The sequence below is a fragment of the Phaseolus vulgaris genome, chromosome 8 (assembly GCF_051622355.1).
Source record: "Phaseolus vulgaris cultivar YP4 chromosome 8, ASM5162235v1, whole genome shotgun sequence".
Classification (NCBI taxonomy): domain Eukaryota; kingdom Viridiplantae; phylum Streptophyta; class Magnoliopsida; order Fabales; family Fabaceae; genus Phaseolus; species Phaseolus vulgaris.
In genome coordinates, this window is record NC_143505.1 from 20,302,151 (window position 1) to 20,374,239 (window position 72,089).

General features: G+C 34.5%; 2 protein-coding genes across 4 annotated transcripts in view; one reads left to right on the forward strand and one right to left on the reverse strand.

Moving 5' to 3' along the window:
• Positions 1–12,723: 12,723 nt before the first annotated feature.
• On the forward strand, positions 12,724–15,582 carry LOC137826965 (xyloglucan endotransglucosylase/hydrolase protein 2). 2 transcript variants are annotated; one of them, XM_068633130.2, is made up of 4 exons: positions 12,724–12,914; positions 13,544–13,644; positions 14,747–14,940; positions 15,112–15,582. In XM_068633130.2, the coding sequence occupies exons 1-4, from the start codon at positions 12,740–12,742 to the stop codon at positions 15,491–15,493; spliced, it is 852 nt and encodes a 283-aa protein (XP_068489231.2). In that variant the 5' UTR covers positions 12,724–12,739; the 3' UTR covers positions 15,494–15,582. The 2 variants fall into 2 exon arrangements, with proteins under 2 accessions (XP_068489231.2, XP_068489232.2); XM_068633131.2 differs by having other exon boundaries at positions 12,727–12,914; positions 15,139–15,582.
• Positions 15,583–70,030: 54,448 nt separating this feature from the next.
• LOC137825487 (Sterile alpha motif (SAM) domain-containing protein) overlaps positions 70,031–72,089 on the reverse strand; it is a 4,156-nt gene continuing 2,097 nt past the window's right edge. For both annotated transcript variants that reach the window (XM_068631155.2, XM_090293956.1), the window contains exons 4-6: positions 70,676–70,750; positions 70,384–70,446; positions 70,031–70,232 (exon numbers count right to left, since the gene is read on the reverse strand). In XM_068631155.2, coding sequence (XP_068487256.1) covers positions 70,188–70,232; positions 70,384–70,446; positions 70,676–70,750 — 183 coding nt within the window. In that variant the 3' untranslated portion in view covers positions 70,031–70,187. The remainder of the gene's footprint in view (positions 70,233–70,383; positions 70,447–70,675; positions 70,751–72,089) is intronic.

Sequence of the window (72,089 nt, forward strand, 5' to 3'; positions counted from 1 at the left end):
CAAACCCATAAAATACCTTTAAAAATCTATAATTCATAATACAATTTTGTATTTCAAATTTTAGAGTTTGGAAGGTCTACGAATTATACAATTAAAAAAAAAATCATGCATCTCTTACTCAAGGGTAATTTTGGAATTGAAAGATTTATGGTGGTGCAAGAAAAAAATTTGGAGGTGAAGAAAGAAATTGCCATTACTTATTGCAACTTTTGTTCCAAATCTTGCGCTTTTATTTTAGGTATTTTTTATTTGTTGTTATTCCCATCATCAACTTTTGGAGGGTTATATCTCTCTTCAATAGGTTTTTAACTTTGTATTCCAAATTTTATAGTTTAGAATGTAGTTTTTAGGTTCCAAAATACCTTTTGGAAAACATAATTGTATTCCAAAGTTTAGAGTTCATAATGTATTTTTAAATCCATAAAATACCTTTCAAATTCTAGAATTCATAATACAATTTTGTAATCCAAATTTTAGACTTTGGAAGGTCTACAAATTATACAATTCAAAAGAAAAAACAAATCTTGCATCTTTTACTCAAGGATAATTTTGGAATTGAAAGATTTACGGAGGTGCAAGAAAATTTTTTTGAGGTGGAGAAAGATATTGTTATTACTTATTGCATCTTTTGTTCGAAATCTTGGGCTTTTATTTTAGGCCTTTTTTATTTGTTGTTATTCCCGTCACAACTTTTGGAGTGTTATATCTCTCTTAAATAGGTTTTTAGCTTTGTATTCCAAAATTTAAAGTTTGAAATGTATTTTCTGAGTTCCAAAATACCTTTTGGAAAACGAAATTGTATTTCAAAGTAGAGTTTATAATGTATTTCAAACCCATAAAATACATTTCAAAATCTAGAATTCATAATACAATTTTGTATTCCAAATTTTAGAGTTTGGAAGGACTACGAATTATACAATTTAAAAGAAAAAAAGAAATCTGGCATCTTTTACTATTGAAGTAATTTTGGAATTGAGAGATTTATGGAGGTTAAAAAAAAATGGAAGTGGAGAAAGAAATTGCTATTACTTATGGCATATTTTGTGATAAATCTTACGATTTTATTTTAGGTCTTTTTTATTTGTATGTTATTCTCATCATCAACTTTTGGAGGGTTATATCTCTCTTCAATAGGTTTTTAACTTTGTATTCCAAATTTTATAGCTTGGAATGTATTTTCTAGGTTCCAAAAATACCTTTTGGAAAACATAATTTTATTCTAAAGTTTAGAGCTCATAATGTATTTTTAAGCCCATAAAATACCTTTCAAATTTTAGAATTCATAATAGAATTTTATAATCCAAATTTTAGAGTTTAGAATGTCTACGAACTATACAATTCAAAAGAAAAAACAAATCTTGCATCTTTTACTCAAGGGTAATTTTGGAATTGAAAGATTTACATAGGTGCAAGAAAAAAAATTGGAGGTGGAGAAAGAAATTGCTATTACTTATTGCATATTTTGTTCCAAATCTTGGGCTTTTATTTTAGGCCTTTTTTATTTGTTGTTATTCCCGTCACAACTTTTGGAGTGCTCTCTTAAATAGGTTTTTCGCTTTGTATTTATACAAAATTTAAAGTTTGAAATGTATTTTCTGAGTTCCAAAATACCTTTTGGAAAACAAAATTGTATTTCAAAGTATAGAGTTTGGAATGTATTTTCAAACCCATAAAATACCTTTCAAAATGTAGAATTTACAATAAATTTTGTACTCCAAAATTTTAGAGTTTGGAAGGACTACGAATTATACAATTCAAAAGAAAAAACAAATTTGGTATCTTTTACTTTTTGGGTAATTTTGGAATTGAGAGATTTACGGAGGTGCAAGAAAAAATTTGGAGGTGGAGAAAGAAATTGCTATTACTTATGACATATTTTATTCCAAATCTTGGGATTTTATTTTAGGCATTTTTTATTTGTTGTTATTCCCATCATCAACTTTTGGAGTGCTATATCTCTCTTAAATAAGTTTTTAGCTTTGTATTCCAAAATTTAAAGTTTGAAATGTATTTTATGAGTTCCAAAATAGCTTTTGGAAAATGAAATTGTATTTCAAAGTTTAGAGTTTGGAATGTATTTTCAAAACCATAAAATAGCTTTCAAATTCTAGAGTTCATAATACAATTTTTTATTCCAAATTTTAGAGTTTGGAAGGTCTATGAATTATACAATTTAAAAGAAAAACAAATTTGACATCATTTACTTTTTGGGTAATTTTGGAATTGAGAGATTTACAAAGGTGCAAGAAAAAAATTTGGAGGTGGAGAAAGAAATTGCCATTACTTATGGCATATTTTGTTTCAAATCTGGGCTTTTATTTTAGTCATTTTTTATCATCAACTTTTGGAGTGTTATATCTCTCTTAAATAGGTTTTTAACATTGTATTCCGAAGTTTAAAGTTTGGATTGTATTTTCTAGGTTCCAAAATACCTTTTGGAAAACATAATTGTATTTCCAAGTTTAGAGTTCAGAATGTATTTTCAAACCCATAAAATACTTTTCAAATTTTAGAATTCATAATAAAAATTTGTATTCTAAATTTTTGAGTTTGGAAGGTCTACAAATTATTCAATTCAAAAGAAATAACAAATCTTGCATCCTTTACTCAAGGGTAATTTTTGAAATTGAACGATTTATGGATGTGCAAGTAAAAAATTTGGAGGTGCAGAAAGAAATTGCTATTACTTATTTAATATTTTGTTCGAAATCTTGGGCTTTTATTATAGGCTTTTTTATTTGTTGTAATTCCATCATTAACTTTTGGAGTGTTATATCTCTCTTAAATAGGTTTTTAGCTTTGTATTCCAAAATTTAAAGTTTGAAATGTATTTTCTGAGTTCCAAAATACCTTTTGGAAAACGAAATTATATTTCAAAGTTTAGAATTTGGAATGTATTTTCAAACCCATAAATACTTTTCAAATTCTAGAATTCATAATACAATTTTTTACTCTAAATTTTAGAGTTTAGAAGGTCTACGAATTATACAATTAGAAAAAAAAAAAAATCTGGCATATTTTACTTTTTGCGTAATTTTGGAATTGAGAGATTTACGGAGGTGCAAGAAAAAATTTTTGAGGTGGAGAAAGAAATTGCTATTACTTATGGCATATTTTGTTGCAAATCTTGGGCTTTTATTTTAGGTCTTTTTATTTGTTTTTATTCCCATCATCAACATTTAGAGTGTTATATCTCTCTTAAATAGGTTTTTAATTTTGTATTCCAAATTTTAAAGTTTGGAATGTATTTTCTAGATTTCAAAATACCTTTTGGAAAACATAATTGTATTACAAACTTTAGAGTTCAGAATGTATTTTCAAACCCATAAAATACCTTTCAAATTCTAAAATTCATAATACAATTTTTTATTCCAAATTTTAGAGTTTGGAAGGTCTACCAATTATTCAATTCAAAAGAAAAACAAATCTTGTATCTTTTACTAAAGGGTAATTTTGGAATTGAAAAATTTATGGAGGTGTAAGAAAAATATTTGGAGGTGCAGAACTAAATTGCTATTACTTTTTTAATCTTTTGTTCCAAATCTTGGACATTTATTTTATGTCTTTTTTATTTGTTGTTATTCCCATCATCAACTTTTGGAGTGTTATATCTCTCTTAAATAGGTTTTTAGCTTTGTATTACAAAATTTAAAGTTTGAAATGTATTTTCTGAGTTCCAAAATAGTTTTTGGGGAATGAAACTGTATTTCAAAGTTTAGAGTTTGGAATGTATTTTCAAACCCATAAAATACCTTTCAAATTCTAGAATTCATAATACAATTTTGTATTCCAAATTTTAGAGTTTGGAAGGTCTACAAATTATACAATTCAAAAGAAAAAACAAATATGACATCTTTTACTTAAGGGTAATTTTGAAATTTAAAGATTTATGGACGTGCAAGATAAAAAGTTGGAGGTGGAGAAAGAAATTTCTATTACGTATTGAATCTTTTGTTCCAGGGCTTTTATTTTAGGCCTTTTGTATTTGTTGTTATTCCCATCATCAACTTTTATAGTGTTATATCTCTCACTTGAATAGATTTTTAGTTTTTTATTCAGAATTTTAAAGTTTGGAATGTATTTTCTAGGTTCCAAAATACCTTTTGGAAAACATAATTGTATTCCAAAGTTTAGAGTTCAGAATGTATTTTCAAACCCATAAATACCTTTCAAACTCTAGAATTTATAATACAATTTTGTATTCCAAATTTTAGAGTTTGGAAAGGTATGAATTATACAATTAAAAAAAAAAACAAATTTTGCACCTTGTACCCAAGAGTTATTTTAGAATTGAAAGATTTATGGAGGTGCTTCAAAAAAATTTGAAGGTGGAGAAAGAAATTGCCATTACTTATTGCACCTTTTGTTCCAAATCTTAGACTTTTATTTTAGGCCTTTTTTATTTGTTGTTATTCCCATCATCAACTTTTGGGGTGTTATATCTCTCTCTTAAATAAATTTTTAGTTATTTGTATACTGCACAAATTATACGATATTTAATAAAAATAATTTATATGGATATTTATATGATGGTACATATATTTTTTTTTCTCAATACCTTTTTTAATAAAAATTAAAAAATATTAAATATGAGAAACATAAAAATAAAAAAATATCAACACATAAAAATTTACTCTCAAAGTTACGTGATCCCTGATTTTTCATTATAAACAGAAATATGTAGGAAGGTTAGTCCTTGTCAAGTTCATTTTTTAAAAAAAATTCTAGCTCACATTGGTCCAATCTTTTTCAAAAACATCATTAACTTATAAAACTACGAGAACCCCGAGTTTTCATTTTGAACATAAATACGTAGGAGGAATGCCAATTCTTATCGGGTTCACTCTTTTAAAACATCCAACTCACACTAACCCAATCAATTTTAAAAACATCACTAGGTTCCAAAACTATGTGATATCTGATTTTATCATTATGAATTAAAATAGGTAGGAGCAAGATTTGTCCTTGTTGGGTTAACTTTCAAAATTTCGGTCTTGTTTTTTGAAAAGCCAGGCTTGCATTTGCACAACCCTTTTCAAATAGTTTAACACTCAGAACAACGTGATCTCTAATTTTCGTTATGAACAAAAATATGTAGGAGCAAAAAATTGATTTCACATTTTTCAAAAGCATTGTTTCAACTGGAAAAGTCTAACTCACACTAGCATAAGGTAAAAATACATTTTGACTTCCAGAACTACGTGATCCCTTATTTTTTTGTAATGAACATAAATTTGAGTAAGGTTTGTTGGGTTCACTTTTTTCAAAAATTTGGTTACATTTTTTCAAGTTTTTTCACTTTTTAAAAAGCATAGCTCACACTAGCACACACCTTTTCAAATAGTTTAACTTTAGAACTATGTAAAGTCTGATTCCCGTTATGAACGAAAATACGGAGCATCAAGGTTTATCCTTGTTGAGCCTTAAATAAAAATTTCAATTTTTTTCTTTATATTCAAACATATTTTTTTGTTTTTATTTTTGGGAAAAAATAAACATTTTGAAAAAAACACACTCATTTCACATATTTAATTAAAGGTATCGTATTCAAACAGACATTGTAAGGGTACTAATACTTTCCCTGTACGTAACCGACTTTCGGATCCTAAATCTAGTTTGTAGACCATCTTTTCAGTTTTTCTGTAGTTTTTCGCAATCTTCTTTATCTATTTTTACATATCAATTTTTTTTGGCCTGTCGTCTGTTGCATTGACCCTGGTTGTGACAGTCGATTTTCTGTTACTTTGTTCAAATGTACGTGGACTAATATAATTACTTATAGAGGAATTTTGATAGATAATCTGGATTTACATTAGTAAACTTTACACGTTTGATATACAGTGGTGATAATGATGATCACGAATCATACATCAGGCTATACAAGCTCAAATATTTTATTATATAGTGGATGAATTTGTTAAATACTGAGTCATTCATGTGCATCTAAAGCCATGAGTCTGATATGACATGATCATGACTGAAGATAATGATGCCATTTTTCATGAATGTGAACTATTTGTGTAGAAAAATTTAGAAACTTTATTTGTAAATGGAAAAATGAATATATCATTAACAAGGTCCTATTTTTAATTGAGAATTTATATATTATTTTTGTTTAAAAATTATCATCCTTATTACTTATATATGCATTATATTAGGTAGTTATGATTAATTGAATTTTTTATTTGACTTATATTAATGTTATTGTTTCAAAAATACACAAAGATAAAGAAAATATCAATTAGGAAGATTAAATTAGAAAAACACGAGATTCTCGATAACACTTTTGACCATGTTTCACCCCCTTCCAAAAATAGAAGTATCCAACCTTCATGTACAATGTCTCCATATGTCCTTCATCCATCTGATCCAAGTAAGTTGAATTAAAAATGTTTAGTTGCTAATTTTGAAAATGATAGTTTAAGATAAAACCTAACTAATGTTTATTATATGTTTATTATTAAGAGTACCTCAAGTACACACTCACCCTTTTGGGCTTAATAATACATCTCAAGTGCATACTCATCTTCCTTTGTTCATTAACCCACCTCATGTGCACACTCATACTTCTGGGAATAGTAATCCACCTCCACTCCACTTGCATCTCAATTTAATTCAATACTTTCAATATCTCAATCTAGTAAGATGTCTTACTTACATATCATTTTGGCACTTATATATAAAACGCATAAACAATATATTTATTTTGGTGACTTGTATTAATTTCCAGGATGTTTTAAGAAAAAAATTATTTTCTACTAGTAAGTCAAATTCTGCACTTGAATTTCAATTTCAAATTGATAATCAACCTAAAAATAAATATATCCATGAATTTACATATGAACCTACACCAAGGTTACAATTTGATGGTGAAGGGGAAGAAAATGTGGATATTGAGATGCAAACTAAACAATCAAAGTATGATGGCTTATTGATATCATTGGTAAGCTTGAATCAATAACATTGCAAGCTCACATAGTATTATTTTTTTATGTTTGTCTTAAATTAACAATAAATTTCACATTTATTTTGCCAAATAATGAAGACACAAAAGTTAGAAAACAATTAACAGTGAATGATATTTAATTTTTATCTACTTATGAGAGAATTCTTGTGAGCTGGAATAGCGAGAATCAAACAATTGATGATAGTATAACATTGTTGAATAAGTTTTTAAATCGTGTTGAAAGAAATGTTAAGGAATTTCCTATCTGCTATCAAAGTTGGAGGAAGATTCCCAAAGATTACAAAGAAAAAATATTTAAGAAAACTATTAAAATAATTGATTTATGGATTTTTTCCTACATTTTAGTTCATATTATATTTCAATTTTCATTTACTTGTTTAATAATTTTGAAGGCTAAGTTTGAAGTTGAATATGATATGCATGAAACATATATCTTCAAATCACTTAACACAAAATGGAGTTGAGTATAGACAACAACTATGACAACAAAAAGAGGATGGAACATGTCATAGAGATGAAATTATTGCAATATGTCAAAAAAGGAATGAATAGAGTCCATTGGACTTCTTTTGTTGACTATCACATTTTTATCCTTTTAAGTGTTATTTTACTTATATTTAGTAATTTTACTATATTTATGTTTAGGAAATTGCCAAAAAATACAAGGATAATAGAAAGAGGCAAATAGTTCCTCACACTAGTGGATCTAAGAGCACTACATGGAAGAAAGATGAGGTGATGACTTGATTCTTCAATTATTTTAGTTATATCATATATCATAATTTGTATATACTTTTGTTACATTTTATAGGAGCAAGAACTTGGTCGCAAAGTTAAAAGGGGAGAAGTATGGGTAACAACACATAAACATGTTAATAGAAAATTTGTGAATGATGGGGCAAGAGAGATTGAAGTAAGCATAATTTTTGTAAAGACGAAAACTCAACCAAATTGGATGAGAGCTTCATTCATAACATTTTTATTATTTGTAGGAAAAAAAATTGAAGCATATTAAATCAAATACATATTCCCTTTCACAAGATATATCAATTGAAGATTCACTAGCTAATCATTAGAAAGTCAAGAACATTGTGATCGTGTCCGGGGATGGAATTGGGACTTTTCCCTTCTTATGTGTTTGGATATACTAGGAATTCTCGCACTAATATATCTCCATCTTCTCCTTCTTATATTGAATTGGTGAATCAGGTTATTGAACATACATTTTATTATGTAGCAATTTGGTGTTATTTACTTTGAATTGTTATGCCAAGATTGGAACTGTTGTTGCATTGAATATTATTGGACAATATTAACAATTATAGTAAATGTAGTGTGACTTTTGTTGATAAATTGGTTATTTTTTAATGTGTATGAGTTTTTTTCACTCTTTTTCATGATAAATTATGTTCTAATATAGCTCATTGCATGAAAGTTATAATTGGATGAACAAAATAGAACAATGATTAAAAAAAACAAACGATTTGAAGAACGTGACAAAAGATTTGAGGCAATGATAAACTTTTTTGTTCAAAATTATCAAGATCAATTGCCTCCCGAGTTGACTATGTTCAATCCTTCATCGATAATATTTAAAAATTTAAATAACTTGTTTTATTTTTCACCATATTTATATTGTAGGTTTCCGATCAAGGAAGTGTGTTAACTAATAGAACTAATTCTGGACATCAAGAGAAATATATGTGGTAGTTGAAGAATTAGTATAATATGGAAGTGGCTTTGTGAACGATATAGTAGTATTCTTCTTTTACTGTTTCCTTCTAGTTTTTTTAACTCATATTTTGTTCTTGAGTTTGAATATCAATGTGTATACTTGATAAATTTTTTATATAAATTTAAATTTAGTTATATATGCATAACTTGTCAATTTATAAGTGTTATATCCATTTATTTATTTTATTTATTTAAAAAGAACTTTATCAAATATAGATAAATGAATACTATATATGTAAATAATTGTGGTTGAAAAAACACATAAATGTTCATATTTATGAAACCTATAGTATTTTATGGAGGCTTTGAAACACATGTTATTGTTCTTTTCCGAAGGTTCTAAAATCTATGGTATATGATATTTTGTGAAGACTCTGAAACTTAGTATTTTATGGAGGCTTTGAAATACATGTTATTGTTCTTTAATGGAGGTTCTAAAATCTATTGTATTTTACAAAAGTTTTGAAACCCATGATATTTTACGAAGGCTCTGAAACTTATGCTATTTTACGGAGACTTTGAAACTCATGTTATCTTACAGATACTCTAAAACCCATGATAATTAACGAGTTATGAAACATTTGTTAAATAATGATAAATAATTTAATGGAGATTTTAATCCTTGACAAGATAAAAATAAATTTCATTAAAACATTTTTTCTTATAGTTCCCAACGATTAATATATCGTCTCATAATTTTATGGAAAAATAAGATTTTTTGTGCCAGAATTCAGAATCAGATTTTATGTACCAGAATTCAGTATGCCTTGTACTAATTTGCAACTTAAAGTTAAAGTTGAAGACTTAGAACATTCAAACTCAGGTTTTCTTAAAACATATGATGATTTTTCTAGTCAATATGTTAATAACTCTAAAAAAGTAGTTTTTTCACCATGGATAATTCTGCAAGATTTGTCACAAAAAATCAACGTATTCTTTCTTGTAGTCATGGTTGTTTGTCTTGCAATTATTTAGGTATGTCAATCTTTGTTGGTGCTCCAAAGTGTCAATTTCTTCAACCTTTGGCTGATAAAGTCAAATTGAAGCTAACATCTTGGAAAGGAAAATCTCTTAGCATGATGAGTTGGATTCAGTTGGTCAATACGATGATTATTGGATTTTTAGCTTATAGTTTTAATATGTATAAATAGCCTATTTCACTTCTTGATCAAGTTGAGCAGTGGTGTCAAAATTTTATCTGGATTGGTGATAGTCTGAAAAAAGGCATAGTCACCGTGAATTGGGATACACTTTGTTCTCCTCTTGAGAATGTAGGTTTGAAGATTATTAATCTTCGTCATGAAAATAACGCATATATTCTTAAACTTGCTTGGAACTTTCTTATAGTAACAGGCCTTGGTGTTTTCTCCTGAAAGTCAGGGTTCTTAAATCAAAATACGAGTTTAGAATGGTTTGTAGATCCTCATCTCTTTGGCCTGAAATTAAACAGTTTTATTCTACTATACTTGATAATACTTCTTGGATTTCTGGTATAAGCACTTTTATTAATTTCTGGAATGATAAATGGTGTTATACTACTTCTTTAGCAAATATTGCAGGATTATCTGATGGTGTTAGCCTTTCGGATACAGTCTCTCAATTTTGGATAGGTTGTGATTGGAATATTCCCTTGTCTTTACAGCAGATGCCTCATTTTTTTAATCATATCGTAGTTAGTGAGAAGCATGATATTCCTAATTGGATTCTAGATGAGTCTGGTCGTTTTACTCTTAAATTGTCTAGGATTTTTTTTTTCTCGAAAGCAGGAGTTTCATGTGGTTGGGGTAAATTCATTTGGTCTTCATCTATTTCGCCTTCCAAAACTCTAGTACTTTGGAAAGTTTTTCATGGGCGACTTCCTACAAATCAACATATTCAAAATAAAGGTTTGCATATATGTACTATGTGTACGCTTTGTGAAAAACAAGACGAATCTATTCAACATTTATTTTTTTGAATGTTCTAATGCTTTGCATATTTGGGGTTGAGTTCGACATATTTTTATTACTTCTCATTTCTCTAATAAGGATGATCATCTTTCTTTTATTAAGAGTGATGATAATTCTTTGGTTAAATTGATTAAGCTTGTTGTGGTAACTTTCTCTATTTGGATGACATGGCATATGAGGAATTATGCTAGATTTCAGGATAAGATTGAGGTTTCTAGGGCTATTTCGATAATTAAGGACTTAACTTGTCTAGTGGAAAATTCGTCTAAAGCTTCAATGAAGAATGATATGTTGGATTTCAACGTGATTAAGTTTTTGGGTATTACTATTTGTAGTGGTAAAGTTCTTCGTCCTCTTCCTGTTAAATGAGAGTTTTCTTCACCAGGATGGGTTAAAATTAACACTGATGAGGCTGTTAGGGGGTATGCTGGTCTTGCTACTTGTGGAGGTATTTTCTGTGGGAGAGTATGGGGGAGTTTATTCTCTACGTTTCTTGAAGTTTAGACTGCTATGGTTGCTGAGTTTTATGGAATTATACATGTTATGGAGGAAGCTCAAAAGAATGAGGCTTACTAATGTCTGACTTGAATGTGATTCTGCCTTGGCTGTGTCGCGTTTACTTCTAGGACTAACGTTCCGTGTATGCTTTGCAATAGATGAAATACTTGTCTTAATTACTTTGGAAAAATCAGGTTTAGGGTTTCTCATATTTTTCGTGAAGGCACTGCATGTGCTGATACGTTGGCTAATTAGGATCTATTCATAGATAATCATTTCATTGGTATAATAGGTTTCCAACTAGTCTTTTCTTAGAATTCTTTATGAATAATAGGTAAAGTCTACCTATGTATCGTTTTTGTTAACATGAGTTTTTGTCTAGTTCCCCCATATTTTTGTATTTTTTTAATAATACTTTTTTCATGTGTTGACAGATGATTGTTGTTACTTAAGGTGTCCGGCTAACTGAGATGTCAAGTTGGATAATGATGCCTTACATGAAAACTTTTATAAAAAAAAAACTCAAACAATATGTGAATTTGCAACATTGGAGTCAAATTAAACTAATATCAACTTTCTAATTAAATCAAAACAAATTTTACGTTTCTTATTTTCCTTAATTAATGCATAAAATTACTCAATTAACATTAAAAATAATTATATATTGCTAAATTATGAAGACTTTCAAACTCAAACAATATTTGCAACATTGGAGTCAATTTAAACTAATATCAACTTTCTAATTATTAAATCAAAACAAAATTTTACGTTTCTTATTTTCCTTAATTAATGCATAAATTTGACTCATTTAACATTAAAAATAATTATATATTGCTAAATTATTTTATATTATTTGGTTCAATTTTTATTATTATAAAAAATAAATTAAATTTTTACTAAATAAATTCTCCCAATTGAGATTAATATTTTTAAAATACTATTTTAATTGGTTACTTTTTATAAAAAATACTAATCGTATAATGCCCGAAATACAAAATAGAAGTTGTAATGTTACATGCTTCATTGATAAAACATCATATTCTAATAATTACATGTTTTATATTCAAATAATTGATAATTTAAAATAATACTCCAACTCAAAGCAAATATTCGTGGTGCAATCGTAAGAAATGTTTTGCAAACAATTGAAGCTTTATGAAACATATCACTACATTTTCTCAAAAGAAAATATTTATAATTGATTGCACAGCAAATGGAAGAGCTGGAATGTTGTGGATTTTGGTGTGGCATGATATTTACGTAAGTCTAGAACAACCCAATTACATCTAAAAGAGGGAAAAGACAATATTTCTGATTGAAGCTTTTGTTATAGTGTTAACAATATTCTCATGAAAGTTAATTTATTAATGAATATGAAGGTACAAAAAGTCTCCATTTACATTGCTTCTGAAGAAAGCCCTAATGATGTGGTTTGATATGGACGATAATATTGAGAAGTCAATGGCGTATTGGCCATGCAATTATGGGTCATTGCATGCATGTTTCCAATTATAAACAAAGCTTACATCATCACATGTGTATATATATGGATGCATAACTTTTGCAAACAACATTGCATAGCTTGGGTTTTATGGGTTCTCAATCTTTCATTTTCCTTCTCCTTCTTGTTGTCCATGTTCTTGTCCAAGGAAGCATGGACACAGAAACAAGTTTCGATCAAAACTATGAGGTTATTTGGGGTGATGACCATGTTGTGTCCTTAAACCAAGGGAAAGAAGTTCAGCTCACAATGGATAACTGTTCAGGTTAATTACTTATCATTTTCCTTTATGTGGCTTGCAATATTTTTCAATTATCTTTTACTTTATAGTTTAGTATTTTTCCTCTAATAACAAATTTTTTCCAGCAATACAATACCCTTCTCTTTCAAAGTGGTTTTATGTTTTTCACAGATATGTGACTTAACAACATAAAAGTAAAAAACAAAGACTAAAAATGATGGATTAAATGAGAACATAAAGTTAGTTAAATTTTTGGAGATAAAAATGTGTTTAACTATGTTGTATGTGGATTTAAAATCTGTTAGCAAAATGTGGTAAGAAGTGAACGGGTCCATGATGCTTTTCTGGTCTAAGAAACTGAAAGTGCCTATGACTTTCGGTGGGAGACTTGCATCCAACTCTGAAGCAATTATGCAGTGGTCATTTTCTTAGTTTTTCCAAGTGGATCACGCCTGAGGTGGGGCAGGGGTTTTTCTTATAGCTAAGTTGTGTACTCACTTCTGTAGTATATTCTGTCATATATAGTTGTATGCTTAAGCTTTGAACACTTTTTCTATACGGGTTGGAACACCCCTGAAGTGTCCCGTTCTATTTCATTAATTCATTGCTGATAAAAAAAAAAATGTTGTATGTGGATTTATTACTATATAAAGGATCTGGATTTGGATCAAAGATGGCATATGGGTCTGGACTGTTCCAGATGAGGATCAAAGTACCAAATAGGAATTCTGCTGGAATTGTCACAGCATTCTATGTGAGTTCTTTCAACTTTCATCCTACTTAATGGATAATCTCATACATACACATGGTTGATTCCATTACAAGAAAGTTTGATATTAGTGTGTCAAAGGTCAAAGTCATTGAAGTAGGAATCTTTAGAAGAGTTTCTTTATAAACTCTTTTCTACAAAGTGTGACAAAAAAATAAAATTATTTTTTTATAAATTAAAATTAATTTATGCATAAATTAATTTATAGAAAATTACTTATATTACCTTTTAAAAGTTTCATTTTTAAATTGTACATAATTAATCTTAAGTTATGGAGAAGTTAATTTTTATTTTTATTTTTTTATAAAGAATTTATGTAGAAACTCACATTTCAACTTGTAAAAAACATATATTATATTTTTTTCTCTTATAATTTGGGAAAATATTGTCCATACAAGTCCTGTGAAGATACTTGGACATAGTCGAAAGAATTTAAAAAAAAAATGAAATAAATTTTTGAAGTTAATAAATGGTTGATGTTCTATCTAAATTATAATTTTTTAAAATTCTTGTTTTTTTTTTAATTTCTGTATAATTTAATTTTAGTTTACAGGAAAACCTCTTTCTGCTGAAAGAGCTCTTCAGAGGAAACTTAGCTAGACAAGCCATATAGTATCAACATTCAAGTAGTCGGTTATACGCTTAATCATCCCACAAGAATGTCTTTATACAAAATTACTAATTGGTAAAAACATAAAAAAAAAAAAAAATACTAAATTCCTGGTGATTACTGCTTCTCGTAAAATAGCAAAAGATTGAATTATATTTGTATAAGAAACTAGCTGAATTTAATCAATATGACTTATTTTTTTCACTCTAATAAATAGGATTTTTTTTTATTAATAAGTTGTTTAAATATTTCTAATAAAGAATTAACTTTTGATAAACAATGTTACCGTTAACAAATGAAAAGTTGTTATTTTTTTTCATCTACTTATTCATTATAAAATATTTTTAGTTCTGATTATGAGACACAAACACTACATTTAACCTTTTTCTCTAACTATTGCACATATACGATGTAACTAAAATGTTTTATTATATGGAATTAAGTTGGAAAGTTTGTAATGTATTTGATGCATCGCAGTTAAGTTCCAAAGGAGGTAGGCATGATGAGTTGGATTTTGAATTCTTGGGCAATAGAAAAGGGAAGCCATATAGATTACAAACCAATGTATTTGTAGATGGCCAAGGGAATAGAGAGCAAAGAATCCGTCTTTGGTTTGACCCTACTGCACATTTCCACACTTACAGAATTCTTTGGAATCAACACCAAATTGTGTAAGATGCACTACACTCTTATAAAAAACCAGCAAAAAATACCCTTCCAACGTAAAACTTGAGCATTTTCACGATAAAAATAGGACTAATTTTTCAGAAAATTAAAGTTGATGAATTTGATAGTTTTTTTATAAGCCTTTTTTTATACATGTATCTGAAAGAAATTAGCAGATTTTTCGTGGATAACGTGCCCATTAGGGTATACAAGAACAAGACGAACATTGGAGTGGGATACCCATCAAAGGCAATGCAAATAGAAGCAACTTTGTGGGATGCAGAAAGCTGGGCAACAAATGGAGGAAAAACAAAAACTGATTGGAGTTATGCACCATTCAGAGCAAGTTTCCAAGGTTTTGATGTTAGTGGGTGTCAAGTTTTAACCTCAAATGCCAAAAACTGTTCTTCTGATAAGTACTGGTGGAATAGGCAGAAGTTTTGGCAGTTGGATCCTGTAAGACAAAGTGAATATGAACGTATCAAACACAAGTATATGACCTATGATTATTGTACTGATAGGAAACGATACCCTGAGATTCCCTTGGAGTGCCTTTAGTTAACTCATGTATATGCTTCAAAAATATGAATCATTTACAGCTACTGTTATTGGAATTCAAATGGTATATATTATATCTTTTCAGTGAATTTGGGTAGAAATTGTTTTTCTTGTCTAAAATTGGTATAGTTAAATGTTGTGAAATAGTTCAAACAAATTCATCATAGAAGTTTCTACACACAAACATGATATAATAATAGAGAATTCGCAAATATAATTACACACACACACACACATATATATATATATATATATATATATATATATATATATATATACCCGTGATTTAATTAAAGTTATTAAAAAATTTATTAAAAATAAATTAATTTTAAAAACAAAAATAATTAATTACGATTAATTTAAATATTATTTAAAAAATTAAAAATTATTAGTATTTAAAGTAATTTTTATTATTAATAAAAAAATTAAATTAATTTTTAAATTAACATCTAATATTAGTTATTATGTTTTAACTACTAACTACTTTAAATTTTAAAATAGTTTCTATCGTCACTAAAATTTATAACATAAAATAGTTAGTAGTTAAAATTATGATAGTTAATGTTAGATACTAATTTACAAATTTTATTAATACTAGAAATTATTTTAGATACTTATATAATAATATCTAATTTATTTACTATAATAATTAATTATTTTTTATTTCTAAAATTAGTTTATATTTAATAATTTTTTTTAGTGAATATTCACAAATTTTAATCAATATGAAAAAAATCACCAAGAAATTGCAACTTCAAGTTTATCTTATTGAACTCCTATCCAACTCATAATTTCTTTTTTCAATTAAGCACACAAGTCTCATCTTAACTATTGTTACATGCTCCTATTTATACAACATATTATAATTAACTTTTGTGAAATACACTTAAACATAAGAAGAAGATACGTGAATCATGTTTTTCAATTTTGAGTTAAATGGTAACATCTCCGGACAACACTAGTTTCAATAGAGAAGAGACAAGACATTCTACTACTGCCGACGACAAATATAGAATATCTTGTATTGGATAGTCTTGTGAAAAATTAGCTACCATATATTTGTGTCGACTTAGTGTGATATCATTTTCTTCGACCAAAACTCACGTAAAATTAACGTAAAATTGATTTTTTTTTGGATATTCTGACGTACGTGGGATACACGAAGAGAATAAGAAAAAAAATTAAAATTAATTTTACGTCAGTTTGGATTGACGTATTAGTATATTTAAATATTTTATTTTTTATAAATTATTTATTTTAAATTTATTTAATTTCTAATATTTTAATAAATATTTTAATTTTGAATTGTTTATTGTATGCTTAATTTTATTACATGCATAGATTGATTTATATTAAATTTCTTTTTTTAATATTGTAATAAATATTTTAATTTTGAATATTTTGATATAAGATAGTTAAATTAAATTTATTTAATTGATTAAGTGTTTGATTTTAAAATTATTTAAAGAAATTATCATAAAAAGTTTAGAAAGAATTGAAAAATGTAGAAAAATAATAATTGAGTAAAAAAAATACGTATTTAAATTTTGTAAATGTTATATAAAATATACATAAATTTAGGAATATAAATTTAACATGAAGTAATTAATTAATGTAAAATTTAATGGATGTATTTCAAAATAGAGAGTCAATTTTATCGTAAAATTTGAAAGTAAACTTAAGAAAAGAAAAATTGATATGGTTGTTTGTCTTTCACTTATTTAGGAGTGCATATCTTTGTTGGTATTCCAAAGTGTCAATTTCTTCAACCTTTGACTGATAAAGTCAAATTGAAGCTAGCATCTTGAAAAGGTAAATCTCTTAGCATGATGGGTCAGATTCAATTGGTCAATACGGTGATTACTGAATTTTTAGCTTATAGTTTTAATATGTATAAATGACTTGTTTCACTTCTTAAGCAAGTTGAGTAGTGGTGTCGAAATTTTACTTGAACTAGTGATGATGGAAGAGGCCCCAACACCAACCCTTTGAGAGGCCACCAAAATGCTACATTAAGGCAATCACTGGAGTCATAGTCAAAGAGGGGTCAATAGGACACATTTTACATGTCAGAGACTCTAGTGTGTCATAGTTTTTCTTACTTTTCTAGTCAAAGTAGCATTGTTAAATCTTTTGTAAATATGATGAAACATGCAAAGTGGTACTTAAAAGGCTAAACCTAAGTTTAATTAGAAATATCCATTTCTAAGTAAACTTAGGACCAACCCAATTAGCTAGACTTAATGGGCGTAAATTCTAGACCAACCACACAAGGAAGGATTCTAGAACCTTCCTCCATTTAGGTGCCACATTTCCCATGTGCTCACATTTCCCATGTGCTCCCATGTGCTCCCATGTGCACACATTTGCATGTAATTTGGCTAGCATTTCCTCTTCATTTACATTTGCATTTCAGGTCCTCTAAGGCTATTTAAGGAGGAGCCTACCTCATGTTTTAATAAGATTAATTTGAGTATTGTTATGCTGCCAAACTTGAGCCATACATACTCCTTTTGCCTACAATCTCTCTAGATTTAGGTTATTGATCTTCAACCCATTCACCCACCAAAGAGGACTGGCTGAACCTCCCTCACATCCCTACTATTCCTGCACCTACAAGGCCACCACACCTCCTAGGAGGGCCTTGATCCATCAACAAACCACTAAGCTTCCACAAACCACCCAAAAACCACAAAAGAGAAGAGCTCAATGCCATCAAGTGATATCCTGAATAAAGGCATAACTATTGTTAATTGGGCTTTGATTTGTTCTCCTCTTGAGAATGGAGGTTTGAAAATGATTAAACTTCATCATGAAAATAATGTGTATCTTCTTAAGCTTGTTTGGAACTTTGCTTATCCTGAAAGTCAGGGTTCTTAAATTAAAATACGAGTTTAGAAAGGTTTATAGATCCTCATATCTTTGACCTGGAATTAAGTAGTTTTATGTTACGATACTTATACTTCTTGGATTGTTAATACATGTACTTTTATTAATTTATGGAATGACAAATGGTATTCTTCTAATTCTTTAGCAAATATTGCAGGGGGTTTTGGACTGGTTGTGATTGGAATATTTCCTTGTCTTTACAACAAATGCCTCATTTTTTTAATCATGTCATGGTTAGGGAGGAACAAGATATTCCTAATTGGATTCTAGATGAGTCTAGTCGTTTCACTCTTAAATCGGCTGACTTTTTTCTTGGAACTAGTTGTTCCTTATGGTTGGGGTAAATTCATTTAGTCTTCATATATTTTGCCTTCCAAAACTCTAGTACTCTGGAAAGTTTTTCATGAGCGACTTCCTACAGATCAACATATTCAGAATAAAGGTTTGCATATATGTTCTATGTGTATGCTTTGTGAAAAGCATGAGGAATCTACTCAACATTTATTTTTTGAATGTTCTAATGCTTTGCATATTTGGAGTTGGGTTCAACAAAATTTTCTTACTTCTCATTTCTCTAATAAGGATGATCTTCTTTCTTTTATTAAGAGTGATGATAGCCTTTGGTTAAATTGAATAAGCTTGTTGTGATAACTTTTTCTATTTGGATGATATGGCGTATGAGGAATTATGTTAGATTTCAGGATAAGATTGATGTTTCTAGGGCTATTTCGACAATTAAAGATTTAACTTGTTTAGTGGGAAATTCGTCTAAAGCTTCAATGAAGAATGATATGTTGAATTTTAACGTGATTAAGTTTTTTGGTGTTAATACTCGTATTGGTAAAGTTATTCGTCCTCTTCCTGTTAGGTGGGAGTTTTCTTCTCTAGGTTGGGTTAAAATTAACACTAATGGGTTGCTAGGGGATATCTTGGTCTTGCTATTTGTAGAGGTATTTTTCGTGGGAGTATGAGAGAGTTTATTGGTGTTTTCTCTGCGTTTCTTGAAGTTCAAACAATTATGATTGCTGAGTTTTATGGAGTTATACATGCTTTGGAGAAAACTCAAAAGATGGGGCTTATTAATGTATGGCTTGAATGTTATTCTGCCTTGATTTGTGCTGCGTTTACTGCTAGGACTAATGTTCCTTGAAGAAATATTTATCTCAATTACTGCGGGAAAATTAGGTTTAGGGTTACTCATATTTTATGTGAAGAAAATGTGTGCCGATAAGTTGGCTAATTTAGGATTTATTCATAAAGAATAATTGCATTGGTACAATAGGTCATCTAGTTTGTTCGTAAAATTCTTTATGAATAAGTATAGTTTACCTATGTATCGTTTTTGTTAACATTTGAGTTTTGGTCTAGCGCCCCTATAATTTTGTGTATTTTTTTTTAAAAATACTTTTTTCATGTGATGACAAATGATTTTTGTTACTTGAAGTGTCAGCCTAATTGAGATGTCAAGTTGCTTAGTGATGCATAACATGAAAGTTTTTATAAAAAAAGTGAGATAAAACTTTTGATTGGTAATTTAAATAAATTTGAATCTCATATCTCTGTAATGGATGAAGGAATTGATGATTTCCCTTTGATATTCATTGTGATCTAAAAGATTTTACTTCTCATAAATGAAATATAAGATCATCTTAAATATTTATCAACAATGTATATAATACAAACATTAAGACTAAGTGTGAGTGAGTAACTTATTCTTAATTGTTATATTACTACAATACCCGAAGTGTCCCAAACTTGACCACATGTTGCATAAATGCAATTTGAAATCATTGGACCTCTTTTCCATTTTCTTATGGAGGAAGGTGTGACTAATCCAGAATATGAGTGTGTTTTTACAATCAACCATTTAGGACATACCATGCAATATTGGAAATTTTTAATTTAAATATAGTAATAGTAATAAAAGAAATAAATAAAAAGAATGCATGAATTTTTATACTTACTGACTATGATCTCCAAAAGAAACTTATGTTTTCCAACTAAAGCACATAATAATATAGTAAGTTTTTAGTCACGAGATGGTACATCAGCAATATTTCATATAAGTGCGTTAATACAATTTTCCAATGCATTGAAGAACAAACTCACAGATTTAGCTTCTTTTACTATATGTCATTGACCTCCTATTAAGCAACATAAATTTTATACCATGTAAAACAATCCTCATTGCATGAATAATAGGTTTTTGACATAGTAATTTTACTAGACTTGGTTCTTAATAAATGTAACATATATAACTCCATTTCTATTGGGTCCAGTATAGAATGGACTTAGAATCATGAAAAGGACTTGATCATCAAATTTTGGATTATAAGTTCATAACCTTAGCCTATTGCCATTTTGGGTGGAGCATATGTACTTGTTTTTTTTATTGCAGTTAGTAATGTACGAGTTTAACTAAGAACTAGATTGTAAAGGCTAAAAGAGGGTATCCTGAGCAATTTCAATAATAAGATTCATTGATATTCCTGGTAGTAGATGCTATCACACATACAATTATACTTAATTCAATGGAATTGTTTGATCTGAAAGGAAACCTTTTATTCAATATCACACCTTAAGAGTTATTTTTTGATTTCGTCCAAACATTAATAAATTGATTATTTTTAGATAATCATAGATAGAAACAACACTTGTAAGGATAAATGGTTTTCCAAACCAAAGTTTAATTGAATTATGTATTTATTTTTGTTGTATAAATTAAATTATTTTTTTTAAAGTTTTATTTCCGTTTATTATGATTTAGTTAAAATGTTTAAAATATTACGAAAATGGTGAGTTAAATATGTATTAAATTAATTTTTTGAAATAAGCAAGAGTTGACATTAGCCAACCGACATAAAATGCGCTTCCATCTATGTGTAGGACGTGGCTGACGCATACAATATCCTATTTAAATAGAAATTTTGTTGCCCCGCCCTCCAATTTCCCTTTTTCCCCAAATTAAGAAACCTAATTTTTCCTCATTCTTCGCATTTGGTTGCCCCCACCTTGTGCCTCAGTTTCTCACCGTTACTACTCCGACATTCTTCACCACCGATGTGTTCTTTCTTCGGTTATCTTCTCTTATTTTGTTAACAATTTGTTCTTCTTCCCATTTCAGCTCTAACATTTTTTGGTGTTCTTCATTTTAGCTCTAGCCTTTAGTGCCGATGTTCCACCAAGTCCAACTCCACCTCCTGCTCTACCATGTTCAACTTCTAGTGCCTTCACCATCGCTGCTCCAACGTGATTCATCCGAGGTAAACTTTTAAAATTTAAGAGTTTTTGATTAATTTTGTGTGTGATTATTGTTGTTTATGTGAATGTATTTTATTGTGGTTGAGTTTATCTAAATGATTTTAGTGCAAACATAATTCTGTTTTGAAGTTAAAAAAATCAAAAAAATGTAATGGAACACCTTGAAAGCTTATGTGCGTGAAAGTGGAGAAGAAGAACACTGTTGTGTGTAGAGAATTGATCTACAAAACGTTCATTTTAATTCTACTAAAACTAGTTTAGTAAGATTTACAATTTTAATTTGATTGAAACTAATTTAATAGGATTTGAAGGTTAAAGTTTTCTTATATGGAAATGAGTATAAAAGAAAGGTAATTAATAAAAGAAGGAAAGGTAATTAATAAAAGAAGTGATATTTTTAGAAAAAAACTTATCCCTGTTTAAGAATAATTTAGGAAATTGTATTTTTAAATTTTTTCATTAAGTATCTTGTAATAATTAAGTACGATGTTTTTTTACTTTTTTTTTCATTGATTATGTAATAATTAATGGTTATGTTGTAATAATTAAGTACATTATAAATTTAGAAGTTTTTTTTTCTATTGGTTATGTTATAATAATTAAATACATTTAGAAGTTTTTCATTTAGCGATTGTGTTTAAAAAAAATATATTGGTGCTGCAGAGAGTAAAGTTTTCCATTTTTCCATTGGTTATTTGAAAAAAAAAATTAAAAGGTGACGGTGTACAAAACAAATACGTGCTGCAGAGAGTAAGTCATGGGCAGCAGATTGGGCCAAATTTTTCAAGAAAATGTTACAAATAGTGATGTTGGGGCTGTATAAATTAAATAGGGGGATTGTTTCTTCCTGCACTTTCATATCTTCTTTTGCCACCTGCATACACAATATGAAAATACATTTTTATCCTTTTTTGTCACCTCCATAAACTAGTTTCTGAATTATATAATCTGGAACACATTTGAAAAAAGACTTCTGGATTACATAATCCTGAAGCTAAATAAGACTTCCGGATTATGTAATATGGAAAGTAATAATGCATCTGAAAAAAAACTTCCAGATTATATAATCCGGAAGCTAATTATAAATTTGAAAAATGACTTACGGATTACATAATCCAGAATATTATAGAGGGGTATTTTTGGAAATTTAAAAATTTATGGAGGTGAGAGAAGAAGATATGGAGGTGCAGGAAGAAACACTCAAATATGGGATGCATAGAGTAAAAGTAATAGGGAGCAGAATGTGCCTAATATGTTGCAAATAGTGAACTGGTGGGTGTAGAAAACAAATAGGTGCTGCATAGAGTAATAGTCTTGGACAGTAGAATAGGCCCATGTTTTTAAAAAAAAAGTTACAGCGGGCGTGTATAAATTAAATAGGGGCTGCATAGAATAAAAGTGATGAGCAGCATAATGGGCCCATGTTTTTCACATTAATATGTTGCAAGTAGTGATGTGGGGGTGTATAAAATAAATAGGGGCTCCATAGAGTAAAAGTGAAGGGCGGCAGAATGGACCCATATTTTTCATTAATATGTTGCAAATAGTGAACTGGTGGGTGTAGAAAACATATAGGGGATGCATAGAGTAAAAGTCTTGGATAGCAGAATGGGCCCATGTTTTTCAATAAAATGTTAGAAATAGTGATGTGGGGTTGTATAAAATAAATAGGGGTTGAATAGAGTAAAAGTGAAGGGCAGCAGAGTGGGCCCACTTTTTCCATTATTATGTTGCAAGTAGTCAACTAGTGGGTGTAGAAAACAAATTGACCCAAGTTTTAAATAACTAAAATATTTTAAAAATTGTGATAGATAAAAAATGAATTAAGATAGTAAATTTATTTAATTTTTATATGTACGTGTTAAATGAAATTACAATCTATGAATTACAATGTATGAATTACGGTGTTTATACGTTCACGTTAAATGAAATCACGTTGTATGTATTACGATGTGTGAGTTATGATGTTTATATATAAGCCTTAAATGAAATTACGATATTTATGCATACGCATTAACTAAAATTTCGATGTATGAATTATTGTATTATATTTAGCTTGAATCTTATTGTATCCTATTCGTCTAGGATTTACAAATACAAATTTCTTACACTATCACAATACTAATTTCGATGTATGAATTATTGTATTATATTTAGCTGAAACATTATTGTATCCTATTCGTCTAAGACTTACAAATACAAAATTCTTACACTACCACGATAATTAATTTCGATGTATGAATTATTGTATTATATTTAGCTTGAACATTATTGTATCCTATTCGTCTAGGATTTACAAATACAAAATTCTTACACTAACACGATCATTAATTACATGAATTGGTATGTTTTAAATATTTACATACTAAGTTTAAACAATAAAGTTCACATGTGACATATACAATGCATTGGACACTGATATTCACATGATTCATGTATTAGATCGTCTGTAGGGTATAAGTATACTATTAAGTGTTGATAATTTCATCATCAACATGCATAACAATGGATCGAATTGGATGTATGAAATGTTTGATTCTTCAAAAAGATTGAGACAACCCTTCATAAATGGCGTTCATGATTTTGTTTCTAAGGCAATGAATCAAGTTTCATACATACCAGATGAAAGGGTAAGGTGTAATGTTGTTGTGAGAAAATTCTCAAACCTTCTCATGTCAGGAGTCATTTGCTTTAACCTAACTATAGGGTATGACAAATGAGGTTAACTTAAGCATTGCATCCACCAGTTATGATAACATTAAGCATTGCATCCACCATTTATGATAACATTAGGTGTGATGATGACTTTGGGTCATTAGTCGAAGTGATGTACAATGCATACATGCAAGAAAGTGATATAAGAACTTGTTATGTTAATGTTATCGATGATGTAGAAGAACAACCTAACATTGAAGCACAAAATTTTTATGATATGTTAGCATCTGCTCATCAACCCATTTATGATGGAGAAACTCAGTCTAAATTGTCAATAGCCACAAGGCTTTTGGGTGCTAGAACCAATTGGCACACAACTGAAAAGTGTTTAGATTATTTCATTGAAATGTTACTTGATGTAGCTCCAATAGAGAATTGCATACCCAAGACTTATTATGAAGCAAAAATGTTGTCTCTACTCTTGGCTTGAAGGCTGTCAAGATTGATTGTTATGAGGCTAGATGCATGTTATATTACAAGGATGACATCGAACTAAATGAGTGAAAATTTTGTGGTCTTCCCAAGTACTTGCCTCCAAAGGGTCAGAACAAAACGTACAAAAGAGTGTCGATAAAAAGAATGTTTTATTTGCCTAAAATACCACGATTACAAAGACTATATACGTTAATGGAGTCAACAAACCAAATTGTTTATACCAGTTGTTTTTGTGATTCAACCGGTTGTTTTTATCAGCAGTTAATAAAACAACTTAAAACAGATATATGTGAGATCAGGGAAAGAGAGAATCACACAAACAAATTTATACTGGTTCACTCTTACACCAAGAGCTACATCCAGTCCCCAGAAACCACTAGGTAATCCACTATGAAATCAAAACCATATTACAAACACCACACACAAAAGTAGTGACCTTGAACCCCTCAAGAAACACACTACCTTTTGCAAACCACACCAAGAGTATTGATCTTGAACACCTCAAGAACACACAATACTCCTTGGAAAACACAACTACAAAAATATAGTAATCAAGGAAGAAGAGAGTAGAATACACCTGGGTATTACAAAACTTAAAGTTCAGAATTACTACCCAATCCTATTCCACACACTTAAGAATGATCCAAAGTTCTTTCAAATCTTGGAAAAACTGTTTTGATAAACTCTTTCTCTTACTCCAAGATTAGGAGCGTAAAACCACCTTTATATAGACCAACCAAGTGGTAAAAACATTTAATAAAGGAGCCAAGGTAGTTAGGATAATTTAAAACATATTAAAATCACTTAACAGAATTCTGTTAAGGTTTTCAGAAAAACATTCGATTGTTTTGTCGAAACAATCGGTTGAATTGAATTGACAACAAAGTCAAGCTTTTCAAAACCTTTTCAAAAACTACTAAGGTAAAACAACTTGTTGTTTCGAAATTTCAACTTGTTGAAATTTCAACAACATTTTAGAAAACTCATCTTTTCAAAAGGTTAAAGATTCAAATGAATTTGGATCATCTTAAGGAGTGAATTAACAAGTTTCAAACAACTAGACAACACACACACACTTAACAACAAGGTCTTCAAGCTTTCCTCTTGGATTTGGAGACATCAAAGCATTTTGTTCAACAATCTCCCCTTATTTAATGAAGACAAATCCCTAGTTTTTGGTGAGTTCTTGTCTTAGAACAATGATCCAACTCTAAGAAAAGTGCCTCAATAATGTCCAGCTCAAGGTGATTCCTAAGAATGTCAAGAATCATTCTCTATATGGCTAGTGGAATCACATCAACCATTGTGGTTGCCATTCATAAAAAGCTTTGAATTTCAAGGAAAATAAAGAATATATCTCTTTATGATCTAATTCAGAGGCACAAAGAATGCATATTTGACTCATAATGGGTTATGAAAGAAAAGAAACAGTTGTAATCATGCATAAGAAATCATAACAACTTTATTCAAATGTGCCAGAGGTAAAAAAATTGGGTGTTTCGTGAAAACAATCGGTTATTTTCCTGAGACAACAAGAAAATGTTATTTTTCAAAGCAAATAATCTTTCAAAGTGATGGGAAATGCATAATGAAATACATTCATACCTTTGCATTACCTCAAGCATGTTTAGAATTTCATTTGGTCTTATGAAGCCAAAAGCATAAGATGAACATATACAACTTACTTTACATAGGATGAAGATATACAAGTTATTTGGAGCTTGCTTAAGTCCATACGAGGCCTTTTTCAGATTGTATACATGGTTAGGAAGTTGATGATCTTCAAAGCCCGGTGGTTGTTCAACATAGACTTCCTCATTGATGATTCCATTGAGGAAAGCACTCTTAACATCCATTTGAAACAATTTGAATCCACTCATACAAGCAAAGGCCAACAACAACCTTACAACTTCTAATCTTGCAACAGGAGCAAAGGTTTCACCATAATCTATGCCTTCTTTTTAATTATAACCTTTAGCCACAAGCCTTGCCTTGTTCCTTGTAATTACTCCAGATTCATCCAGCTTGTTTCTGAAAACCTATTTGCATCCAATGATGTTCATCTAGTCAGACCTTGGAATAAGAAACCAGACATCATTTCTTGTGAATTGATGCAGCTCCTCATGCATGGCAACAACCCATTTATCATCCTTGAAAGCTTCCTCATTTGGCTTAGGTTCAATTTGTGAGACAAAAGTCATATGCTTGCAGTAGTTAGATACAGTACTACGTGTAGAAACACCCTTCTGGATTTGACCAATGATGTTCTCCACTGAAAGATCCCTTGGAATTCTCCATTCCTTTGGCAACTCTTCTTGTTGCAGAATTTCAACCGGTTGTTTCACAGAATCAATCGGTTCTTTTTCTGGACAAGATTCCAGCTTCTCCAAGGTGATGTTCTACTCATCTTCTGCATAAACCTTTGTAGAACCCTGATCACTATAAATAATTTCTTCAAACACCACATGGACAGATTCCTCCACAGTTATAAGCCATCAACAACACCAGATCAAACTCTTTATTCTTGAAGTTTCTTTACATGGGTCATGAATTTTGACTTGTCAAGAATATGAGTAAGGTGTATGCTCTTGAACCATAATAAGAAGCATCACTTTGATTAGTCTTCAACATAGCACATGTACTTGAAAGGTCCTGCAACACAGAATTGATGCATATACAAAGCAAGTATAGCAGTAAGATAACAAGACACACACAAACTAGTTTTCTGCATATACAACATTAGCAGAAAAACCAGAAAAATTGAAGTAATCAAGTGCTTTCGTCTTAAAGTTATCTTATACAACGAAATCAAGCATAAACAACTTCCCTTATTTGCTCTCACAAATAGACAATGAGAAGGGTAGTACAAAGCAGAAATCAGAATGATAATATAGTAGACAAGCAGTACAAACAATGTTGAGATTTCAAGAATAAAAAATGATATAGAGCTTTCAAGAAAACAAGTGGATATAATCTTTTATTATCAAATTCTAAGGCACACTCAATGTATATTTTTCCAAAAATAAGATTTGAAAAAGAGAAAAAGGTTTAATCATGCATAAGCAAACTTGGCAGCATTATACAGAGGTGCAAGAGGAAAAATAATCGGTTGTTTCGAAAAAACAATCAGTTGTTTTACTGTGACAACAAAAAGAACATTTTTCATAACCAAAAATTACCTTTTAAATTGATGAAAATGCAGTATGCAATTTGTTCATAACTTTGTACAAAGAACGCCAATAGATTCACTCAAAAAGAAGACTTTGAGATGTTCATATGGTCACAAGGCACACTTACATAAATTGAGAAATGAAAACACACATACTCTCTTTGAAGTTTCTTTTGATCAACACTATGCATGTGCCAAGGATGTCTCTTGACATTCAAAGAACCCTGCAAGACATATACAATTGATAAGTGTAGGTACAAAGATTGTCTTTGCTCTTGATATTCTTCCCTTTAACAGTCCTTCTTCAAGCCCAAAAGTGATTCTTGGCTGCCAAGGATACCTACAAGAAAAGATTAAGAAGCAAGATTTAGTCCCCTTATGAATTTGGGTCCAATTATGTTAGTAGAAGTCTTAGGAACCTCAGAACCTTAGGAACCCATTTCAAAATACCTTTAGGAACAAAAAACTTCCTAATATTGCAGAATATAACTGAGTGGCCTCTCTTCATGCAATAAAAACACGTAACAACCAGTTGTTTCGATTTTTCAATCGGTTGTTTTTCTGGAAGTTTTGAAAAAAACTTTGAAAACTCAGTTTTCTTGCTTTGTGGATTAAAACCTAAACCTACTTTTTCAAAAACACAATTTTGAGATGTCAAGACAGTCTCAAAGTTGGATTTACCCTGTGAAAGCCTATCCACAATTTTCACAAGGTAGTGAACCTTCTTTTCAAGAGATTCACAATTTTCACAAATAAGTGAGTCACACTAGCAAGAAGAGTTTTTGTAAAGCATTTCTAGATTTTCAAAATCAGTTTTTGAATTCTCCAACTCTTCTTCTAGTGCCTTGACTCTATTTTCAAGCCAGTTATTCAACCCTTTTAACCGGTTGTTCAAGATTTCCAATCGGTTAGCTTCCTCATGTGTTTCTTTAAAAGCTAGAAGAAGTTGATTATAATTTTCAGCATTTAAAGAAGTACAAGAACTTAACACTACTTGCATCATCTTCTTCCTTGGCCATCAAACACAAATTGGCTTCTTTTTTATTTTGCTTTCTTTTCCTTCTTGCTTGACTTCTTCTCCTTGCTCTCTTTATTTCATTGGTTCACTCATGAGTTACTTCAAGTGTATCACACATCTCCTTAGCAGATCCACGTTTTGAGAACCTGAAAAACTCATTAGAATTTAAGGCAGAGGTGATAATATTTTTTGCAATGCAATCAAACTTTGCTCTTTTTTTTTCTGCATCAGTCCATTGGGACCAAGGCTTTTCAATAAAAACATCATCCTTTTCAAACTTAGGAATAAAAGAACCATTTTCAATTGCATCCTATATTCCTTTATCAAGATATTCAACAATGATCTTCATACGTACCTTCCACAAAATAAAGGTGGCCTGTTAATTGAGGCACCCTCCCCAAAAAGGTTTTTTTTCAACCATAGAAAAAAGATTTTTAGGATCAAACTTGAGTATTTTTTAGGTACCAAGCTCTAATACCAATTGTTAGAATATATGGCCTTAAACAAGAGGGGGAGTGAATTATTTATAAAAGATTTTCGAAAACTTTGAAGGTATAATGAAAGCCAATGAAGAATCACAGAGAAAGAAACTAAGGAAAGCAATGCACAAAGCTGTTTTAGTTGATTTCCAGAAAATCAACCGGTTGTTTTTGCGATTCAACCGGTTGTTTTTATCAACAGTTAATAAAAACAACTTAAAACAGATATATGTAAGATAAGGGAAAGAGAGAATCACTCAAACAAATTTATACTGGTTCATCCTTACACCAAGAGCTACATCCAGTCCCCAGAAACCATTGGGTAATCCACTGTGCAATCAAAACCAGATTACAAACACCACACACCAAAGTAGTGACCTTGAACCCCTCAAGAAACACACTACCATTGGCAAACCACACCAAAAGTATTGATCTTGAACACCTCAAGAACACACAATACTCCTTGGCAAACACAACTACAGAAATACAGTAATCAAGGAAGAAGGGAATAGAATACATATGGGTATTACAAAGCTTAAAGTTTAGAATTACAACTCAATCCTATTCCACACACTTAAGATGGTCCAAAGCTCTTTCAAATCTTGGAAAAATTGTTTTGATAAACTCTTTCTCTTACTCCAAGATTAGGAGCGTAAAACCACCTTTATATAGACCAACTAAGTGGTAAAAAACATTTAATAAATGAGCCAATGTAGTAAGGATCATTTAAAACATATTAAAATCACTTAACAAAATTCTATTAAGGTTTTCATAAACACAATCGATTGTTTTGTCGAAACAATCGGTTGAATTGACTTGACAGCAAAGTCAAGCTTTTCTAAACCTTTTCAAAAACTACTAAGGTAAAATAACCTGTTTTTTCGAAATTTCAACCTGTTGAATTTTCAACAGCATTTTAGAAAACTCATCTTTTCAAAAGGTTAAAGATTCAAATGAACTTGGATCATCTTAAGGAGTGAATTAACAAGTTTCAAACAACTAGACAACACACACACACACACTCAACAACAAGGTCTCCAAGCTTTCCTCTTGGATTTGGAGACATCAAAGCATCTTGTTCAACATTATGTACATAGAAAAAAACTTTTTTGATAATGTCTTCATCACTGTAATGGACGCTAAGAATAAAACGAAGGACAATCAAAAGGCGAGAATGGATGTTGTTGAATTGTGTGTCTGTGGAGGCTTGGAGTTGATTTAATTACAAAATGGAAAGTTTGTAAAGCCAAATGCCAACTACACATTCTCAAAGAAAGATGCTAAGTCAATTTACAAACGGATTACCGAGTTGAAGATGCCAAAGGGTTATGCCTCTAACATTGCAAGGTGTGGAAACCAAGACAAGGGAAGTATGCATGGCATGAAAAGTCATGATTGACACGTTTTCATGGAGTGGTTACTCCTAATATGTTTTCCGTCATTGCCAAAATTTGTATGGAGTGCCCTTGATGACTTAAGTTGATTCTTTAAATACTTATGTTCTAATACATTAAGGATGAATGATCTTGTCAGAATGGAAGAAAACATACCAAGCATCTTATGTAAGTTAGAACGAATATTTCCACCAACAACTTTCTTTGATTCAATAGAACACCTTGTCATTCATCTTCCTGTGGAAGCAATACTTGGTGGTCCTGTTAAGTATCGTTGGATGTATCCCTTTGAAAGGTAAGAATTATGTTAATTATTTTAATGTTTAAGAAGGTGTGCAACTTATAATAACTACTGTTTTTGTTTAAGATGATGAGAGATGCAAAGAAATCAATGGGTACTCATAAGTAGAAGGATTAATACATGCATTCTACCTACATCAAGAGATAACATATTTTTGCTCTCATTATTTCAAATGTGTCAGCTTGTTGTCAAATAAAAGTTTGAGAAATGATCCTCAAACATTTACAAATGAGGAAGACACATCCATATTGTCGGTTTTGAATAAATGTGGATGCCCAAGTGGTTCTAACAAAGACTATTGTTCAGTGATAAAGAACATCGTTCTACCCATGTTCAAGTCCTCATCAATTGCGATGAGGTCAAACCATTTCTTAAGTAATTTTAATTGTACATAATTTGAATTAAATTATTTTAGGTTGTGTAATTTGATAACTAATTCCGATTAATATTCAAAGATTGTTCTTACAAGTGTACTCAATCAATGACAAAGACCACTCCACCACACTTGGAGTTTTCCACTTTAGCCCACCCCCGGTACATTTGTGCAACCCACCCTAGTGTTAGAATATATGGCCTTAAACGAGAGGGGGGGGGGGTGAATATTTTAAAGGGGGTTTTCGAAAACTTTTTAAGCTAGAACAAAATCCTTTGAATGAAACTCAATTAGAAATTCAGTTAGCCAAGACATAAAGCACAAAACAGCAAAGCACCAGAAAAACAATCGGTTGTTTATACCAGCAAAGCAATAACAACTAAATTTAAATGAGTTTAAGGGAAGAAAGAGATACACAAACAATTTATACTGGTTCACTCTTAAACCAAGAGCTACATCCAGTCCCCAGAATCCACTGGGCAATCCACTAAGCAATCAAATACAGATTACACACAAAACCACCAAAGAAGTGACCTTGAACTCTTCAAGAAACACACTTCCTTTGGCACAACACACACCAAGAATGTTGATCTTGACAACCTCAAGAGCACACAACACTCCTTGGCTTACAACACCAGAAAGTACAAAGTATTCAGAACGAATTACACTTGTTTACATAATAAACTGAAATCAATACAAATGTAATCCTATTCCACTCTCTCTTGAGAAAATCAAAGCTGAAAAGTGAATGTTCAAAACTTGAAAGCAATTTCTCACAACTGAAAAACTCAAATATGTTTTTCTTATTTGTTATAAAACATAAACAAACTATTTAAAGCTTTCAAAGATTGGTCAAAGCATTTAATACAGGAGCGTATTAAGTTGAAAATCATTTAAAGCACACTCAACTAACAAAACATATTCTGTTAGGATTTTCAAACAAGCAATCGATTGAAAGCACGAAACAATCGATTGTTTTGGTTTGACAGCAAGTCAACCAACCAAAACAGTTTTCAACCTTTTCAAAAACACCTAAGAGTAAAACAATCGGTTGTTTCGACAAAACAACAGGTTGTTTTTCACTTAGTTTGAAAAACACTTTAATTTCAAAAGATTTAAAAACACTTTAGCTTTAGATTCAATAAAGAGTGGATTATACAGATAAACTACCTAGATCCTATCCTAAACACAACAGCAACTTCAGCCTTGCATCAAACACTTGGATTTGGATTCTTCAAAGCCTTTGATCACACTTGATTCAACACCTAGAACATTTTTGTATCCCACCCCTGGTACATTTGTGTAGGCCACTCCTTGTCCCATTTCCCAAACCACATCTTCTCCCTTTGTCCCGACTATTGCTGCCTCTGTGCAAGGCCTTTCTGACCATGTTGACCATGGCGCCGCTACTGCTTCAGAGCACGACCTCCCCCTTTAGGCACCCTGCTAGTAGGGTCATCATCCAACTTCTTGGTAAAGGGTAAGTCATCCTAAAGTTATATTTATTTTTATCTTCATATAATAAATGTCTCTAATTTGATTTGTTTGATGCCATAACTGAGGAGGATAAACTAAAATGGTAGACTAACTTTAAGATAATTTTAATTTTTAATACAATTTCATACAAATCAATCAGAATGGTAAAGCTGAAACAAAATATTTTCTTCTTTTTAACAGAGTAGAGTCACTTGGGCACCTCAGGATGAGTGGCAGATTAAAAAGGTATATGAGCCTAAAGCCAAAAAATGACTTTGTGACATGTTTACCAAAGCCAGGGCAAAGGGTGTCCGACCTACTTGGATAGGCGAGTAGGCATGGGTTGAGCTTCTGAACTATTAGACTACACAAATATTAAAAGATAAATCATCTCAGAATAAAGTGAAAAGTGTTTCAGCTTATGGTGGAGCATTGCACTCCACAGGTCGAACATCATATTCAGATATTGTAGTGAATTTGGTAAGTACTCATCACTGTCTTAGATGGAATTCATTTTACATTTGCAACATATAATGCTTATAATTGTACAACATTATTTGGAACGTCAATATGGTCGTCCTATTGAATCTGATGAACTATTTATGGCCACCCACATAAACAAGAAGGGTGATTGAGTTGATACTCGTGTCCGCGAAACTTATGTAAGTTATTGTTCTAAGTCTTTTTAAATTTTTATTTTAATTTCATAACATTTCCATCTCCTAATGAATTATGTAAGAAAACTATCATGAGCGCTCGAGGACCCTTCAAGTAAATAGTTCTCAAGACTCTAGCACCGATGTCCATCAAGTTGATCCAGCAACAAAGCTTCAAACTGGAAAGGAAGCTGCCGAATGAAAGAGTAGAGGTCGAGTGTATGGTACAACAAACTTGGTTGGTAACTTCCGCCAAGGAGTCTCTTCGCTCACTCAACCCTTTGTATATAATGCTTCACAATCTGATCAGTTGACTAAAAGTCAACAACTTCGTACAAAACTTAGTATGTGGGGTCAAAAGTATGCACAATTAGAGGACGAAATGAAGGTCATAAAGGAAAAAATTTTCTCAGTGTTGCAAAGTGATAATGCTTCCACTAGCACAAGTTAATTCCACACAAGTATGATCCAGAGCATGATGACCAACCCCTCCTTTAAAGTGCATCCCAGACTGTAAGTTTAGTTATTTCATATTTTTATCATATACTAAATATTTTAGTTATTCACATTGTTTGTATTTTTTTACAGGTTTTTACATATCACATCACTACTATTTCTACTTCATGGGATGCATTTTATATTTTCAATTGCATTATTTTTATGTAATTGTGTTATCGAACATTTTAAGTTCTAGTACCTTTAGTTAATTTCTAAAGTACAATTTTATTTTATGGTTTATTTTAATTCTAAGTTCTATTTTATGTATTAATATTTAGATTGAATGATTTGGATGGATGAAATTATATAAATGACTTTGTTTACATATTTGGATAATTTTTTTAATGTGAATGTGGTGTGAATGATGGGGATTTGTTATTCTGTAACTGTTACAGGTAAAAATGGCTAGAACAAAAAATAAAATGTTTTTTTTAAACCATTAATGCATAAGCCAAGTACACACAAATAATTTTTAATTTTTTTTGCTACCATTTATGCATCGGCCAAGCCCACACAAGTTTTTATTTCTTAAGTTATGCATCACCCTGGCCAACGCAAAATATGATGCCATTTTTATTTTTTTCTCTTCTTCGTCGGGCAAACGAATGCATATGCTTTTTTTTTATACATTTTCTTCGCTTTGACCCACGCATAAGTCAACGATATTATGTCACTTTTACATCATCCTGGCCGATGAAATTTGTGTGCGTTTTTTGTTGACTTAGCCCACGCAATTTCCATTGCTTGTGCTGGCCGATGAAAATATCACTTTGCTTCCACGACTTTTTCATCCGCTGCTTGGCCAACGCAAATTTGACGTTTATTCGTCGGTTTTGGTTCATACGCATCTGTTTTTGGCGAAATACAGTATTTTTCTTCTAGTGTAAACTTAGACGGTCTAAAAACTTTGACAAAATTTGACTAAACTAACCTTCAGAAAAACAATCATATTTTTTTGTTTGACATCTTTTATGTTCTTTAATGTTTGATAAATCTATAATTGTCTTGGACAACCCTTTCTTTATATTAGTAGGTCATGTTCCATGTATCTAGTGTTGTGAATTTTGAGTATTACTAAAGGCATATAGTCTCACATTGTCTAAATTACACACTCTTAAATTATTTATATACCAAAAGACTCATTACACTTCTAAAGTGGGTAGCAAAGAAGGTGGTGTTAGAATTGTAGGCCTAAAACAGGAGGGGGGGGATGAATTATTTTTTAACATTTTTCGCAAACTTTAAAGGTACGGAGAAAGCCAATGAAGAATCAAAGCCAAAGGAATAAAAATGCTCAAGTTACAAAACTGTTTTAATTGATTTCCAGAAAATCAATCGGTTGTTTATGCGGTTCAATTGGTTGTTTTTATCAGCAGTTTATAAAAATAAGTTAAAACAAATATAATTGAGATTAGGGAAAGAAAGAATCACACAAACACATTTATACTAGTTCACTCTTACACCAAGAGCTACATCCAGTCCCCAGAAACCATGGGTATTCCACTATGTAATCAACCACAGATTACAACCACACACACCTCAAAGAAGTGATCTTGAATGCCTCAAGAACACACACTTCCTTTGGCAAAACAACACACCACAAACTAGAACAAACTCTGACTCTGTGAAACATAGTTCTTTACAGAAATACAGATCAAAAGAGAATAAGGAAGGATCACACCTGATACATATTGAATTACAAAAGATAACATAGCAGTCCTATTCCACTCTTAGACAAGTTCAATAAGCTTGATCTAAATCTTGGAGAGAACTGATTTCAAAAGATTAATCTAAGATCATTTCTACCAGGAGCGTAAAACAAACTATTTAAACTCCAAAAGGTTGTTGAAAACATTTAATAAGGAGCCAAATCAGTTTTGAATCAATTAAAACAAATTTACTAAACTTAACATATTTTGTTAAGAGTTTTCAAAAAACAATCGGTTGAATTGTCAAAACAACCGATTGAATTGGCTTGACAGCAAGTCAACCAATTTCAAGCTTTGTCAAAACCTGTTTCAAAAGCACTAAGTATCAAACAACCGATTGAAACGATAAAACAACTGGTTAATTTTCCACTTCTTTGCAAAACACTCTTTTTCAAAAGGATTTGATTTAAACCAACTTTGAATCCTAACTAAGAGTGGATTTTTAAATTAAAATTACTCAGAACACACACACAAGCTACATCCAACCTTCAAGAAATCCATATAGATTTGGAGACCTCAAAGCTCGTGGTCAACAATCTCCACCTATTTGATGAAGACAAATCCCTAGTTTGCTTGTGTTGTTCTGTTTGAATTTAATGGTACTTGCAAAACAACTAAAATATGCAGTACCAAAGAGTAATCATATTCAGATTCCCTTGCATACTAAACCAATTTCAAGCTTTGTCAAAACCTGTTTCAAAAACACTAAGTGTCAAACAACCAATTGAAACGATAAAACAACTGGTTGTTTTTCCACTTCTTTGCAAAACATTTTTTTCCAGAAGGATTTGATTTAAACCAAATTTGAATCCTAACTAAGAGTGGATTTACAAATTCAAACTACTCATAACTCACACACACAAGCTACATCCAACCTTCAAGCAATCCATATAGATTTGGAGACATCAAAGCTCTTGTTCAACAATCTCCACCTATTTGATGAAGACAAATCCCTGGTTTGCTTGTGTTTTCTGTTTGAATTTGAGGGTACCTGCAAAAAAACTAAAATATGCAATACGAGAGAGTAATCATATCCAAGTTCCCTTGCACCACTAAATCAGTTTCCACTATGTGATTTTCACAATGAAAATCAACAAAATCAGTGTGAAAAAAACCAATGTAAGTATGCAAAATCAAAGTTTCTGCAACAGCTTTAAACCAACAATTAAAACAATTATAAACCATCATACAAACAACATACAAACTAGAATATTCTCCCCTTATTTGTCTTCACAAATAGAATAATAGAAGGGATAAAAACAAAATTAAGAAAGAGTTTGAGAATCAATAATACCCAACTAATTTCTTAAGAGAAAAAACTTGTCTTTTGGCAAAGACTTAGTGAAAATGTCTGTCAGTTGCTTTTCTGTTTCAATGAATTTCACTTCACAATCTCCATTACTGACATGATCCTTTATAAAGTGATGACGATTCTCTATGTGTTTTGTTCTGGAATGCTGAATCTGATTTTTGGTAAGATTTATAGCACTTGTGTTGTCACACAATAAAGACACCTTGCTAACTTTCAAGATTGATCTTATAATAACCATGTTCATCACATAACATGTAGTGCTAATAGCATTTTCCCAAAAGTACTTTGGCAAGGAGGATTCACTCAACATGGTTCTTGCAAGCTCTTTAAGAGACTTGTTCTTCCTTTCCCCAACTCCATTTTGCTGAGGAGTTATAGGAGTAGAGAAATTATGGAAGATTCCAAGCTTTTCATAGAATGAACTGATCTTTTCATTTTGGAATTCTCCACCATGATCACTACGAGTAACACATATGTTGCTGCAGCTGGTGTTTTGCAACCTCTTAGCAAGCTTTTCGAAGGTAGCAAAAACATCACTCTTTGATTCTAAAAACAGTGTCCAAAACCTAGAAAAGTGATGAACAATAACAAGAACATAGTAATTACCACCAAGACTCATAGTTCTTGAAGGACCAAATAAATCCATGTGGAGGAGCTCAAGGGGTTTTGAAGTGGAAACTACACTTTTCAGCTTAAAAGAATGTCTAATTTGTTTCCCCTTTTGACATGCTTCACATATATGGTCTTTCTCAAACTTGATCTTGGATAATCCTACAACAAGATCTGTAGATATAAGTTTATTCAAATCATGCATGTGAATATGAGATATTCTTCTATGCCATTACCATGATTCCTCATGTTGGTTTAGAAGACAACCAATAGATGTAGGATGTGAGATATCAAGAAGATAAACATTGTTGACCCTTTTACCAATTAACAATACTTCCTGTGAATTTGGTAGACGTATCTCACAAGTGCTGGATTTGAAGGTTACTTGATAACCTTTATCACACAACTGACTAATGTTGAGTAGACTATTCTCAAGCCCTTCTACGTATATGACATCATGAATTAGGAAGTTGTTCTTGTCACCAATGGTGCCTGTCCCAAGAAACTTCCCTTTATTGTTGTCTCCATAGGTCACATGACCTTCTTGCTTGAGGATAAGGTTGACAAACTTGGATTTCTCCCCTATCATATGCTAGGAGCACCCACTCTCCAGGTACCACATATGTTGATTTTCTATCAAAGAATCTTCTATAAGACAAAATCAAGTATCAAGATTTGGTCCCCTTACAAATTTGGGACCATGAGCATTAGTTGGATCCTTTGAACCCTTAGGATTCTTGGGAATCCACTTCATATCACCTTTAGAAACATAAAATTTCCTAATTTTACAAAACCTAACAGAATGACCTATTTTCATGTAGTAAAAACATGTAACAATCGGTTGTTTCGACTTTTCAATCCGTTGTTTTTCTGTTATAGTAGAATAAGGTTTTGAAATTCAATTTTTCTTACTTTGTGGATAGAAACCCAAACCAAATTTTCCAAAAACACAATTTTGAGATGCTAGAACAGTCTCAAAGTTTGATTTTCCTTTTGAAAGCTTATCCACAGTTTTTACAAGGTAATGAACTTTCTTTTCAAGAGATTCACAGTTTTCATAAAAACTAGAGTTACACTTGCAAGAAGAGTTTTTATAAATCAATTCTAGATTTTCAAAATCATTTTTCGAATTTTCTAGCTCTTCTTCTAGTGTTTTAACTCTATTTTTCAACCAATTATTTAAGCCTTTCAATTGGTTGTTCAAGAGAGCCAATCTATTATCTTCCTCATGTGTTTCTTTGAAAGCTTCAAGAAATTGTCTATAATTTTTTATCCTGCCGACAACTCGAGCGTGGAGGAATTGCCTTGTCGCTTGCTTGACCCGCCTCTGGCAACTGTGCTATCTGCAAGAACACTCTTAGAACCTCCTCCTTGGGAACTCCAAACGCAACCTGCAGACACACAGACGGTGCCTCTAGCGGCTGTTTGCACTCCGACGCTTAAGTTAGATCACATAATCACTAGAAAATAATGTGTGTAAAAAAAACAGTGTGTGTGTATTTCTCTCTGATTCTCTTTTTATCCCCCTCTGTGTCTGTGCCCAACAGAATTCTGCTACGCTGTCCTCTGCGCGTGTTAGAATTCTGTTATGCTTTTGTACGAAAACGTACCACAGTCAGGGTCGTGGGTGTCTGGGTTTTCTGTTTGTACCTTTCACGACACGGAGTGCACCTTTATCTAGGCCGCGCCCCTCTCAGACAGTGACACGTGGAGGCATGCAACTCGCATCTAACTGTTCACGTGCCTCCACCTGAAGGGCTCTAGCGCATCTCTTGTGCGCCTAAGTTATTCCCTTGCGGAGTAACTTAGCGCGTTTCTTCCATCTGGGTGAAATCGCACATTCCCAGGAGAACGCCAGGTGTGGCTGGACTAGGCACACTCACCAAACATTGCTCTCTGCATACACGATTTCCCCTTCACGATGCCATGCACGTAATGGGTTGAAAGAGTAACCAATCACTGACCGGTTTACTGACTCCCTCAGGCCACTCTCGTGCACGACTATACCGACGAGGAGCTCTTCTTTCTCTGAGGTATGATCATGCGAGGTCCATGCAAAATGCTCTCGCTGGGAATCTCAGTCCCAGTTTAACTGCGTGTAACACGAAACCCCGATGACCATGCACCCGATGACTGATCGGTGCTCTATTGCTTCTCGCGTTCTCCCCCGGGTGTTTATCTTGGCACTGATCTGTCGGTGGCCACTCGGTTACTGACCACCGATCTCCATACCAGGGAATCTCCTCCATGACTACTCTGCCACCTGATCCACGTGTCACCCGTTTATCTTGGAACTGATCTGTCGGTGGTCACTCGGTTACTGACCACCGATAACCATACCGGGTGATCTCCTCCCCGATTTCTCTGCCACCTGACCATGTGTCACCGTGCTAGTGGTCCACGTTGTTATCTGCTGCTGACGTCATCGACTACCGATTACCGACCGGATCACAAGCCCCCTAGTCTCGAGCTGTGAACTTGTTCTCAGCGAAGAGACTAAGTGGTCGCGCTCTCGGTCCACATGGCAAGTGGGGCCACCTCACGTGTTGCCCTTTAACGTTACAACTTCCTTTCTTAATCTTGCGACACGTGGCCGCATCAACGGCCAGCGTGGAGTGCCGCTAGTGCTTCCCTTATTCAAATAGGCGCGCGTTTTCACTGTTTCATCATCTTCTTCAACACTCTCAGGCTCACTTCGAATTCCCTCTCTGCGCGCCCATCTCCCTTCAAGCTTTCTACCTCCCAACCTTTCGCGATCACTCAAAGGTATGGTTTTTCTTCTTCCTTGGTCTATTTAGGCTCTTTTCACCGATTGCATTCGTCCCTTTCATTATCATGCATTCATCTTCTCTGTTTTTCCTCTTCTCGACCCGCGCTAGGGTTTTCGCGCCCCTCACTCTGCTTTCTGCTTCTCCCTCTTCCTCTTTTTTGCCTAGACATCTCTTTCTTCTTCCCTTCCTCTGTTTTTCACCGAACCATTCATCATTTCTTCTTCTTCCATTCCTCTGACCCTTCATTTTTCTCCATTGCAGTTATCTCGCAATGGCTCGCTTAAAACAAACCGCTCGAATCGTCACTTCGTCTTCTGGTGCACAGCCTTCAGCAAGTGCACCGGCATCGCCACCACCCGATGCAACCTCCTACCATGACAACGCCAGGGTCTACGACTGGGCTCCCTTGGCGTTGCTGGCCGAAACCTCCACCCTACTACCGCAGGGTCACCTCAAATCCCTTCTGAGCAACGACCCAGATGAGTCTTCTTGCGCCGTCGATAGGGAAAACGATATTAATATCCGTATACGCATTCCTCCTCGAGGGATGCCCATCTGTGCGGATGACAGGGCCACCAATGGGGTGCCCTTCACCTTCGTCTACTCCGCCATCTTCAAGAGGTTGAAGTTGCGTCTGCCCTTCACCTTTTTCGAGAAGGAGCTGATGATGGAGCTGAACGTCGCACCCTGCCAACTCCATCCAAATGCCTGGGCTTTCACCCGGGCATTTGAGATTCTCTGCAATTACTTCGGGCTTAACGCCTCCGTGGATGTGTTTCTCTACTTCTTCGAGGCGAAGAACCCTGGGGTCAGTCTGAATGGGGTTGCTGGACGGGTGCTCTTGGGCCTGTATCAGCAATCCTTCAAAGATTGGAAAGGCAGGTTCTACATGATATCTGCCACCCCACAAAGTCCAACATTGCTCGAGGGGTACCCCCTCTACTGGGTTCCTGGGGTTGAGTTCAAGAAACCCCGGGGTCTCGAAGCCATGGCCCCCTACGAGCGCGAGCTATGTGGGCTGTTCCTGGGGGCCAAGTACAACTCTGCTCTTCTCATCAAACATGAGTTTGATGTGTTGGCTTTGAAAAAATACATAGGTAGGCTCTTCTTCTTTCACCTCTTAGGATACTTGCTCATTCTCATGCATGCTTGCATACATTTTGACTCACTTGCATAACTATGCTATCTAGCTCTTCTTTTTCCCTTCGATGTAGATACGATGTCAGGGAAGGAAAGGAGGAAAGCTTTGCTGGAGCTTGCCAGACTCAAAGGGGCCAAAGGGACTGGCTCCTCTTCTTCCACCACTCCTCCTCTCTCGGTCGCGCCAGCTGAAGGCCCCGAGCCAGGAAGGAAGAGAAGAAAGCTGGCGAAGGCCTTTCCTTCATCTGCTGCTGCTGCTGCTCCTGCTCCCTCAACCGAAGAGGAGAGCTCTGGCTCTCCTCTCGTACACTGCAAGAGGAAACTTCCAGCGGTTGGGGGGGCTTCATCTCTTCAGCCTGGGGAGATTGAGGTAGTGGAGATAGAGGAAGGTTCGCCCTCGCCTCCTTCTATTCAACCTGCCCTAGTGCCAACATACTTTCCCTCTCCTCAACAACTGCCATCCCCAGCTCCTCGATCACCATCTCCTTCCCCAGTAGGCCAACCACTTGGTCAATCCACTCCACCTGCTGGGGGCGATTCTGCTCGCTCGGGGGATCTCCCGGGACCTCTCGTGATGCCACCACCACCGCCAACCTCCGCCGCTACCGCTGAAGGCGGCGGGGCCAGCTCTCGACCAAGCGGCTCTGGAGCAAGCAATGAGAACTTCAGCCGAGTCATTGCCTTGGTCCGACAGCTCATTCGCAGCTGGGAGCTTGTCGAGTGGAACGGGGAGGAGTTGGACATGCACCTGACGAAGCAGATAGTGCTTTCCCTGGAGTTTTCCACCCAGCACCACAAGCAAATAGCCCTGGAGAAGAGGGTAAAGGAGCTTGAGCACGACAAGGGGTCACTGCAGAGTGACTTCGAAGCTGCCCAAGAGTCCGTAGCCCTGCTGAGGGGTATGGTGGAAAAATCCAGGGGTGAGTACCTGGCGCAGGTCCAAGAGACCATCAAGACTGAGATCTTGATGGGACAAGCCATCAATGTCTTGGACTGCGAGGTGGTGGAGTTGCGGGGCAAGGTGACCCACCTGGAGGCCGAGACTTCCTCCCTACGCCAACTGAACTCACAACTGGCGGGGGATCTCGAGTCTGCCAGAGAAACGACCACTACTGGGGAGAACAAGCTTGAGGAGGCGGTGAGCAAGCTGTCTGAGGCAAAGGGCCAATTGGAAGAAGCTGCTTCTTCCATTGCTTCCCTTACCACCGAGAAGAATGCTACGGAGGCCTCCAAGCAAAAGCTCGAAGTGGAGAATGCTGACCTTATGGGCGTGGGCGCTGAAGCCCTTGCTGATGGGTTCGAGCTGGCATTCGAGCAGATCAAATGCATTCTCCCGGATCTGGACCTCTCCCAGTTCAGCATTTATCACGAAGTGGTAGATGGAAAACTCATCCCTCTTCCTTGAGCTCTTTCTCTTTTTTTTTTTTTGTAATTTTACACTTCTGCACAATTTGTTGTACTTGAACTTGTATAAACTTTGTTGCTTAATATATACTAGTTTCAGACGCATATCTTTCTCTTCGCATTTTCTTAAGCTTTGTCTTTCTCTTTGCACACGACTAACTGTTAACCAGCTTAGGCTTAGCGCGATCTGCCTTCTTTGATCTTGGCCTCTACTTTGATCACGAATAACAACTCCCTTAGCTTCGTCCTTAACAGTTCTTGTGCACTGCTTTGTACTGGATGACTGACAAGGCATAGCCTGTCTGCTAGCTTGTTGTGTAGGAATTTGTTTGGAAAAGTTTCCTCCGACAAGGCAAGACTGATCAGTCATCGTTCTTCAAGCAGCGTACCCACCAACAACTCATCAGTCATCGTTCTTTGGGCAGCGTACCCACCGACAACTCATCAGTCATCGTTCTTTGTACTTCACTTTGCTTATCTATCGCTCTAGCGCTAAGTGCATAGAGGACATCGATCGTCAGAGGTGATACCTTGTTTGGCGAAACTTGCTCAACTGCGTGAACTCAGCAATACTTGAACTTGACCCTCCATGTACCGCTTTTAACTCGAGCAAGTTGTTTAACCTTATAACAAACTTGGCAAACTGTTAACTCAAAGTAAACTTGAGCAACTATCAATTCTTCGGCGATGACGTTCAATAAAACTTGTGAACTTAAGGAAACAAACCTTAACATAAAATCACTTACTAGGCAGCAGGTTTTGACTCAAACTAGTATTAAAATACAGTTTACCTGATCTGCCAAGTGAAATCCCCCCTACTTCTGTCATCGCCCGGAGCTCTTCTGATCTGGTACTCGCCGCACAACCCCTTCACTGTCTCAACTTTCACGCCATAAGGTTCTGGCGATGTTACCTTTCTTCTTTTCCTGACCTGATCATTGTTCCCTCATCTGGGGATAGAGGCGCCTTTCGGATCCTTCTCTACCTTCCTGAGTTTCAGAACAATGATCTGGTCTTACTGGGTCAACATTGATGTTTCACTTAATGGGGGAAAGGCATTTTCCTCCCCTTCCCACCATTTAAGGTCACAAACACCCCTGACCTTTCAACTCATTTTGCCTGGACTCACTCGGTGAGAAAGGCTTTTTCTTGCCTGAACTCACTCTAAGGTGAGAAGGACTTTATCTTGCCTAAACTCACTCTAAGGTGAGAAGGACTTTATCTGGTGCCTCAACTTGCCCAGGGTGTACATCTCCACCCCCCCTGGATGCACTGAGGACTTTAATCTTGCCTCTATCTGCTGGTGCAGAGAGGTCTTTTAACCTGTTCTCATCTGCACTCGCACAAAGACGAGGAGGACTTTATCTCTTTCTCGCCTCAAGACGCGCAAGGGCGTTGAGGTCTTTAATCATTGTTGGTGCCTCCGATCGCCGAAAGACGACGAGGTCTTTAAAACTTTTAACTGATGCCGCCGATCGCCGAAAAACGATGGGGACTTTAAAACTTTTAACTGAGAGCATGCAATACGATTTTACTGTTGCCCTAGATCACATACGAGTAATAAGGCCTTTTTCCTAAAACTCTCGAAGCCATAAGCATGCAAACATAGAAGCTTTAAACTTTGAAAAACTCTTCTCTATTGGGTGGCCTCATTAAAAACCCTCCTTAGGGAAAAAAGAGTGCCCCCTTGAAATTGTTTTAACAGAAACTATCCAAATCTCTTCATATTCGTCTTTACTTACAAGGCTTTAACTGTAATACGACTTGAGATGTGTGGCGTTCCAAGTGCGAGGAATCGCCCCTCCTTCTAACGTCTCCAAGCGGTAGGCGCCATTCCCGAGCGCCTCAGTTATTCTGAACGGTCCCGTCCACTTGGGCGATAACTTGTTCTGCATCTCATATTGATGGGCCTTCCTTATCACCAAATCGCCGCTTCTAAACTGCCTTGACGTTACCTTAGAGTTGTACCTTCGCTCAACTCTTCTCTTTACCGCTTCGGCTTTCACTCTCGCCTCCTCCCTGACCTCATCCAGCAAATCCAGATTCATTCTTCTTTCTTCGTTCGAGTCTTCCGCCACGAAGTTCTGGAATCTCGGCGAGCTTTCCTGGATTTTGACTGGAATCATCGCATCACATCCATAAACCAAACTAAAGGGGGTCTCGTGGGTTCCTGACTGCTCAGTGGTATGGTATGCCCAAACTATGCGGGGTACCTCTTCAGCCCACGATCCCTTAGCTTTCTCTAATCTTCTCTTTAAACCTCTCAGCAACACCCGATTGGCAAACTCCACTTGGCCATTCGTCTGTGGGTGCTCGACAGATGCAAACACCTGTTGTATCCCCACCTCTTCGCACAGCTTTTTCAAGAGGTGACTTGCAAACTGAGTCCCATTGTCTGACACCAGGCGTTTAGGCACACCAAACCGGCGCACTATGTTCTTCCATGCAAAGCTCTCGATCTTGTGTGCGGTGATCTGGGTCACTGGCTCCGCTTACCACCAAGTACTTCATCTGCCTGATCGCCAATGGGAAGGGTCCCAGAATGTCAATTCCCCAAGTATGGAACGGCCAGGGGCTGTAAATCGACTTCAGCTCTTCTGGGGGTGCCTTGTGCCAATCGGCGTGCTGCTGGCATTGCTTGCAACGCTGGGCGTATCTCTTGCAATCTTCTCTCATCGTGGGCCAGTAATAGCCTGCACGGATAGTCCTTGTCGCCAGCGATCGACCTCCAATGTGGCTCCCGCAAATTCCCTCATGGAGCTCAGCCATAATCCTCGTGCACTTCTCTCCGTGTATGCATACAAGGAGGGGGTGCGTGAATCCAAACCTGTACAGCTCGCCGTCAATAAGGGTAAACTTGCTGGAGCTCTTCTTTATTTTTCTGGCCTCAGTTGAGTCCACTGGAAGCACACCATCCGCTAAATAACGTTGGTAAGGCGTTATCCACGTGTCTGGCTCGTGGACAACGCAAATCTACATCGATCTTGCCCCTTCTTCTGCTGGGCACGCTCTGACCCTCGGCGCCCTCAGAGTTTCCTGCGTTAGGGACCTATGACTTCTCGCTGGTCTTCCCATTGATCTACAAACATGGAGAACTTGGTGGTCTGCCACGAATGCTCGAGGCGCTTTCAAAATTTCTTGAATGACAGTCCTCTGCCTACCCCCCTTGCCCGAACTGGCGAGCTTGGCTAGCAAGTCAGCTCGGGCATTCTGTTCTCTTGGCACGTGCACCACTTCAAACGAAGCGAAAGATCTTCTTAGCTCCTGCACGTACTCCAAGTAGGCTGCCATCTGCGGGTCCTTGGCTTGGAACTCGCCAGTTACTTGTCCTGTGACCAACAGCGAGTCGCTCTTGGCCATCAGCACTCTCGCCCCCATTTCCTTAGCCAGTAAGATTCCAGTGATCAAAGCCTCATACTCTGCTTGGTTGTTGCTTGCTTTGAAAGCGAACCTCAATGACTGCTCTATCAACACTCCGTTGGGCCCTTCCAAGATGACCCCAGCCCCGCTGCCCAGCTGGTTGGACGACCCATCAACAGAGAGTACCCAGCGAAAGTCACCCTCGGCGTTTTGTGCCACCTCGGAGGACAACTCGACCACGAAATCGGCGAAGACTTGCCCTTTGATCGATCCCCGGGGTTCATACTTGATGTCGAACTCCGAAAGCTCGACCGCCCACTTCACCATCCTTCCAGCCACATCGGGCTTCTTCAAAACCTTCTGGATCGGCAGATCAGTCATCACCAGTACCGTGAAGCTCTGGAAGTAATGGCGCAATCTCCTCGCCGAGAATACAACCGCTAATGCTGCCTTTTCTAGGGCCTGGTACCTTACCTTCGGGCCTTGCAGCACCTTGCTAACGAAATATATAGGCCTTTGGGTCTGGTCCTGATCCTGCACTAGCACTGCGCTGATCGCCCTCTCAGTTATGGCAAAGTACAACCTGAGGGGTGTTATGTCTTGGGGCTTGCACAGAACTGGAGGGCTCGCCAAATATTCCTTGAGCTTTACGAAGGCCTCCTCACACTCCTTTGTCCAAACAAATCTGTTGTTTCTCTTCAAACATTGGAAGTATGGGTGACCCTTCTCTCCACTTGCCGATACGAATCGAGACAGGGCGGCCATCCGCCCCGTGAGTTGCTGCACCTCCTTCACATTGGCGGGGCTCCTCATTGCCAAAATGGCGGCACACTTCTCGGGGTTAGCCTCAATTCCCCTCTCTGACAGAAGAAACCCCAGAAATTTCCCTGCTTCTACACCAAAAACGCACTTTTCAGGATTCAGTTTTAGCTTGTACATGGCTATTGTGGTGAACAACTCTTCCAAGTCTGCGACGTGCTTATCTTTCTCCAGGGACGTCACGACCATGTCGTCGACGTATGCCTACACATTCCTTCCGAGCATGGGCGCGAGCACCTTGTCCATCAGCCTTTGGTACGTGGCCCCTGCATTCTTCAACCCGAAGGGCATCACCTTGTAGCAATAACATGACCTTTCCGTCATGAAGGCGGTTTTCTCTTCGTCCATGGGGTGCATTTAGATTTGGTTGTACCCCGAGAAGGCATCCAAGAAACTGAGCAGCTTGCACCCTGATGCACTGTCTACTAGGGCGTCAATGCTTGGCAAAGGGTAAGAGTCCTTCAGGCAGGCCTTTTTCAAGTCTGTAAAGTCAACGCACATCCGCCATTTTTCGCTGCTCTTCTTGACCAGGACGACGTTAGCGAGCCATTCTGGATATTGGATTTCCCTGAACCCGCTGCAAGTAGTTTCCGTGTCTCTTCTTTGATCGCCTGTCTCTTCTCCTCATTGAATTTTCTTCTTCTTTGGCGGATAGGCCTGACTTGGGGGTCCATTGCCAAACGATGGCACAAGAAATCGAGGTCGATCCCCGGCATATCTGAAGCAGCCCACGCAAACGCATCCAAGTGTCTACTTATTACCTCGGCGATCTGGTCTTGCGTCTTGCTATCCAGGGTTCTTCCCAGCTTAAACACCTTACCACTGATCTCCTTCTCGAGCCATTCCTCTACTGGCTGAGGTTTCCTCTCGCTGGCGATCAGCGCCCTCGCGATACCGGTTTCTTTGGCGGTCTCCGAGCATTTTCTCTCCGACCTCGCCTCTACATTCCCCATCGGCACATCGCCCTCGGCGACCACCTCTAACGCCGCATCCGAAGCTCGTCGGGGTTCGCGCTCCGGCTCCACGCCAGGGGGAGGCGTTGTGGTTACGTGGCACACAGACCTCTTGTTCTTGAGGCTGTTTTCGTAACACTTCTTTGCCTCCTTCTGGTCGGAGCAAATAGTGATGATCATACCCTCCACAGACGGCAGCTTGACCTTCATGTGCCTTGTCGAAGGCACAACTCCTGTTCTGTTGAGCGTTGGCCTCCTCAACAGTATGTTGTATGCTGATGGGGCGTTTACAACAAGGTACATGACCTTCTCCGTTCGTGAGGCCAAGCCGTCGGTGAAGGTCGTCCTTAGCTCGATATACCCCCTCACCTCCACTTGGTCGCTGGCAAAACCGTACAAGCAGCCCCCATATGGTCTTAGCTGATCAGGGGACAGTTGCAACTTCTCAAAGGTTGGCCTAAACATCACATCTGCTGAGCTTCCTTGGTCGACCAGCACCCGGTGGACGGTCCTTCCCGCAGTGACAAGCGAGATCACAATGGGGTCGTTGTCGTGAGGCACCACGTCCCTGCGGTCCCCCTTGGTGAACGTGATGTCCACGTCGGGCGAGTGATCCTCAAAGACTTCCACTGACATTATCGACCTCGCGTACCTCTTTCGTTGCGACGCTGTGCACCCCCCGCCGGAGAATCCGCCAGCTATGGTGTGGATCTCGCCGTGAATAGGCACCTCGTGCTGTTGCCCTCCGCTGCTCGCCGGTTGAGACCCTGATGCTTGGTCCGCTTGCTTCTCTAGCAAGTAATCCTTCGTCGAGCTGGTGCCCCAGAGCCAAACACGAATTGATAGAGTGGCCAAAACTCTTGTGGAACTCGCACCATGCGTCTGGTTTTGGCCCCAAAATCTTCTCCGCCGTTTTCTCAGGCACTTTGAGCCTGGCAGCTATGTTTGGGATGGCGATCAAATTAGCCAAACCCGTCACAAACTCATACCTCGGGAGGCGATTACTCTCCCTGGGGCACCTTGGTCCCTTGCTCTTATTTTTCTTAGGGTCGTAAGGATGACGCGTCCTTTGATCCCTCTTTCCCGCCGCCGCCTCCATTACCCTCTGAGGCTACACCCTTGCTTGGGTGCGCAGTTTAGCTGGGGCCACATTTCCTCTCTTCTCGGTGACCTCGCTCTCGGCGGCAATGTGAGCCACAGCACGTCGCCGGATTTCGGCGAACGTGGCGGGGTGGCTTCTGATGAGCGACTCACTAAAAGGCCTAGGCAACACACCCTTTTTGAAGGCGTGCACGAACATCTCTTCGTCCTTTCCTGGCAAACGAACTATCTGAGCTCTGAATCTGTTTAGGAAATCCTTCAAGGACTCCCCTTGGTACTGCCTTATATCGAACAAGTCGTAAGACACCAAAGGTGGTGCCTTGTTCACTATGTACTGCTCAACAAACATCTTGGAAAACTGTTGGAACGTGGTAATGTGGCCAGTGGGTATACTGACTAACCAGTCCAACGCCGTTCCGCTCAAAGTGCTCATGAACACCTTACAATACACCGCGTCTGAGCCCCCTGAGAGCATCATCTGAGTATGAAACGGCGTGAGATGGGCTTCAGGGTCCTCCACCCCAGTGAAAGACGCTTTCACCGCCACAGTGTTAGCCGGGACTACCGAGTCCATGATCTCTTGGGAAAATGGCATAGGAAAGCTGCGTGGCGGGGATTGGGGTGTAGATCTGTCCCCTGCCGCACGCTCCTCCCGCTCCTGAAGGGCTTTGCGCAGCTCTTCGTTGATCCTGTTGAGCTCTTCGTTCCTTGCTTGCGAGGCCACCAGCGCCTCGTGCATCCTTTCCTGCTCAAAACGCGATGAAGCCACGTTCTCCTGCAGCGTCCTCATCATGTCCATCACTTGCGTCATGGACACAGCATCTTCGTCGGTTGATGGCGCAACTGAACTTGAGCGCGTTGTCCTCATCCTTCCTCAGCAAACTCAGCAGCTCAAAGAACTCCAAACAAACGGAAACTCCAGGAGTCAACTACGATAGTGAGCAGTCGAACAGAGAACTCTCGAAGCACCACCAACACAAACTATGGGTGGGAATCACCTTTTATACGTGCCCCACGGTGGGCGCCAAATGATCCTGCCGACAACTCGAGGGTGGAGGAATTGCCTTGTCGCTTGCTTGACCCGCCTCTGGCAACTGTGCTATCTGCAAGAACACTCTTAGAACCTCCTCCTTGGGAACTCCAAACGCAACCTGCAGACACACAGACGGCACCTCTAGCGGCCGTTTGCACTCCGACGCTTAAGTTAGATCACAGAATCACTAGAAAATAATGTGTGTAAAAAAAAACAGTGTGTGTGTATTTCTCTCTGATTCTCTTTTTATCCCCCTCTGTGTCTGTGCCTAACAGAATTCTGCTACGCTATCCTCTGCGCGTGTCAGAATTCTATTATGCTTTTGTACGAAAACGTACCACAGTCAGGGTCGTGGGTGTCTGGGTTTTCTGTCTGTACCTTTCACGACACGGAGTGCACCTTTATCTGGGTCGCGCCCCTCTCAGACAGTGACACGTGGAGGCATGCAACTCGCATCTAACCGTTCACATGCCTCCACCTGAAGGGCTCTAGCGCATCTCTTGTGCGCCTAAGTTATTCCCTTGCGGAGTAACTTAGCGCGTTTCTTCCATCTGGGTGAAATCGCACATTCCCAGGAGAACGCCAGGTGTGGCTGGACTAGGCACACTCACCAAACATTGCTCTCTGCATACACGATTTCCCCTTCACGATGCCATGCACGTAATGGGTTGAGAGAGTAACCAATCACTGACCGGTTTACTGACTCCCTCAGGCCACTCTCGTGCACGACTATACCGATGAGGAGCTCTTCTTTCTCTGAGGTATGATCATGCGAGGTCCATGCGTAATGCTCTCGCTGGGAATCTCAGTCCCAGTTTAACTGCGTGTAACACGAAACCCCGATGACCATGCACCCGATGACTGATCGGTGCTCTATTGCTTCTCGCGTTCTCCCCTGGGTGTTTATCTTGGCACTGATCTGTCGGTGGCCACTCGGTTACTGACCACCGATCTCCATACCGGGGAATCTCCTCCATGACTACTCTGCCACCTGATCCACGTGTCACCCGTTTATCTTGGAACTGATCTGTCGGTGGTCACTCGGTTACTGACCACCGATAACCATACCGGGTGATCTCCTCCCCGATTTCTCTGCCACCTGATCCACGTGTTACCGTGCGAGTGGTCCACGTGGTTATCTGCTGCTGACGTCATCGACTACCGATGACCGACCGGATCAATTTTCAACATTAATTGAGGAACAGAAGCTTACACTGCTTGTGTCATTTTCTCCTTTGGCCATTAGACACAAATTTGCTTCTTCTTCTTCACTTGAAAAGGCACTTGATGATGAAACATCATTGTCATCCCAAGCAATGTAGGCCTTTTTTTATTTGCCTTTCTTTTCAAACTTCTTGATGGACTTTTTCTCTTTACTTTTTTTAGTAGGACATTCAGCTTTTATATGCCCCTTCTCACCACATCCAAAACATGTATATTTGTTAGTATTGAAATCAATAGGTTTCTTTCTAACATACCTATCATTGGTGTTATTTTTGCCGTTGTTCTTCTTTAAGAACTTGCTGAATTTCTTTGACAACAAATTAAAAGTTTCTTCTTCACTGTCATCACTTGAATGTTGACAGTTTCTGTTCCCAGCAACCTTCAATGCAATTGTCCTCACATGTTTGTCCTCATTCTTTTGAACACTTAGCCTGTTCATTTCTAACTCATGTTCCCTCAACTTTCCAAACAATGAGGCAGTGGTCATGGATGTTAGATCCTTTGATTCAGATATGATAGTAATCTTAGGCTGCCATGATCTATCAAGACACTTAAATTTTTTGATATTAAACTCCTCTTTATCAAATGTTTTACCAAGACTCATAAGATGATTTACAATATGAGTAAACCGTTTTTGCACTTCTACAATTGTTTCCCCCTTCTGCATTCTGAACTCTCATACTCTTGTATGAGAGTGTGCTTCCTTGCCCTTTTCACATCATTGGTGCCTTCATGAGTCACTTCAAGAGTATCCTACATCTCCTTTGCTGATTCACATTGAGACACCCTGAAAAACTCGTCAGAACTTAGTGCAGATGTGATAATGTTCTTAGCAATACAATCATATTGTGCCTTTTTCCTTTCTTGCTCAGTCCATTGGGACCAATGTTTTTCATAAATTACTTTTTCATTTTCAATCATAGGGATAAAATGACCATTTTTAATTGCATCCCAAATACCTTTGTTAATTGATTCAAGAAAGATTTTCATCCTTACCTTCCAGAATTGGTAATTTACACCACAAAGCAGTGGTGGTCTATTTATAGAAGTACCTTCCCCAAAAGGTAGTTTATCAGCCATAAAATCAAAATTTTGGATCAAAACTTGAGTAACTTTCAAGAACCTAGCTCTTGATGCCAATTGTTAGAATTGTACGCCTAAAACAAGAGGGACGATGAATTGTTTTTGAACATTTTTCTTAAACTTTGAAGGCATGGAGAACACCAATGAAGAATCAAAGCCAAAAGAATGAAAATACTCAAGTTACAAAACTGTTTTAGTTGATATCTAGAAAATCAACTGGTTATTTATGCGATTCAACCGATTGTTTTTATCAGCAGTTTATAAAAACAACTTAAAACAGATATAATTGAGATTAGGGAAAGAAAGAATCACACAAACACATTTATACTAGTTCACTCTTACACCAAGAGCTACATCCAAGCCCCAGAAACCATTGGTTATTCCACTATGTAATCAACCATATACACACCAAAGAAGTGATCTTGAATGCCTCAAGAACACACACTTCCTTTGGAAAAACAACACACCACAAACCATAACAACCTCTGACTATGTGAAACATAGTTCTTTACAGAAATACAAATCAAGAGAGAATAAGGAAAGATCACATCTGATACAGATTGAATTACAAAAGATTACATAGCAGTTTAATGAAGGTAGTTGAAAACATTTAAAGATTACATAGCAGTTTAATCTTGGAGAAAACTAATTTAAACTATTTAAACTCCAAAAGGTAGTTGAAAACATTTAATGAAGGAGCCAAATCAGTTTTGAATCAATTAAAATAGATTTACCAAACTTAACAGATTTTGTTCATAATTTTCAAAAAACAATCACTTGAATTGTCGAGACAACCGATTGAATTGGCTTGACAACAAGTCAACCAATTTCAAGCTTTGTCAAAACCTGTTTCAAAAACACTAAGTGTCAAACAACCGATTGAAACGATAACACAACTGGTTGTTTTTCCACTTCTTTGCAAAACACTCTTTTTCAAAAGGATTTGATTTAAACTAAATTTAAATCTTAAGAGTGGATTTACAAATTCAAACTACTCAGAACTCACACACAAGCTACATCCAGCCTTGAAGCAATCCATATAGATTTGGAGACATCAAAGCTCTTGTTCAACAGGTGGGTCTTACATTCATGAAGTTGTGATCCTCATTTGGATTTTTTGTTCACAGTTCAGTATAAGTACTGCCCATCCCCTCTTGTGTGGGGTGTTCTTTATTCTTACGAGTTTGCTTACTAGTTTTATGCTCCTTGGTACCACTTGAGAAGTTTCGGGTTCTTTATTCTTACGTGTTTTCTTACTTGTTTGGTCTCTATGATACCATTTAAGAAGTTCCTATTGTACCCCGGGGGTTGCACAACACATATACCATAATTGCTAAACTGATTTTGGATGTTTCGAACATCAAAGTTTTCACTGCTAAAAAATTTTGACGTTGGTAGGAACGCATGTCACTTTGTTAAACATGTATCATCATTGAAGATAGTAATAGATAATAAGAACAAAATTAAGAAAGACAATCCTCCTAAGGAAAATATAGTCGAAGGGAAAAATACAATTGATGCAGTTGTTTTGCAAGTGAACATTGTGACCAATGTGAACAAATAGGTGGTAGAGATCTCAGACTACCAAACACATATGTGCACACAAAAATGTGTTTACCTCCTACACTAATATGGGGATGGAGAAGAACAAACTTCTCAGTGATTCTAGGAAAAATATGATTTTAGGAAAAGGAAAACTTCTTCTAAAACTCACATCTAGAAATACTTTGGCTTTAAATGATGTGCTACATGTGTCATCTATTAAAGTTAATTTAATCTTTGTAACACTATTGAGAAAGGTTGGGGTTAAAGTGCTATTTGAGTCTAAAAAAATTGTTATGAAAAAGAATATGTTTATGGAGAAGAGATATTGTGATCAAGGTCTCATTTACTTAACATATCTAATATTGTTAATGAATTTGCATTTGAGTCTTCTGCTTATATTGTTGATTCTTATGATGTGTGGCATGTTAGATTATGCCAAGTAAATTCTTCGTATGTTATTAAATTTTAGCGACTATGATTAATTTACATGCATGTCAACCAAAGTAGGAAATGCAATATATGTGTAGATTCTAAAATAACAAATAAGACATGCCATTTTGTAGAACGTCAAACTGAACTTTTAGGTTTAATTTACGTTGATCTCTCTAACCTAAAACAAATCATCTCTAGATGTGGTAAAAATTAATTTATAACCTTTGTAGATGATTATTCTAGATACACCAAAGTGTACTTATTCAATTATAAGGATAAAGTGTTCGATATGTTTTTAACTTACAAAACATAGTAAAATATCAATTAAATAGGAAAAGTAAAAGGATTATATCAGATAGAGATGGTAAATATGTTTTGTTTAATGATTATTGTGTTAAAAAAATATTATTTATGAACTAACCTCAACATATTTACCTGAATCTAATGAAGTAGTTGAGAGAAAAAGTAGGAATAAAAAAATGATGAATGTTATAATTATTAAATCTAGTGCCCTTGATAATATTTAGAGAGAAACACTTCTTACAACATGTGTTTAACAAAATAGGATACCACATCAGAAAATTCGTAAAACACCCTATGAGTTACGAAAATGTTACCAACCTAATCTTAAATACCTAGAAGTATGAGAGTGTCTAGTTATAGTGATGTTACCTGATCCTAATAAAAAGAAAATAAGTTTTAAAATTTCTAATCATGTGTTTTTAGGCTAAGCGAAAGATAGCGTTGCCTATAAGTTCCTTATTCTTAAAAGTGATGTAATTGATTGTAATACTATAATTGAGACAAAAAAATGTTTGAGTTCTTTGAACATGTTTTTCCTTTAAAGGTTAATTTTATATCTAAACAACCTAATCATTACTAATGATATAATGTGTGAGGATTTAAGGAGAAGTAAAAGAAAAAGAAAAGAAACTTTTTTGGAGATGACTTTGATACTTACCTTATTAAAAATAATCCAAAGTTATTTAGAAGATATTAGCACTTCTGATGCAAAGCATTGGGATAAGACCATTAAGACTACAATTTATTCAATTAAAAAAAGTAATACTTGAACTTTAGTGATGGATTGTGTCTTCATGACTGAATTGTTTGATTGAATTTTGGAGAGGATTGGCAGAAGCTTCAATGGAGGAGGCGTGCAAGAGGCTCACATGGAGCTTGCGGTTTCCTTAGAGGTGCATGCTAAGTATGGAGAGTGATAGGTGAGGCATAATCACTTGAGCTAGGTGGAGAGTTGAAGACTAAAGTGTCTATCCTAAAGAGGCAAGACAAGAGTGAGAATTGGCTCAATATTTTGGAAGCAATTTCACTCATTCATTAATCTTGAAAATACATGGACCAAGCACCTCTTTATATAGCATGAGAGGGCTGGATTTGAACAAGTAGAAATGATGGGAAAATTCAAATGAAATGGGTTTGAATTTGGCCCCTAAAATGAGCTCACATGGAAGGTGTGACATGGGTGTGTAACATGTGCTCATTTTTAGGTCTAATGGGCCGACCTAGGTTAATTAGGAGTTTTCTAGAACCCTAATTTAACCTAGGTTGGTCTTTAGATGCCTAATCCAACCCTAATTACAATTAAAGAAAAATACAAGTAAAATTCCTATTCTATTTTGACAAGAAAATAAATTCCACTCTACACTAGATTTATGGCATCTTTGAACATATATTGGGAGGTTTCTCTGTCATTAGTAGCTGTATTCTAGTCCTCTTGAATCTTCTTTGTCATAGCTCCAGTAGTTGGCCTTGATCTTTTATTTGTTGGGCTTGTAATTAGGCTTGTACTTGGGCTTGTGCTTGGGCCTCTTCCATCACCCCCTCCCTCTTGAAGAGGATTTGTCTTCAAATCCAATGCTTCTGCCTCTTGATCTTTACTACCTACAAAAGGGGTTATGTCCATAACATTGAAAGTAGTATGTACTCCATATTCTTCAGGCAGGTCTATTTGATATGCATTATCATTGATTCTTTTGAGGACTTGGAAAGGACCATCTACTTGGGGACTAAGCTTGGATTTCCTCTTAGTAGGGAATCTATCCTTCTTAAGGTGAAGTCAAACCCAATCTCCTTCCTCAAAAATTATTTCTCTCTTCACCTTTTTGTTATGTTTCAAGTATTTCTCTGTTTGTTGTTGTATTTGATCCTTAATCCTTTCATGCATTTTCTTAAAAAATTCAGCCTTTGTTACTCCTTCCTTATGCACAAATTCTTGTGGATTAGGTAGAGGTAACAAATCGAAAGGAGTAAGAGGATTGATCCATACACAGCTTCAAATGGAGAAATATTAGTAGTTTTATGTATTATCCTATTATATGCAAATTAAATATGGGGAAGGTACTCTTCCCTAGACTTGTTGTTGCCTCTCATGATTGCCCTAAGCATGGTAGAAAGAGATATATTTACAAATTCCTTTTGACCATTCGTTTGAGGATGACAAGAAATTGAAAATTTCAACTTAGTTCCAAGTTTTTCCCAAAGAATCCTCAAAAAATGGCCTACAAATTTTAGGTCTCTATCCAAAACTATGCTTTTAGGTAGACCATGAATTCTTACCACTTCTCTAAAGAAGAGCCTAGAGATATTGTTAATATAATCCACTTTATGGCATGAAATAAAATTTGCCATCTTGCTAAACCTATCCATAACCATAAAAATGGAATCAAAACCTCTTGTTGTCCTAGGAAGTCCTAATATAAAATCCATGCTTATGCCTTCCCATGGAGCACTTGCAAAAGGAGTATAGAGTCCACAAGGCATTGCTTTAGATTTATATTTTAAACAAGAAATGCATCTATAGCAATGTCTTTGGACTTCTTTTCTCATGTGTGGCCAAAAGAATTTTCCTTTTTAAAGCTCTAGAGTTTTATCAACTCCAAAATGGCCCATGAGCCCTCCTTCATGAGACTCTTTAAGAAGTTTTCTATGTGTTCCTTTACAAAGCATGAGGCATGAAGGTTGTTAAGAAAGAAGTATCTTTTCAAAAAAAATTTGAATTTTTCTTCTTTCTGAATGACCTTGTGAGAAGGAACACTCTTCTCTCACACCTCTTTTTCCTTAAGGACTTTTCCTTGGTTTTATACTTTCTTTCTTTTTTCATCTTCTCCTTTTTTTCATTTGTACTTGATCATGTATCACTTGTGAAGGTGATAAGGGATAGAGTACAAACTTCTTTTCCCTATGAGTGAAAGTGATCTCATTGGTAAGACCATTGTGCATAGTTTTCTTATCAATTCGCCATGGTCTACCCAACAAATGACAAACTTCCATGGGAACTACATCACATAAAACTTTGTCTTTATAGTTTCCCACAGAAAATTTGACTTTCACTTGCTTGTCTACAGTTAATTCCCCATCTTCATTTATCCATTGAAGTTTGTAAGGTTTAGGATGAGGTATTAATTGTAGATTTAGCTTCTCAACCACCCTAGTCCTACAACAATTGCAGTAAGAGCCACTATCCACAATGAGAGAACAAACATTTTCTAAAACTTTACATCTTGTATGGAAAATATTCTCTCTTTGTGTCTCTCTATTCCCACAAGATTAGTTGTTGAGGGTTCTTTGGATCATCATTAACTCCCCCTCTTATGGATATGCTCTCTCATTATTTTATTTTTCTTCCCTTCTAACTCTCCTAGGTTGAAGTTGATAATATTCATTCATTTTAAAGCTTTCCTTACCATATGAATCACTCAACCTAGAGCTAGATGTATGTGAAGATTTTTTTATTTTTTTTTTGGTGTATTCATTCTTTTCTTTAACAAGTTTCAACTCTTCTTCTAAGTTAAAAAAATGAGCATCCCTTTCTTTTAGTTGGGCCTCATGTCGCAATTGTCTATATGATAGTGATTGAAAGTCTCTGACTAATTATTTTAAAAGAGATTTTGTAGACTTTGTATCAGTTTCATTTGGACTAGAAGAATGAGAAGACATGTTCAAAGTTATGTGTTAAAAGTAAGTTACCACAAGAAAGATAGGTGGAGTAATGTAGGTAGATTCCCAGGAAAGGGAGGTAGATCACTTAAGTACCAAGGCTTTCCTAGCCAGATTCTATCCTCCAAGACTTTCACAAACCTTTCTCTAAGTAATTCACTTAGAGCACAATCAAGAATGAAAAAACAATTTTATGCAAGAAAACAAGAATGCAAAAACAATTAAACACAATTGAAATACATTCTAACTAGAAAACTTTAAACTAGTCGAAATCCTAATGGTGAGGTTTCTTGGCACTTAGAACCTCAAAGACACACTCACTGTCTAATTGCGCCATCAATCTACTAATTTTTCAAGGTTTAACAAAATTCAAATCAAAGAAAATACAATGAAAATTGAAACAACAAATTTTTGAAGCACCAAAAATTTTAAATCCTAGTATATGCACTCCCTCTTTATGTATATTTTGGGTACAAACTTGTTGTTGTCCCCTTGTTAAACCTCTTAAGGATATTCAACTGTGATTATTCAAATATGCACCTCTTTGAGTGATAAGGATTCTCATCGAAAATTGATAGCTTCAAACTCAACAAGGCACTTTTGAAATACTTCCACCAAGAAAGAGGTCAACAAAATTTTAAAGCAACAAAAGTTTCAATTTATAATTGGACTACAACAAAGAGAGTAGATATATGACAAATCTTGAAAGAGTATTGAATGAAAATGACAAGCAAACAAATAAGGAACTCAATAAAAGGTGGCACACAAATTTAACCTAAAGAATGGTACTAGATTTGGATTAAGAAAACCAAAACAACACTATTAAAAATTTGAGGTGTAAAAAATGTGTGACTTAAACAACTTATGTTGAGCTGGATAATTCAAATTTGAATTTTAAATTTAAACCACAAAAATTTCAAGATCTTAACTCAGATTTGGCACTGGAATTACACCAAAATGATCCACCAATTAATTGTGATAAATTTTTCAAATCTACTGCCACTTCACCGGTTTTTTTTTTTCGCGCCACAATTGCACACTGATTTTATTTGATTTATCATTTTTTTGTATTTTGAATTTTGATTCACCTTTTTTTTCACTTTTTTTTATAACACTTCAGACTACTCAAATCCACAGTTTCAGAATTTTTCTCCAACGAAATTATTTTTCACAAACATTTTCAGCCAACACATATTCAGTGAAACAAAGGAAACCTACACTGGAATTAAAAACATAATTGAAAAACTTCAAAGACACAATGGAATTGATGTATAGGAACTTGTATGAATCTAGCACACAAGCATGAACTCAAATATAAAAATAAAAATGCACCAAAAGCTCAAATACAAAAATATAAAACTGCACTCAAATTAAAACAAGCAACCAAATCAAGAACAATTAGTACTACATGGAATTGATGACAATTGTGGATGCACATGACTTGACAAAACAGAATTGGATTCAAAAATCAAAATGACTCAAATCAAAACAATATGAACGGATTAAAACATCAAGAAAAACTCAAATAAGGCAAAATTAAAACAACAACACAAAACTCCATGGAATCCTAATCAAATTTGTACACAGATTTCTCAAGCACAATTAAGCAAGATGCACTGATTGAAATTTTAAAACAAAAACACATGTACTAAAAACTAAATTAAAAACAACAAGACATTCAACAACATGATGAACAATACAGAATTAAGAACAACACAAAAATTAAAATAAGAAAAGGCACACTTAGCTCTTGAAGAACCATGGCTCATGATACCAAATGATGGATTGTGTCTTCATTACCGAATTGTTTGATTGAATTTTGGAGAGGATTGGCAGAAGCTCCAATGGAGGAGGCGTGCAAGGAGGCTCACATGGAGCTTGCGGTTTTCTTGGAGGTGCATGCTAAGTATGGAGAGTGATAGGTGAGGCCTAATCACTTGAGCTAGGTGGAGAGTTGAAGACTAAAGTGTCTATCCTAAATAGGCAAGACAATAGTGAGAATTGGCTAAATATTTTGGAATCAATTTCACTCATTCATTAATCTTGAAAATACATGGACCAAGCACCTCTTTATATAGCATGAGAGGGTTGGATTCGAACAAGTAGAAATGGTGGGAAAATTCAAATGAAATGGGTTTGAATTTGGCCCCTAAAATGAGCTCACATGGAAGGTGTGACATGGGTGTGTAACATGTGCTCATTTTTAGGTATAATGGGTCGGCCTAGGTTAATTAGGAGTTTTCTAGAAACCCTAATTTAACCTAGGTTGGTCTTTAGGTGCCTAATCCAACCCTAATTACAATTAAACAAAAATACAAGTAAAATTCCTATTTATTTTGACAAGAAAATAAATTCTACTCTACACTAGATTTATGGAATCTTTGAACATATATTGGAAGGTTTCTCTGCCATCAGGAGCTATATCCCACTCCTCTTGAATCTTCTTTGCCATAACTCTAGTAGTTGGCCCTGATATTCTATTTGTTGGGTTTGTACTTGAGTTTGTGCTTGGGCCTCTTCCCTCATTTAGTATATTTTTCCAAAGGAGAAAAACTCATTGGTTATTAGTGGATCTTGAAAAAAAAAAAAACTATCATCATGATGGATCCATGTAAAAATATAAGACAATATTAGTAGCAAAAGATTTTACTCAAAAACTCAACATAGATTACTTTGATATATTTTCCCAAATTACTAGGATTTCTTCTATTCGAGTGTTGTTAGGTCTAACATCTATTCATAAGTTAGTTATTCACCAAATGGATGTTAAGACAACATTTTTTAATGGTTAACTAGAGGAAGAAATTTATATGACTCAACCTGAAGGGTGTGTTGTTCCTGGTTAAGAAAACAAAGTACGTAGACTTTTAAAAAATTTATATGGGCTAACATGCACAAAAATAATGCAATGGGAAATTTGTTGTTGTTTTACTCAATGATGTTTTTTCCACTACCTATGCTAATAAACGTGTGTACACTACATCTAAAGAAGGTGAATGTATCATTATATGTTTTTATATTAATGACATTATTTTTTGGTACATGTAATGATATAGTTTATATAACAAAATTATTTATGGGATTTAGGTCTGAAATGAAAGACATGAGTGAAACAAAAGTAATTTTATGAGTTAAAGTCATAAGGAGGAAAGATAGTATATTACTATCATACGAACAATATACTGAGAAACTTTTTAGGAAGTTTGACTATTATGACTTTAAACAAGTACGTGATACTAACTTTAAATAAAAGAAAAATAAAAGAGAATATATTTCTCAACCTTAATATGCCATATAATTGGGCGCTTATAGCATTTAATTAGCTTTTCTAAATTAGATATTGCTTGTATAATAGGTAGACTGAGTATGTACACTCAATGCCCTAATCAGGATCATGCCCTAATCAGGATCATTGGGATGTACTTGCAAGATTCATGAAATACTCAAGTGGTACAATAATTTGTATAATTAATTGTAGTGGATTTCTTATTATACTAGAAGATATCAGAGTTAATTGGATCACTTATTCATATGAGACAAAATTCACTAGTGGTTATGTGTTTACACTTGGGGGTGATGTGATTACATGGAGATCATCCAAGCAAAAAATTACTATAAGATCAACAATAGAGTGAGAGTTTGGTTCTCTTGAAATGACTGGAAATGAAGTTTAGTAGTTGAAAAAGTTCTTAGTAAACATTCCATTAGGAATGAAACCTAGCAATTTATATCAATGCATTGCGATTGTCAACCGGTAATTGCTATAGTTAAAAACAAAACTTACAATGGAAATAAAAACATATATAATTGAGACATAATTTGATAAAGCATATGCTAAATAGTGAAACAGTTTCTATTGATTATGTTAAGTCAGAACAAAATCTAGCAGATCATTTGACAAAACCCCTAGGAAGAAATATGATTTTAGAACACATCAAGGGAAATAATGATACTCGATCCAATTGTAAACAAACAAGAGATGGAAACCCAAAATTTGTTATTAGAGATCCTATGAATAAGGTTTATATGGGTAAAAACAAGTCATTGCCCGTTTTGCTAATGCTAAAATTGATTTAATCAATTTTGTTCATTCTTATACTATGTTAGAGTGCTAGACATTGCATCATTGAGAGGATGAAATTTGATCGTTATCATTATTTTCTCACTATATGATCATACAAGGCAACTTTTGTATAATTTCATCACTTACGCTAAAAACTAAATTAAAAAAAAAAGGCATTGAAACTATTATAACTAGAAATGGAAAAGAATTTGAATACAAAGAATTTTATGAGAAATTAAGAATTATAAATCAAGTTTCATGGTTGAAAGCCCACGAGAAAAAAAAATTGTGGTTGAATGAAATCATTCATGAACAAATTTTCACTTATCCACACAAACATTGATAATTGTAATAGTGATGTTCAATAAGATACTTTTAGTATTTTGTTTGATATCCCTCACAAATATAACAATGAATGTGAACAATACACTGAAAGAAGTTGAGAATGAAGTTTTACAAAGATCCAACACAACTCGTAAGGTGCCGAGCTTTTTGAAAGAATATCACCAACAAGCCTTAAATTCTATTAAGATTAATTAAATTGTACAACACTGCAATGAATTATACAAGGTATGTTTTCCTATCAACAATGTTATTTCTTACATGATTGTTTCACCGAAAGATTTAAAATATATATTTTTTATTTTATCACATTCTATACCTCAAACATATGAGGAAGCATCACAATGCATTGTATGGCATATGGCTATGAAGGATGAAATCAAAGCGCTTGAAGATAACAAAACGTGGTATCACTGATCTACCATTACACAAAGTACTCATTAGTTGCAAATGGGTTTACGAAATCAAATATAAAGAAAATGTGATATTGAACGATATAAAACACAACTTGTGTATAAAAGATATAATCAAATTGTTACATTGATACATATTCTCTATTTGTCAAGCTTACTATTGTACGTTTCTTACTCACTCTTGTAGCTATAAAAAATTGGCACCTTGAATAATTATACGTGAACAATGTTTTTCTACCTAGAGAATTAAAGAAAGAAGTCTATATATGCTTGTGCCACCTAGGAATTGAAACCAAAAATCCAATCAGGTTTTTTGGTTAAAAGAAATTCGTATATGGTCTTAAATAAGCTAGTGGGCAGTGGTTTGCAAGCTCACATTGTTTTTGAAAATTAAGAAATTCAATCAATCTTCCTTTGACCACTCTATGTTTATTAAGAAAATTTATCATTTATTCCTTGTGTTACTCGTATAGTAGATGATATCATTCTTTCAAGAATTAGTTTAGAAGAAATAAATAAAATCAAAAGATCTTTAAATGATTGTTTTAAAATTAAGGATGTAGGATAATTGAATTGTTTCTAGGATTTGAAATTACTTTATCAAAAGAAGGGATACATCTTTGTCAAAAAAAATATGCACTTGATATTCCCATATTGAAATCTTCAAAGCATTCGTTTTAACAAGACACATGTATCCATGAACTAGAAACATGATAAAGGCTTATTAGATGTCTTCTCTACTTGTCCATAACTAGACTTGATATATGTTTTATTGTTCATCACTTGAGTCAGTTCATGCAATCACCCTTTGTTCAGCACCACCAAGTGGGAACATCATATTTTTGAGGTACATAAAAGTTGCTCCATCACAAGGAATATTCTTTTCTTCCAGTTCTACACTACAATTACAATGTTTCAGTGATTTTGATTGGGTTGTATGTCCAAACATGCGATGTTCGATCACTGGTTTTCATATTTCTCTTAGGCACTATTTTATATCATGGAGGTCGAAGAAAAAAGCATTATGTCATACTCTTCTTTTGAAGTTGAATATCATGCCCTTGCTACCATTGTTTTGTGAGATACAATGGTTCTCTTTTACATGATGTTCAAATCACTACTGCAATTACTAATCGTTACTGTGATAATAAAGTTGCAAGACACATTATATTAAATCAGAACTTCCACGAGTGAATAGAGCACATCGAAATTGATTGTCATTCTATTAAAGAAAAACTACCTAACAACCTATTTTATCTTCTTTTCATAAAAAACCAATGAGGACCGGACAAATATTTTTACTAAAGTTCTTGATAATGACACTTTCAACATGTATATATGCAAGCTTGGGATGACCAATATGTCTTTTCCAACTTCAGGAAAGAGTTTTGGTTATGGTTTGTTTTTCTTTTTGTCTTGGACTTTAAGTCCATATTCATTTTTCTGGTTTAATGTAATTATGTTAGTATAAATATTTCACATGATTACATGTATAGTATGAGAAAATATAATAAAATAATCGGTTCATCATCTTTCTCATTTCAACATTTCCCCATTTCAATGTTTTCTTCTTTTTTTTTATCATGTTTCTGGACATAAACTATGAGTCTACAATAGTAGAATACTTGGTTCAATTTTAATATGAATAACTAAAGTAATGCCTAATTTGTATATCGCATGCTAATAAATTTGAAATGATCAGTCGAAATTCATTTATCCTCTATAAACAAAACATTCTCAAATATATGAAGCCTAGTCTTCAAAGTTTCAACATGTGGCAGATATACTTTTGAACAGTCTCAATTGTTTTATCAAGTCAAATTTGATTTCATATTTTCTTAAGTTAATTTTTATCTTCTATGAACTCGAGCTCAATAGTCGTTCTTTGGGCACATAAATTAAGTAAAGAACTTTTAATTAATATTTATAATAATATAATTTTTTTTCTCATTAAAACCTTCTAAGTTGTTTTTAATATTATTTAAGTTAACATGAGAATGATTTCATATATATTGTTTATACCTGAATAAGTTCTTTAAAGAATTTTACACAAGCAACTTCAACCAACAAACTCACCAAAAAAATTTCTTTATTCTTTTAGTAATACTTCATACTTTAAGGTAACACCATGCATCATACAAATTAAGTACTTTAAACAAATCAATACATTATTTATTAAGAAATTCTTCCTCAATCTCCATATTTTTCCTGTATCTCCATATTAATTGTGAAAAAGTCGATTTTAATCTTTTTTTAAAAATTTTAAGTAATCATAAATGGAGCATAATCTCACTTTTTTTCAATAACCTCAATTGCATCCCGACACCCCATACCTCCTTCCAGCCTTTTGATGTTCTCTGTTTTTTTTTTTTACTATTGGGTTGGGCCTTTCTCACGAAACTGTTGGGTCGAGTCCTCTTTCCCTCCTTTCTTCTCATGTATATATATGACTCAGTGCATGCAATTCAGGGTATGAAAAACGTGAAGTATTACACTAATAATAAGATTAGAATATTTTAGTTTCTCTCTCATAGTTACTATTCATCTTCTTTTTCCTTGTCTCTGCGCTTTATCACTTACTGTGCCAATGCAAAACTTCAAAACAGCCGCATACCTCTTTTCCAACCGCAACACTTTCATTCTTCTCCAGTTGTAGCATTTGAGAGAGCAGTTCCATCATTTTAAGAGTGTGTGAGAGGGTTAGCGAGAAAAATCATTGTATTTGTCATTTCTAATGCAAAGATTTTTTTTGTGAGTTTTGTACTCCATCGCTATTTTTTTTTATAGATTTTGTGGCTTTCATAAAAATGAAAAAAAATACAAAAATACAGTCACCACTTGTAAAAACACCATAAAACTTACTTCACTAATAACCACCACTTGTAAAAACAGCATAAAACTTACTTCACTATTAGTGACCATAAGTTACTTTATTTAAATTCAGTTTTTAGTTTGATCCACATTTTATTATATTTTCATATCAGATCTCCATTTTGTTTATAAAGATCTTAAAAATTAGAAAATCCAGATTTCCATTCCAAATTTTTGGAATTAATCTCTCTCTCTTACCTCTACACAAACCATCTTCAATACTTTTTATCATTTGTGGTTTTCTCTCTCTCCTGCACTTCTTATTCACTTTTTAAAATTTTAGTTACTCTCTCTGGGTTCCACCTCTCTCTCTATCTCTTCCACCTATTATTCACTTTTTTAAATTTTAATTACTCTCTCACACACACATTATGCAATCAAGTTTTATACATTTTCTTTATAATTTTATTTGTTCCAATATTTTGTACATAATAAATGAATGTAATATTTCCAAAGATTAATTAAAGTATTATAGGTAGGTATATTTTAATGTTAAAAAATTTATATATTATGTTATCTTTAATTTTTTTAGTTTTATTAAATTATAACTGTATTATATTTTCTTAATATTTATATAATATTTTAACTTTTGTTACATATTATTATATTAATACTATGTTAATTTTGTAAGAAAACATGAATTTTGATTTAAAATACAATTTACTTATTTTTATAAAAATATGAACATTTTATTTAAAATCCAATCCAAATATGTGGATTTGGATATCCAAAATCTTTTTATTAAAAATATAGATTTTGATTATAAATATGATCCAAATATTTAGATTTGGATTGGAATACCCAAAATCCAATCCATGACCACTCTTACCACCAATATACTAAACTCTTTTTTAAATGGACTTCACAATATCAAAATTGGAATATTTTAATGGCAATTTCTTCCTGCACCATATCAATTCTAACCTACACCCTAACATTTTTCAAAATTTTCAAAATTACCCTTATTCAGGATTTAAAAATCTGGAATAGTAAAAATAATTCAAAAATAAAAAAAATAAATTCTGGATAAAAAAATCCAGAATATAAAATTAAAAATGCATTACGGATAAATATTTTTGGAATTCAAAAATGTGTTCTGGATATCTAAATCCGGAATATTTCTGGATAAAAGATCCCGAATATTTCCATATAAAGGATCCAAAAGTAATTTTTATTTACACCCTTCTTTTTTAAGGTTATTTTCGTCATTTTAAAGAGATTTTTGTCATTTTTAATACCAGGTGCATGTTGGAATTGATATGGTGCAGGGAGCATTTGCCTATTTTAATACTACATATACTACTTGTGGCCCACTTATATTCACAAGTATTTTAGCAGCAAGTTGTAGATCAACTTAAAAAAAATGGCAATTGTTTCCTGCACCCAATCAATTTTGACTAGCACCCGACAAAAATTTTAAAATCCCATTTTGCCCTTGTCTTCTTTATTAAGAAAAATGGTGAAAACTGGATATTGGCCTCCAGATGCACAAGTATGAAAGAGATTGTTGTTTATTCCAGATATAGAAATCTGTGTAAAAAATTAAGATTTTCAATTTAATATTTCGAACATATATATCCGTAAGACAAAGATGAATTCCAGACGTAAATGACCGTAAGTGGAAAATGGATTCTGGATAAATTTATCCAAATATAAGCAGTGCAGTGCAAACAAGCTTACTTCCGAACATAGGCATCCACAGTAAAAAAATCACACTTCCGGATACCACAAATATGGAACCAACAAAATGATGTCCGGATAACCATATTCGTAGGTCATTAAGCAATTCCGACTAAAAATATCCGGAACGCCTAGGTAAAGAGAAAACTAATCATAATGTGTGTCATCTTCTCCGGTGACTTTGTTTTTCCGGTGGCTTCGTTGTTTGTCGCCGTCTAACTTCCTCACAGATGATGCCGCTTCAATCACCACAACAGTAGACGTCGCTCCTCAGTGAAGGTGAAGCGTCACTGCCTCGGTGAACGGAGAATGCTGCCACAAGGAGAACGCGCACAGAGAAGAATGAAAACGACGGTGGGTGGTTGTTGTGTATGTGTTGGGTGCCTGGATTGGGTGCACATCCTTAACCTAATTTTCATTTCATTAAGGATATTTTAATCTTTTCATAAGGATGATTGGGTGCCAGTCAAAATTGATTGGGTGTAGGGAGAATCTGCCAAAAAAAATTAACAATTGTTTTTTGTGATCCATAATAATTCTATCCAATACAAACAAAATTATATCTCACGAAACATACGTAAATACATGCGCAACACCTTGTCAGCATTAAAATTGACCCACAGCACGTCTATAGTGTACATTAACTTTTTTATGCATCAATTTGTAAACACTCAAAATTGTATCCACATGGCTTTTTCTTCCGATAACTTTTAATTGCACCTAATAATTTCTAAAATGACCATTTTACCTTTCATAAAAATTATTTTTAGATTATTTATTCTGAAAATGTTTCAAAACAAACTTTCTGAAATTTATAGAACAAGATTTCTGAAACAAAAATTTCAAGGAGTAAAATTTCTCCATGCTTTCTGTAACACAACAATTTTTTTAAACAATTTTTAAAACAAACTTTTCAAAACATATATGGTATTCAAATGAACTTTCTATAACAAACTTTTCAAAACATATTAAATACATTTAAAAAAGACCTTTCCAAAAAAAATATTCATAACAACATTCAGGATTTAAGAATGAATTTTATTCATAACAAGCTTTCCAGAATATATATATGATAATTTTTTTCTAGAACTATTTTTTTTGTCCAAAATGAACTCTTCTTCCTCTCAAAAGTGCAGTAGAGAACAGAGGTGTAGCGGCAGTAGCATGGCGTAATGAGGGAGGGTACTCTTTTTTTTTCTGTTTGTACGGGGATTCAGTTAGTAATAATGGGGATGGAGGAAGTAAAACCCCATTCAAAATTATAAAGAAAATACATTAAAAAGAAAAAGCATGTTTGGTTTCTAAAAGTAAACAAGGAAAAAAAATTCAGAGGCATAACCTGCATGCAAAGCACAATATCACCAGCGCTTGAGGAAAAAAGAGAATTAAAAAGAAAAAGGGCAAACTCTACGGTCCTCCCACACAGTAACAATATTTCTTTGTTATAATTATATGAAATGATTCTTTTCTGTGTTCAGTTGTTATACAAATGTAGAGAATCCTGATCCCATGGCCTTTAAAAAAATAAATCAAATAGCTTCAAATTTAAATGTTCTTTCTTCATAAAAGGGTTCAAACATGGGAAGAAACATTCAAGAAAACTCGAGAGAATGGTTTGGGATTTGATTATTATACTACTAATGATAAATATACAAAACTATTTAAAAAATGATACTTAAAAAATAATTATGTTTAGTAATGATCAAGAATTTCTATATATTATATTTATAAATTCATAATAAATATATTCTTAATTTACCTTCTTTTTATTAGGTATGGTATCCTTTCATTTCCTATAATAGTAGATGTGCATCATTGTGTGCCTATAACATGCCAGGCAGATACGTTACTCTATAAGAAAGCCAAAAATAAAGAGTAAAAGGACGTGACAGAGCAAAAGAGGCAAACTTAGTTTTACTAAGCATCCACCACCACCATCGCCCATCAAACCAGGTCCTTCCAGCTAAACAAAAAACTCTATCAATTATTTTTTATGCTTTCCTCTTTTAAATATCAATAGCTTTTTTAGGCCACTTTCAGCAACGCATGGGATGATGGCAGCAAAGAAGATTGAAAGGGTAATAAAATCACCAAAAAGATTTCTAAAAAATTACAGGCAAGCTTGACAAATCCAAAGTATAAACATAATTATAAGCCTTCTAATGTGTCATGAGTTATAACAAGGGTATAGAATTACAAGACCAAAATGTCAGTCTTTTGACTCCAAGGCTAAAAGTATCTTCTTTCTTGGTCCCTGAAATCAACAAAGCATATAAGAATGGAATTAAGAAACGCAGAAAATGTTAATAATTGTTCTATCAAAACTAGAGTTAGATTGACTTAAGATAAATAAGAATTTAGGAATTTGTGGGAGTGAGGAATCCACACTCCTTGATGATACGTACCATTGGTATACCCATGGCCTTGAGATCCTCATCAGTCATATGAATGAGTGCAGTCATATCAACCTGAAGAAATAGCTTTTAGTCATAAATATTTAAACTCTTTAATGAGCAATTAAAATTCAGTTATAATATTGAATTTTAGTCTAAAAATACATAGTTAGATTGGTTTATTTTGAATAAATTATTCCCTTTTGCAACTTTCTGAAAGCAAAATTCAAAATTACTGTCTCTAAAAAATAAGATGAAGGAACATGGATTTCAAGGAGGGGAGGTAACTAGATGTAAGACATACTTCTTCAGCTTGAAAACTTATGAGATACTTTTCGAGACCCAGTGACAGCAAAAATTCATCCAGAGAAGCGTCAGCCTGTCAAGCAAGGACCAGGTTTATACTGAATTAGTCTTTTCCACATGAAAAGAAACACATTCCGAGCAAGGAAAATTGTGGCAAAAGCAACAGTTCATTTCACATAACTGAATTAAGTGTGAATAAAATGTGGGACAGTTTCATCTATGGAGAAGATAATATAATAAAAATAAAGGTAAAAAAGAAGAATAGCAAAAAATTAAAGGATTAAATACATTAAAAGAAACTTATATCCAGGATTATTACAATCCTGGTTTCTCCATTGTTTTTATCTCATTAATCAATCAGTTTGTTTGGATCACAAACAAAATGCGTCATCTACTTCACTTTCAGCATCATATAACAAATGTTTAGTTATTAGAACTATTTCCAGCCTGCCAGCAGTATCACATTCCAGCAAATTTACAGTTCATTATGTAAAACTGACTTTTGAACCATGGGGAACATAGATAAATAGGAGGTAGGGGAACATAGATACACATAACCATCACTGGGCCACAATCTCCAACAAACAGTTTAAAAGTTGGTCTTAGATGATAAAGTGCACATTTGCATCATTTGAACTTCATAACCAAAGAGTTTTTGCATAAGGCACGTTATCTGTAAAATCATTCAGGCATACCTAACAAATGAAGCTTCCAGATAGTCTTTGACAAATTCCAAGACCCATGTCCTTATTCTATTTATTTATAGTCTATTTATTAAGTACTCATCTAATTTAGGATATAGAAGGTCGATCATGATTCATAATTAAATGACAGTTACTGTTAATCCTACTGCACAGTAATAAACAGTAATGAAGCTACAACAGCCTAAGCTATCAAATATTGAATTGTATTTAACAACTTTTGCCCTGCATCTAATCCTATGCTCAAGATTTGAATTTCTAATGCTTCTTCACAAATCCATCCTATTAAGAATTTAAGTTAAGTACATGTAACTACTACTTGCGTCTTAGTTTTCAATATCACAGAAACTTTCAACATTGCATAAAATCTATGATACAATTATTGCCCTCCCATCCCATCTTTTCAGCTTGACTTTTATCATAAGAACAAGGCAACGACATCTTTTGCAAAAAAATAGTATAAAATAATAGTATTACAAACATCATAAAATGCAAGACAAAATTCTAGTCTCTACTGGCTAAGTTCAAGTGTAATGCAGCTATTCTGTTTCAAAAAAGATGAATTCAACACATGTAGGACTCAAGCAGAGAATCCTATATCCATTTTTGCTACTGTTACACTAGACAAAGCATGAACGTGACTAACATAATATCAGTCAAGTAAAATTACAGGAACACAGATACAGTCATTGGTCCTCACTCTAATAAAAC

Excerpts from the sequence above, each read along its gene's own strand:
- LOC137826965 (XM_068633130.2), top strand. The coding sequence starts at position 12,740 with ATGGGTTCTCAATCTTTCATTTTCCTTCTCCTTCTTGTTGTCCATGTT. Across the intron at positions 12,915-13,543 it reads CACAATGGATAACTGTTCAG|GATCTGGATTTGGATCAAAG; the intron begins GTTAATTACTTA and ends TACTATATAAAG. Across the intron at positions 14,941-15,111 it reads TGGAATCAACACCAAATTGT|ATTTTTCGTGGATAACGTGC; the intron begins GTAAGATGCACT and ends AGAAATTAGCAG.